Source organism: Dendropsophus ebraccatus, chromosome 1, assembly GCF_027789765.1.
Source record: "Dendropsophus ebraccatus isolate aDenEbr1 chromosome 1, aDenEbr1.pat, whole genome shotgun sequence".
Lineage (NCBI taxonomy): Eukaryota > Metazoa > Chordata > Amphibia > Anura > Hylidae > Dendropsophus > Dendropsophus ebraccatus.
In genome coordinates this window covers 197700222-197770467 of record NC_091454.1, presented here as the reverse complement: position 1 = coordinate 197770467, position 70246 = coordinate 197700222, and the positions used below count along the sequence as shown (strand labels likewise).

The 70246-nt window shown below is 45.1% G+C and overlaps 1 protein-coding gene across 2 annotated transcripts; it reads left to right on the top strand.

Annotated features, from left to right (window-relative positions):
• The first annotated feature begins 24843 nt into the window (after positions 1 to 24843).
• OGDH (oxoglutarate dehydrogenase) lies at positions 24844 to 69492 on the top strand. 2 transcript variants are annotated; one of them, XM_069944132.1, is made up of 23 exons: positions 24844 to 24950; positions 33931 to 34186; positions 43403 to 43591; positions 46678 to 46780; positions 53679 to 53794; positions 53903 to 54057; positions 54687 to 54833; positions 54945 to 55035; positions 55166 to 55345; positions 55434 to 55562; positions 56133 to 56312; positions 58717 to 58869; positions 58977 to 59079; positions 60115 to 60243; positions 60333 to 60483; positions 60593 to 60720; positions 60948 to 61126; positions 61373 to 61444; positions 61565 to 61690; positions 64276 to 64348; positions 64602 to 64765; positions 64892 to 65046; positions 67608 to 69492. In XM_069944132.1, the coding sequence occupies exons 2-23, from the start codon at positions 33965 to 33967 to the stop codon at positions 67726 to 67728; spliced, it is 3066 nt and encodes a 1021-aa protein (XP_069800233.1). In that variant the 5' UTR covers positions 24844 to 24950; positions 33931 to 33964; the 3' UTR covers positions 67729 to 69492. The 2 variants fall into 2 exon arrangements, with proteins under 2 accessions (XP_069800233.1, XP_069800241.1); XM_069944140.1 differs by lacking the exon at positions 46678 to 46780 and adding an exon at positions 46376 to 46469.
• The last annotated feature ends 754 nt before the right edge of the window (positions 69493 to 70246 follow it).

Here is a 70246-nt window from a genome sequence, read left to right as displayed (position 1 = left end):
CCAGACAAATACTTGACAATACAGCAACCGAATCTATTGTAGGAATACAGTGTAGGATACAGTCGTGCCGACTGAGTAGTGTGCTGAATGATACAAGGAAGCAGAGTAGCAGAAAGGAGGATGCCGTGAGAGTCTCAACCCAAGTAGTTCTGTGCTCTGCCGGGATGTTGGAGGATGAGGTAGAATACTGTTTAGAAGAAGAAGAGAACACCTGTGCCCGTGTATTGACCTTTAATTAGTCTTCACACCACCTTATGCCCACTAGACTCAGGCCCCAGACCTTGTTAGCTGGGATGAGTCGAATGCTGAGGGTTCACTGCTGACACCCACGCTACGAAATAGAGTTCTTAGGCTTATCGCAACTTTGCTCTATCCGGATCAGTTCCTAGCTTACTGCTGTCTGTGGATACTGTCCTGCTCTGTGACACTCCTTGTCCACGGCGTGGGTTGAGGTTGTCTCTGAGTTGTCCTCTCTTAGAAGGGGTTTAACCTCTTAAGGACGCATGACGTACCCGTACCCGTGGCGACCCCGCTATGACCCCGCTACAAGGGGCACTGTCCCCAGCTCGGCACTCGTTTGTTTTCGGCTGCAGCAGCCGAAAGCAAATGAGTGCCGATCTCATTGATCTTTGCTGTATAATTATACAGCAAAGATCTGAATGAGAGATCAAAGTGTATATACTAGAAGTCCTCCGGGGGAAAAACCCTAACCCCAGGGGGGCTTCTAGTATATGTGTAAAAAAAAAAAAAAAAAAAGTATTGTTATTAGTAAAAAGCCCCCTCCCCTAGGTTCCCAGGTTTTAAATAAAAGTTAATAAATAAATAAATAAATAAACATGTTTGCTATTGCCGGGTGCATAATTGCTCAAACTATTAATTAATCACATTCCTGATCTCGTACGGTAAACGGCGTCAGCGCAAAAAAATCCCAAAGTGCAAAATTGCGCATTTTTGGTCGCATCAAATCCAGAAAAATGTAATATAAAGCGATCAAAAAGTCGCATATGCGCAATCAAGGTACCGATAGAAAGAACACATCATGGCTCAAAAAATGACACCTGACACAGCCTGGGAATGGAGCGATTTTAAGGAACGTATATTTGTTAACAATGGTTTGAATTTTTTACAGGCCATCAGATACAAGAAAAGTTATACATGTCATATATCGTTTTAATCGTAACGACTTGAGGAACATATATAACAAGTCAGTTTTACCCCAGGGCGAATGGCGTAAAAACACAATCCCCCCAAATAAAAGAAATGCAGGGTTTTTTTCAATTTCACCACACTTTTTTTTCTGGTTTTGCAGTGTACTTTATGCAAAAATTCAGCCTGTCATTGCAAAGTAAAATTAGTGACGCAAAAAATAAGGGCTCATGTGGGTTTCTAGGTGGAAAAATGCAAGTGCTATGGCCTTTTAAACACAAGTAGGAAAAAAACGGAAACGCAAAAACGAAAAGTGGCCCAGTCCTTAAAGGGTTAAATTAATACTGCATAGTGTTGTGAAGTGTTACTGAGAAGAAACTGTGAGCTGTGTCTTCCCTCCTACCCATGCGGAATTCTAGCTAAGACTGAACTACTCTTCCTATCTCCCACGTGACTTCCTTCCTCAGCGTAACTAACGTGGGCTGTGAGTGGGTGAAGAGTGCAATAGAAGAAGTAAACTCTGCCTTGCTGGCTTAAAACCCTTTAAGGACCGGGCTAATTTTTTTTTTGTGTTTTGTTTTTTTCTTTCTTGTGCTTAAAAGGCCATAGCACTTGCATTTTTACACCTACAGACCCACATGAGCCCTTATTTTTGTGTCACTAATTGAAATTAATTTGCAATGACAGGCTGAATTTTTCCATAAAATATGCTGCGAAACCAGAAAAAAATTATATGTGTGGTGAAATTGAAAAAAATAAATAAATATTTTTCTTTTGGGGGGGGGGGGGGGCTTCGTTTTTACGCCGTATGTCCTATGGAAAAACTGACATGTTTCATATGTTCCCCAAGTCGTAACGATTACAATGATATGTAACATGTACAACCTTTATTTTATTTGGCTTGTAAAAAATTCAAACCATTGTTAACAAATATATGTTTCTTAAAATCGTTCTATTCCCAGGCTTATAGCGCTTTTATCCTTTAGTCTATGGGGCTGTGTAAGGTGTCATTTTTTGCGCCATTATGTGTTCTTTCTATCGGTACCTTGATTGTGTATATGCGACTTTTTGATCGCTTTTTATTACAATTTTTCTGGATTTGATGCGACCAAAAATGCACAATTGTGCACTTTTTTTTTGGCGCTTACGCCGTTTACCGTACAAGTTCAGAAATTATTAATAAAAACACTTTATTTTATTTTTACTAATAGTAATTAGAAGCCCCCTGGGGGACTTCTATATACACAGCACTGATCTCCCATTGAGATCAATGCTGTGTATATAATAGAGAAATGATCCATCAGATCATTGCTCTATTATAATGGTCTGCTGCAGACCATCTAAATAGATTGCCGAGTAAGGATCACCGTCATTCCGAGGCTGAGCCCTGGCCGGCTCATTACAACGGATCTCATCTCCACGATCGCATCGTGAGGGGGAGATCCCCCACTAGACACCAGGGACAGGGGGCACATATACTCTTCAAATGCAGTTGTCAGCTTTGACAGCTGCATTTGAATAGTTAATTAGCCGGCCGCAGCGATCGGCCGCGGCGGCTAATACCTGCGGTCCCTGGCTGCACATAGCAACTGGGGACCACGGGCTGCAGAGAGGGCTCACGCCGGGAGCCCTCTCTGTTTACCCTTAACGGCCGCATGACTTGTATACCCGTCATGCATCGTTAAGGGTTTAAGGCCCTATTACATGGAACGATTATCGGCCGTATACAGCCTATATTGGCCAATAATCGTTCCGTGTAAAAGAAGGCAATGATCAGCAGACATGAACAATGTCAGCTGATCATTGCAGTCGTTTGTCCTTCAAAATGTTGAAAGACAAACGACTGTGATAGCGACAATCTGTTGCCGCCTCCCTGCGTAATAGGAGCGGCGGCAGCAGACCGCCACTATCCACTATGAGCTGCCCGGACGATCTAGCGATTAACCCACCAGTTTGCTGCCACTGCGTGTAATAGCGGCTGCAGCAAGCAGGGATTGAGGAGCAAATGAGCGCTGACAGAACTCGTTTGCTCCTCCAGTCGCCCCGTGTAATAGGGGCTTTACTGGTTGAATCTACCTCTTATATGCGTAAATATCAGTGCTCTTTGATCCAAAACGCGTGTTTACTGCATGACCTCTGCCTTATTGTCACTTTGAACCCATTGTTATTCTAGGTATTTGCTTATCTCTCAAGATCACACAAACATTACATACAATAAATGCTCATCTAGGAACACAAAGTGAAAGTCCTACAAATTTCAATGCTAATGCAAAAACTCTGAGTATCTTACTGAATGTACCATCCCAGAATTAAGGCAGGACAGGACTCTGTATAACCAGTATTTCCAAGAATACCTGGGACACTCTGCTCCTAAATATGCAAACTTACAGAGAAACAATATGGTCAGCCACATAACCATACAGGTCCAGCTATGGTAGCAATTCAATAAAGCTTTAACAGTCTGAAGCAGACCTGTCAGCAACCTTTGCTTAATAACACAACAGCTGTGCACAATGGGGGTTTATTACTTGAATCAGGAGATTTAACTCTTACTTCAATCTGTTGCTCCAACACTGAGATATAAGCTTTAGAATTTTTATGCAAATTGGAAGATAAAGCCCACAGGGTGTTTTCCTGTACTGCAAAAGCCAAGCAATCATCGGCCTGTCAATTAAAACTAAGTGGCCCTTCACTTGCAGGCTTAAGGGGAGAATGAGCTAAAAGGTGCATTAATGCATTATCTCCTGCTTTGCATAAACATTTAAAGTTTATATCTCAGTGCTGGAGTGACGGATTGAAATAAGAGTTATATATCCTAAATCAGGATATGAGGCTCTATTGAACACTGCCTTTATTTTAGTCTGTAAAAATCTGATGAAAGGTCCACTTTAAAGGGAACCTGTCACCCCCCGTGCCGGGGTGACAGGCTCCCAACCCCCCGTTAGAGCCCCCTATACTTACCTAATCCCGCCGGGTCCCGCTTCTGGATCCGGTCGGGTCACGGAGATCTCAGCCGCTGCAGCCCGGCGCGCACACTAAGAGATGAGTCCAACGCTCATAGAGAATGATGGATCGCTTGACTCTCCCGTCATTCTCTATGAGCGTTGGACTCATCTCTTAGTGTGCTCGCCGGGCTGCAGCGGCTGAGATCTCCGTCACCCGACCGGATCCAGAAGCGGGACCCGGCGCGATGAGGTGAGTATAGGGGGCTCTAACGGGGGGTTGGGAGCCTGTCACCCCGGCATGGGGGGTGACAGGTTCCCTTTAAGGCTCTATAGCCATCCATGCTTTATAAAAAAAAAAAAAAAAAAAAGATAATCTGAAGAAGAATATGTTGTTGTCTGTTTCTTTGACCAAGACACCTACACTACACTTGTGGACATGATCCGTGCCATCATAATAAGATTCCTTATACACTGAATTGGCATATGATGTAGATTGTATATGTCCTTACTTATTTCCTCTCTTGTTGGTAAGCCACTCATTGCTGATTTTTCCACAGTCATTTGTCAGAAATCACTGGGCACATTAATAAGCTGTCAGAATCCCTTAAATCCTGTACTTCTCATGGTGCCTTAGCTAAGTCTTGTGTGACATCTTGTCTCAACATAAAGTAGCCATGGTGGACACCTAAGGCAAACAATGACCAGATGGCTAGGGAATGAGAGACACCTCTATCTACATCATGGCTAGAGTGATAGCAGAGAGAACAAAGAGAGAGACCAGGGACTGCTGAGAGACCACTTACATACAAGAGAGCTTTATTTGACAGTACTATTTCAGTAATGCATGACGCTGGTATTTGACCACAAATATCAACTATAAAAACTGGTTTCTGAGACTTTCTGCAAAAAAAACAATTTACTGTACATGTGACATCACGCACCAAACCTAAAGGAACAGAATGTGCCACAAGCATGTATGCTCCACCCAATGGAAGGCTTGTTGACTAGATCTTTAGGAAATGGTAAAAATAGTAAATGCTTAGGCTATGTTCACACTACGTATATTTGAGGCTGTATGTTTGAGACAGTATAGCAACCAAAACAAGGAGTGGATTGAAAACATAGAAAAGCTCTGTTTACATAATGTTGTAATTGAATGGATGGCCGCCATTTAATGGCAAATATTTGCTGTTATTTTAAAACAACGGCTGTTATATTGAAATAATGGAAGTTATTTACCGTTATATGGCGGCCATCCACTCAATTTCACCATTGTATGGACAGAGCCTTTCTGTGTTTTCAATCCACTCCTGGTTTTGGTTGCTATAAGGACCTGACATGAGGACCAAATACAGCCTCAAATATACATAGTGTGAATGCGATGCCCTGGCCCCTGGGGGCCACTTCCGCAGTGCTGGTGTTATGAACGGGCAATGACCGGGGCAGCTGCAGGGGTTATACTTGTCACGGTATAGGCCTGAGGGCAGCACAGCTGTAGGGACGGTCTGTGGAATCTGCGGGTGATGATGGGCATGCGATTCTTCGCTGCACCTAGTCAGGGCACCAGTTAGTGGACACCAATGCCAGGGTTCAGTAACAGCGGTTTTATTATAGATGAGGTAACTAGTAGCAACAGTCTCTCCGGATGCAACCGGGTATATAGCAGGCTTTGACAAATAAAGCAGGAGTGGTGCTGCATAGGCTGTGAGAATACGTGCCGGATGATGGGAGTAGGAGTATGAGAGGAATAGCGTTGCTGGGTGGATTAGCTTGAGAATAATACTTGCTGTGAATCCTTGCAGCGATGAGGAGAGATAACGGAATGACACCCAGATGAGAGAGAAGAATCCGGTCACTTGAGCAGGCAGATACAGCCGAAGACTTGAATACAGCAGCAGAATCAGTCACTCCTCTGAGGGAGAGGACAGAACAACACAACCTCCTTGCTTGAAAGCAGGGGCTGAACTGACTTGTCAGCAGGAAGTGGGAGGTCACATGGTTGCTCCTGGCCAGAGCTAGTCGGCCATTGGAGGAACCATGGTTACAGGTCACGTGATCAACAGCCTTGCATACCACTGTACAATGCAATAATACACAGGAATACATGAGAATACACATGAGAATGCACATTACCAGAGAATACTAGGGGAAAACCAGCAGCAGTTGCAGTGCAAACCCTTACCAGAACAGGCATTGACACAGCAATAGAAATGGCCATAATAGGAGTAGTAGTCTGCATGTTCTGGGACACTGCATGAACCCAGCCTCAAAGTGTAACATTTTATAAATTACAATTATAAAGATTCTGTCATTTTTAAAATGGTTATTCCCATCTCAGCTAATATAGTTATACATGTAGGACTCGCCAAGTATAAGGAGAAGTCTGTCTGTTTTTTAAAATCTGGCAGCTGGCAGGGGCAAGGGGGTAATATGATCAGGAGTAGGAACTTATCTCTGCCCATGCACGCTGTGACCGGCCTTGGAACCCCTGCTAGAAGGCATTTTCCCCCAAGTTGTGATGACATGCCTGTCCAGGCTTATGGACTGGCCACTCAGCCAGGGCCGTTTCTAGCACCGTGCAGGGCGGGCTATGGCACGGGGCGCTGACAGCTAGGGGGCGCCCTCCTCACTCAGCAGCAGTGGCTGACATTGTCTGTGCAGAGGCCGGGGCATAGACCTCTGTGCGCCCCTCACACTGCACCTGGCTCCTGGGCGGCTCTTTTTGCGTCCTGTGAGATGAAGGCTGCAGGGAGAGGAGAGAGGAGGCAGCAGCAGAGACCTCGGGATACTTCCTGGCTGCTCTGCTAAGGATCATCACACAGGCAGCAGCTCCATGTGACAGCTCCCATGTGACAGCCGGCAGTGTGTCCGGCCAGGTATGTGAGTGTGAGTGTGAGTGTGTGTGTGTGTGTGTGGGGGGGGGGGGGGGGGGCAGCTTCACTCTGGAGTCTGTACTTTCTCCTTATCAGTCACTTGTAATTATTGCTGAGAGTTTAACCCTTACATCAGTAACCTGTGCAGGCAATGTAAAGGTTAAACCTTAATCTCTTTGCTGCAATAAGTGTCTGATGAGGAGAAAGTGCAGGAGACAGAGAAGTGATATTCATAGTATAGGGCCCATATTGCTATAGCATATATATTAGTAAGGACCTTTTACATGCCCCATATGCAGTCATATACAACCAGGCTGCTGTATGGTTCGTACAGCCATGTAAATACATTACTATCGGCTGCATATTCCCTGTATACACAGGGAGATGTGCAACCGATAATAATTTATACAACTACCCAAAAGATCAGCAAACAACTGATACAACTCCCATCATTTACTGACAGGCCACAGCCCTCAGAATATGCTGCGAATGAAGAGAGACCTCAAGGTGTTGTCCCCTCACAAACTACAACTCCCAGCATGCCCTGGGAGCTTCATAAGTGTAGGACATTCTGAGAGTTGTAGTTATTCACAAGGGAGCTGTGGTCACAGATACATCACTCCAGGATGGGAGGGGGTGACCTGTCTCCTCTTACTGGTTCCGGCTATGTTCACACAACGTATGTTTTCGTAAAAGTACAGCCGTTGTTGCTTTTTTCAGATTCGCCCTGTTGCCAAAATGGCCTAGAAACTGCCCTGCACTCAGCCAATCAGATACTGGAGCGACCAGTCCATCAGCCGGGTTGTGACGGGTCAGCACTGGAGATCCTGGAACCCGGTGGGGGTCCCGAGGCCGGTCCCACATCGCCTTGGGATTTTTTTCTCTTACCTTTTCTTTTCTCTTCAGCTAAAGTTTATTACTCTTCAACAAGGACACTTTATTCTATAAAACAGACAATAGAAGCTCACAGCGTGACTATTCTTTTATTGCTAGATGTCCTTCTTCCAGCTGTTGTTATGACTGTAGTCACTGGAGTCTTCAGTTGTCAGGACTGTGTGCATTGTAAAAACCAATAAAAGTCATGGTAGTAGAAGACATACAGGGGGACATTTATGAAGAACGGTGCACTCGTACGCGGGTCTTAAATTAGGCCTCGTCCCAACTGCCCCACCTGATTCACTAATCAGCGCACGCCTCTTTGTGAATCCGGCCTACACCTGAGCAGGTGTAGAATTCTGCCATGATTTAAACCTGTGATCAAGGGTAAATCATGGTAAGTCAGACGTGGGAGGAGGCCACGACTCTTCCCCTCCTTGGCATGCCCCGCCTATTTGGCGAGCAGGGTACACCAGGGAGAAGGGGTGAATTTGCTGCGATAGTAAATGTCACCCAGAATGTTGAAAACATGAGCAGGAGATCCATATGTTTAATTTTGCTTGACTAGCTCTAGACTAGTTTTGCTTGACTAGGTTTAAGGCTATGTTTACACGGCGTGTGAGACCAGCCGTTCCGTGACCCCGGCCGGGTCACGGAACGGCCGGTCTCTGCACGGATCATCCGGTGATCTTTCCGGCCACGGAGCTCTGATGCGGGCGCATCAGCGCTCGCCCGCATCAGAGCTTCCCATAGCCCACAATGGCCGGAGCCGCTTGCTTCACTGTGTGAACTGACAGGTCTTTCTGCGGCCGGAATTCACTGAATTCCGGCCGCAGAAAACTGACATTACAGTTTGTTCCGGCGCCGCATGGGATCCCAGCCGGAGCGCATACGATGTGTGTATGCTCCGGCCGGAATCCCATTGAAAAAAAGGCTATGTTCCACCCTCAAAACTATGGCCGTAGTTCTGCGGCGAGAACTACGGCCGTGGTTTTACGTAGTGTGAACATAGCCTAAATATTAAACTTTGACAATTGTCCAAACTTTGCTAAAACCAGATTAAAGAACCCAAATCATTATCAAGTATACTGAAAAGTAAATACCAGACCGGTGTAGGAAAAGGTGGACATTGACTTTAGGCCTTTTACCATTGTGCTGGAATCAGCTGGCCCAGACATATGATAAGAACCTGCAGTCATTGTGACGTCCGCTGCTTGTCAGCCATGGAGGGTGTGTGCGGGGACGTCCAATCATAAAACAATGATGATTCTGCTATGTAGTGTGCGCTCAGCACCATGCCTCCTTCTAGGGCTGAAGTCCCTATTTACCCATGATATATGGAATCCTACCATAACCATTACCAACAAACAAATGTCATACAGCCGGTGTTATTTGTCCTTGTGACGTATTCAGCCCTGCGCTCTAATGTCCTTACCTTGTTTATCTAGGATTATGGCGAAAGAGATACTAGAAATACTAGAACTGAAAGCCAAAAACACTTCTCTTTAGTCATCAAGTGATTCCCTCCAGGCAGGTGCTTAGAAAATATAAGAAGCGAGTAAACATAGTCATTGTTCTTTTTTTTTTTTTTTTAAACCAAATTTTATTGGCACGAGTTTGCAGAGAAAGAGAACATAGCAATACAAGATGAACAATGATACATATAACATACCAAAAAGTTCCGCGCTATTCGAGTTGTTCACCCTATATAGTCCAGGTTGCATAGTCCTCGTATTTTCCATTTTTTGTGGCGTTCACCACTCTAGCGTCGTCACATCTGCACAATGTGGTGCCATAAACCATACATAGGTCTATATAACCGTTAACAAACATAACCAGCCGTTAACATAAACATACAAAAACACCCAAAAACATAAAAATATATAAAGGCCAAGGAGATCCCCCTTCCACCCTTTTCCTTGTCAGGTAATTTTTAGTGGACCCAGTGTGTCCTTCAAATCTTCAGTATAATACCATTCAGTATGTCTAAAGGGACTCATAAGGTGTTTGATCTCTTCCCTCGAGAAGGTGTGGATTATAAAGGTTCTCCATTTTGCAAAGAAAGTTTTTGTGGACTGTTCCTTGTTGAGAAGTGTATGTATCTTATCCATGTTAACCAAGTGTTTTAGAGTGTCACTAATGTCCTGTATCGATGGGACCTTGTCTATCAGCCAGTTCCGCAATAAACACTTAACCACAACCAATAATACATTGTGAATGGCTTTATTAGCTACGAGAGGTGGTTCGGGATCATCCGACCGTTCACAGGTATAATGAAGCAAGCAACTAACCGGGTCAATCTTAACAGACTTTTGCCATATTCGCTTAATAAAATTTCCGACTTCATTCCATAGCGGGGTCACTTGTGAGCATGCCCATAGGGCGTGGAATAAATCCGCCTTGGGAGTCTTGCACTTAGGACAGTGACGTAGATAGTGTGCAGGAGCCTCTTTGTAAGTGAGATTGAAGGCATAAATGGCCCTGTGAATAAGCCGTATGTGCATCTCTCTCCACCTCTCGCTTACAATGGATTGGCGAACAAGCCTTATACCCTGACAAATTTTGGTATGTAAGTCAGCGTCCTCTATATGCATCGACCAGGCTGTAAACAGAGTGTGACCTAACCTGTCCAAGGTGTGTGAGGCCAGATGTTTATAGGAATCAGATAAGGACAGCTTAGTACCTGTGGTCCCCATTAGCTGATCAAACCTGTTGGTTCGCTCAGCTTTAGCAAAATCTAACACTAAGCTTTTACAGTGACTTATAAGCTGTAGATATTGGAGTCTGTGATGTTGCGGAAGGTCAAATTTTGCGGACACATGTTCCCAAGAGTGGAGAGTTCCCCTCTCGACATCTATCAGATCGTTAACAGATAGAACCCCTTTGGATCTCCAAGTGCCGAATAATTTATTTTGATTCCCTAACGGGAAGGAAGGTGAGTTCCAGAAAGGCATGTACTTGGAGATACAATAAGGTGTCGAGTACAGTTTCCTGATTGCTTTCCACGCGGCTATGGTATCGGTCATTAGCAGACTAGTCCTGATGGGGCGAGGTAAGTCTGCACGTTTGGTATGTAAGAGCGCTCCAAGGTTCCATGGATGTGCAAAGCTGCGTTCTAAGGGTAGATTGGAGTACCATGATGTGCCCCAGATCCAATCCCGTACATGTCTAGACAGTGATGCCAAGTTATACAGTCGGATGTCAGGGAGCTGCAGACCCCCGCTACTTTTAGGTAGGCAGAGTTTCCTGTATGCTATGCGTGGACGTTTACCTTGCCACAGAAATGCAATAAAAGCAGATTGCAGCTGCCTGACATCCAAGTGGCGTAACAGGAGAGGTAATGTTTGCAAGGGGTATAGAAGTCTCGCAAAGCTCACCATTTTAAGTAAGTGCGCTCTGCCCGTGAGAGACAATGGCAGGGTTCGCCACCGCTCTAATTCCCTAACAATTTTAGTGATTAGTGGGGCGTAATTGAGTCTATAGAGGGATTGGGGATACTTGCCTATTTTTATCCCCAAGTATGTGAGGTATGTGGATACCACCTCTATTCCCTGTGGGGGTGTAAAAGACGAGGTGCGAGTATCCAGATACATCAGCTGACACTTTGTGGGATTTATCTTATATCCTGAAAAGGATTCATATCGGGTGAAAGCAGTGAACACTTGATGAAGGTGTTTGGAGGGGGACTTTAAAAAGAGCAAAAGATCGTCGGCAAAACAGGTAAGACGGACCTCCCTTTCTCCTACCCGGATCCCCTCATATACTGAGGAGGAGAGGAGGTGGCGTGCTAACGGTTCCAATGCGAGATCGAACAAGAGTTGAGACAGCGGGCAGCCCTGACGTGTGCCCTTCTGCAGGTGGATCACATCCGACAAGAAGCCCGTTGTATAGACTCTGGCCTTGGGTGTTCTGTACAAGGCGTTAACATAGGATCTTAACATGCCAGAAACCCCAAAGCGGTCTAGTACTAGTTGCATCCAACTCCAGTTGATGTTATCGAATGCCTTCTCTGCGTCAATCCCTAACAAGGCAGGGGGTTCCCCGCTGTCTCCACTCCTCGCCACCGTATCCTGTACTGCCAAGACCGTTCTTATATTAGTAACTGCCGCTCGCCCCGATACAAAGCCCACCTGGTGAGGACCTACAAGAGAGGGGAGGACAGCGGCTAGCCTATCCGCCATTATTTTTGACAATATTTTGACATCTTGATTTATCAATGATATCGGGCGGTAGGCAGTAGGGTCGGAAAGATCTTTTCCTTGCTTCGGCAGCACCTTAATATACGCCATATCCCCGGTAGGCAGGTTTTCTTCCCTAGCTAATATATGATTATATACTGACAGCAAAGTGGGTGTGATGTCTTGTCTGAGGGACTTATAAAATTCACTAGTGAAGCCGTCAGGCCCTGGCGCTTTGTGAGTCGGTAAGTGTTGAATAGTGTGTTCGATTTCTTGTATTGTCAGTGGTGCATTTAAAATATCTAATTGCTCCGGGGTAACTGACAGGAGATCTAACAGGTCAAGAAACGCTTTACCCTCTGAGATGTTTTGTGTGCCTTGGGTGTACAGCGTTTTATAATATTGCTGGAATCGGGAATTAATAGTTTTGGGATCATGTTGGGGGGTGCCATGTTCGTCTCTAATGTACGATATATTTGTTGTCCGTCTTTGGCCTGACGCAAGATTTGCCAGCAGTCTACCGGCCTTGTCTCCAAATCTGAAGAACTCAGCCTGTTTTTGATCTCTAATGAAACTTTCCAGCACATCTTGCGCCAGATCAAACTCCTTTTTGGCGGCAACCCACTTCTCTTTATTATCAGTAGTGTGGATTTGTAGGTAATTAGTGTATGCCGCTCTTAGGGTTTGTGTGGAGGAGTTGAAGTGTAGGACTGCAGCCTTCTTTTTCGCAGAGTAGTGAGAAATAATTCTCCCTCTCAACACAGCTTTTGCTGTTTCCCACATCAGAAAAGGATTATCTGTATGTTCCCTATTGTCTGCACAATATTCAGCCCACCACCCTTTCAAAAACAGGAGAAAATCTGCGTCTTTGGCCAAAGTCGTGGGGTACCGCCACAAGATGTCTGTGCCTTTGGGATAGTCCGGGCGGATGGTGATGCTGATCGGAGCGTGATCTGAAATAGCTAAGTCATGGATTTCCGCTGCTAATATTTTGGGTAGTAAGTGTGGTGACAGGAGCAAGTAGTCTATACGGGACCACATGTCGTGTGCGTAAGAATAGTGGGTGTATTCCCTGTCATCGGGGTGAAGGTGGCGCCAGGCATCAACTAGGTGGGTGGATGTGAGGAGGGTTTGAAGGAGTTGGTCCCTGCTAGTCATGGATGTGTTGGGGGTACGTGTGCGTTTTCTATCTTCCAGATTATGTAATACCACATTAAAATCCCCTCCCACTATTAAACTGCTCCCTTTGTTTTGCAGTACCTCCGACTCTAGATGTTGTAAAAAGGTCTTACTATGATCATTTGGGCCATAGATATTAAAAATGTGCAATTTACCTGAAGGTGAGTCAAGTACAACTTGTGACATCCTGCCTTGATCATCCGCTTCCGAGTGCAGAATAGTGTATGATAGCTTCCTGCTTAACAATATCATTACTCCTGCCTTCCCTCTCACCGCCGAGGATCCCAGGACATCACCCACCCACAGCTTCTTCATTCGAAAAAATTCCGACTCGGTTAGGTGAGTTTCCTGGAGCAACGCTATATCCGTTTTTAACCGTTTTAGATGTCTAAGCACGCTCATCCGCTTGTTAGGGGAATGTAGTCCCTTAACATTCCATGATGTTATGTGCGTGAATGGGTTACCTCTGGGGGGGTGATGTCACTGGATCCAAAACAACCAGACGTCAGCAGGTGGGGTGAATCTCCTTGGCAACAGAAAAAAACAATATAACCATAAGTACATACAATTTGTACAACATGAAAACGCCACAGAATCGTGACAAAATAGCAGATAATAGTAATGACATTAGTCAAATAAATCAAAGTACGAGTGAAAGTAGTCGTGGACTTCACTTCTTTCGCTGCCCTGGAGGAGCCTCGTGAACTCCCCATAATAACCTAAATTATCTGAAATAACAAGTATGGCGCCCCAGCCCTCCCCGGGCCCTATTGGTTACCCCATAATATCAGGGAGATATGAAATCAACTAGGCCCCATTCGAAACTAAACATAGAGTAAGAGAATAAAGGAGTAGAGAGCTAAACCATAACTATACTATTATAAGCCGTAGCACAGCTGAACCCGCATAAGTGCTTCCAAGCACTACAATACTTATCACATGTCCTGGATCAGTCCATTGCTTCTGGGGCTGAACGCGGACTTTGTGTACGTCTCCTCTTGATCGTATCAGACGGCACTGCAGAATCCACCTCTTTCTTCAGCGAATCCACAAAAGAGGACGCAGCCAACGGTGATCGTAAGGTTTCCATGGAGCCATCTTGATGAAAGATCCTAAGGAATGCCGGGTACTGTAAAGCAAACTTGACCTGATGTTTCACCAGTAGCGTGCAGATGGGTGCGAATGCCTTCCTCTGTTTGGTCACCTCAGCCGAGTAGTCGTTGAATAGTAGTACCTTCGCACCACGTATGGCGACCTCCGCTCTTGTCTTCTTGTACGCTTGTATAATCATTTGTTTATCAGCAAAGTTGAGAAATTTCATGATCACCTGACGCGGCCTGTTCCCCAGGCGTTTGGTCACTGCGTCTGTCACTGATGGAGGGGGGGGCCCCATACGGTGGGCTCGTTCTACTGGGCAGGAACCGGTGAGGCCCAGAGCAGCCGGTAGTTCGGCGGAGCATATCTGTAGTAGTTGTGACACTGGCACCGACTCGGGCAGTCCCACCATCCGCAGGTTGCTCCTACGGGAGCGATTTTCAAGGTCCTCTGTTTTCACCCTAAGGTATTCACATTCTCTGACTACATTGATCAGGCAATTTTTAGTCTCCATTAGCTCCCCCTCCGTTCTCTGCATCCTCCCTTCCAGCTCTGAAATCTGAGTAGCATGCGTTGTCAGTGTGTTTTGCATTTGCGCCAAAGATGTGGCCACTGTAGATTCCAGAGAGGCAACCAGGTCAGGCACCAATATCTTAGCTACCTCTATCGCCATCTGTTTGCAGGTTACCTGTAGCCCTGGAAGAAGGTCCTCTCCCCCTGGGGTGAAGAGATCTTGTGAGGTCGGGAGCTGAGTATCAAGCTGACTAGGCACATGGTGTATCTGCGCCACAGTTTCTGTCAGCGGTGCTGCGGGCGCCATCTTGCCTCTCTCCGCCTCCCTCTGGGGCCGTGGATCGGCGGCTGCAGCCGGCTCCCCGCCGCGGGTAATAAACTTCTCCATCCGATTACCGGAGCAAGGATGGAGTGATGTGCGGGTTTGGAGACCCTGGCGAGCGATGTGAGTGGCGGGGCAGCCCTCGGGAGTCGGGTCCGGGGACGGAGCTCTGGCGCGCACGTCCTCACATCAGCGAGCCGGAACCGGAAGTAGTCATTGTTCTTTAGTGTCAGCCATTCATCCTATGACCTAATATAGTGGTGTACATACCATACAAATATCTGATTCACTCAGTCTATAAAAGTGACTACAGCATGGCTGCACAAGATAGAACATCAAGTCTTGACAGTGTTCTGATGGTGTGCGCTGTGACTGGTATCCAGTCATACTCATCACAGCCTCCTCTCTTCCCAATTGGCCTTATTGACATCCTAAGTACCAAGAGATTACTTGGCCATCTGTGAGGCACCTGGGACCTAACAAGTCCACTTTAAGGGTACTGTACATAGATACATTGCAAGTTAGCAGCAAATTTATGTGCGTGAAATCTGCATCAGAATTGTACCCATTGACTTCAATAGGTCCACAAATCCACCACTAAATTGCAACAGACTGTGTTCTGCTTTTGTTGAAAATATGTAGCAAGGCTCACAGCTGTGGGAAAGTACAGGAGCAGGGACTATAGCGTGCTGCAATACATACAGTACTGTACAGTATGCACACTGCTCACTTAGGTTACCTTAACCCTTAGAGGACCGGGACAATTTCAATTTTTCGTTTTCATTTTAGTTTTTTTCCTCCTTCTGCTTAAAGGCCATAGCACTTGCATTTTTTCACCTAGAAACCCGCATGAGCCCTTATTTTTTGTGCCACTAATTGTACTTTGCAATGACAGGCTGAATTTTTTCATAAAGTACACTGCGAAACCAGAAAAAAATTCAAAGTGTGGTGAAATTGAAAAAAAAAAGCATTTTTTTCATTTGTTTTTTTTTTTTGTTTTTACGCCATTCGCCCTGGGGTAAAACTGACTTGTTATGTATGTTCCGATTACAACGATATGTAACATGTATAACTTTTATTTTATTTGATGGCTTGTAAAAAATTCATACCATTGTTAACAAATATATGTTCCTTAAAATCGCTCCATTCCCAGGATTATAACGCTTTAATCCTGTGGGGCTGTGTCAGGTGTCATTTTTTGCGCCATGATGTTTTTTTTTTTTTTATGGGTACCTTGATTGCGCATATGCGACTTTTTGATCGCTTTTTATTACAATTTTTCTGGATTTGATGCGACCCAAAATTTTGCAATTTGGAACTGTTTTGCTCTTACACCATTTACCGTCATTTTGGGCGATAACGCACGCGGCGATACCAAACATGTTTATTTATTTATTGATTGATTTTTATAACGCGGGAAAAGGGGGGTGATTCAAACTTTATTAGGGGAAGTTTTTTTTTATTAATAATAAAACATTTCTTTTTTTTTTTTTTTTTAAAACATACTTGAAGTCCCCCTGGGGTTAGGGTTATTCCCCCTGGGGGACTCCTAGTATATCTACAGTGATCTCTCATAGAGATCTATGCAGTATAGTAATACTGCTTAGATCAATGAGATAGGCACCCTATTGCTTTTGGCTGCTGCAGCCGAAAGCAATAGAATGCTGAGCCGGGATCAGCGTAATTACGGCGCAGACCCCGGATGTGCCGAATGTAATGATCGCCCCTCCGCCATCGCGTCGCGAGGCGGCGATCCGCCCACTAGTCACCAGTACTAGACTCCGGTACTCCGGAGAGCAGAGGAACTTCCAAAGAAGCAGTGGTTTCCTTTGGCGATTTGCTTCTACTCTAGACAGTTCCTGTTACAGACACAGGTGGTAGCAGAGAACATTATGTGAGCCTGGATACACCACTTTCTACAGGACATACAGAAGATGATAAGTATTGAAAGACTTGACATTTTTAAATAGAGGTAATTTACAATCTGCGTAACTTTCTGGCCCCAGTTGGTTTAAAAGAGAAACAAAAACAAAATTTTTTCCTCTACGGTGTACCCCTTTAATTTAAACTGGAAAAATGATTATAGTGCCGAAAAGTGCACTACAATCATTTTCTTAAATGACTTGCATATTACATAGGTCGCATAGGTATCTTGTTTTGTCTCCTTACCTCCCATTTCCAGCACTGTGTAAAATATTCAGTCGAGAGCGGCGACTGTTCTGGCCCTTATTGAGGAGCTCCTCAGCACTGAACATAAAGATGCTGGGCCAGATCTGCGGTTACTGACAATGTGTGAACATACCTTGAAGGAAGACCTTGTTAATGTATGCTAAAGGACCATGTTTCATTTTGTTCTAGTATGTATGCTAATGCAGAAGGGTCCCTAGTTTTATGGTTGAATGAAATGAGAATACATTTTGGATGTATTATATGTTGCGATTGCGATTGCAATTATTGTTCAAGGTAACTTTGATTAGTGTCCGTTTTATCCATTGTGATTTACATAGAAACCAGGGAGTGGACTGGATACATTACTTCCAGAAATTCACTATGGCTGTGAATGTGATTCCATTATCATTACTACATATTTACTGTTCTATTTTCTGTTCACTGTATTGTATCTTGATGCATATAAAATAATATGATGTTTAGGATGGGTTCACACGTAACAAATCTGCTGCAGATCCCTTCACTGTCACTTTCAATACGATTACGTACTTGCAGCAGAATTGCCATCCCGCTGCTAGTATGTAAAAGGCAGCCCCCTTAACCCTCTGTGGCCTGGTGCATACATTACCGGGTCTGCACTCCTGCTTACTTTGGGGGCGTCTGGACGTCCTGCTCAGCCAATCAGTGGCTGCGCCCAGCCAGGGGCCCCCGAAGCAAGCCAGAGCCGGGAGGTTAAAGGACAACTCCCACGAATTTTTTTTTTAGCTTATTTATATATCTTTGTAATGTGGTTAAATACCCGGTATGGCCCCCTTCCCCCACTTTCGGACCCCCGACCCCCCCGCCCGGAAGTTAAAGAATATATACATTACCTATTACGATCGTCACGGTCCTCTTCTCCCGGGCGGCATCTGGTGACGACGACATCAGAGCCGGGGGGCGGTCCGGGTCTTCTTCCTTCTCGGCGTCTTCATAGAGAGTGAATGGGACGGAAAAGGCTGCTGGTGCACATGCGCACCAGCAGCCTTTTCATTGGCTGGAGCGCATCACATGGCTTCCAGCTTACTCAGCCCTGATTGGCTGAGGTTGTTGGAAGCCATGTGATGCGCTCCAGCCAATGAAAAGGCTGCAAGCGCACTGGCAGCCTTTTCCATCCCCAGGACCCGGAAGTCAGAGACATCGCTGGACGGCGGACGGCGGGCGAATGGAGTGGCGATCGTCACCGGAGGGATGGTGAGTATGGTGTCCATGTGTGTCTGTGTTTTTTTTTTTTTTTGGGGGGGGGGGGGGGGTCCCACGGGGGTTGTCCTTTATGGGGGCTGCCTTTTAGAGTGGGGAAAAAAAGTATTTAGTCAGTCACCAATAGTGCAACTTCTCCCACTTAAAAATATGAGAGGCGTCTGTAATTTACATCATAGGTAGACCTCAACTATGAGAGACAAAATGAGAAAACAAATCCAGAAAATCACATTGTCTGATTTTGTAAGAATTTATTTGCAAATTATGGTGGAAAATAAGTATTTGGTCACCTACAAACAATCAAGATTTCTGGCTCTCACAGACCTGTAACTTCCTCTTTTCTCCACTCATTACCTGTAGTAATGGCACCTGTTTAAACTTGTTATCAGTATAAAAAGACGCTTGTGCACACCCTCAAACAGTCAGACTCCAAACTCCACTATAGTGAAGACCAAAGAGCTGTCAAAGGACACCAGAAACAAAATTGTAGCCCTGCACCAGGCTGGGAAGACTGAATCTGCAATAGGCAACCAGCTTGGAGTGAAGAAATCAACTGTGGGAACAATAATTAGAAAATGGAAGACATACAAGACCACTGATAATCTCCCTCGATCTGGGGCTCCACACAAAATCTCACCCCGTGGGGTCAAAATGATCACAAGAACGGTGAGCAAAAATCCCAGAACCACGCGGGGGGACCTAGTGAATGAACTGCAGAGAGCTGGGACCAATGTAACAAAGCCTACCATCAGTAACACACTACGCCGCCAGGGACTCAGATCCTGCAGTGCCAGACGTGTCCCACTGCTTAAGCCAGTACATGTCCGGGCCTGTCTAAAGTTTGCTAGAGAGCATTTGGATGATCCAGAAGAGTATTGGGAGAACGTCCTATGGTCTGATGAAACCAAAGTGGAACTGTTTGGTAGAAACACAACTTGTCGTGTTTGGAGGGAAAAGAATACTGAGTTGCATCCATCAAACACCATACCTACTGTAAAGCATGGGGGTGGAAACATCATGTTTTGGGGCTGTTTCTCTGCAAAGGGGCCAGGACGACTGACCCGGGTACATGAAAGAATGAATGGGGCCATGTATCGTGAGATTTTGAGTGCAAACCTCCTTCCATCAGAAAGGGCATTGACGATGAAACGTGGCTGGGTCTTTCAACATGACAATGATCCAAAGCACACCGCCAGGGCAACGAAGGAGTGGCTTGGTAAGAAGCATTTCAAGGTCCTGGAGTGGCCTAGCCAGTCTCCAGATCTCAACCTTATAAAAAACCTTTGGAGGGAGTTGAAAGTCCGTGTTGCCAAGCGACAGCCCCAAAACATCACTGCTCTAGAGGAGATCTGCATGGAGGAATGGGCCAACATACCAACAACAGTGTGTGCCAACCTTGTGAAAACTTACAGAAAACGTTTGATCTTTGTCATTGCCAACAAAGGATATATAACAAAGTATTGAGATGAAATTCTGTTACTGACCAAATACTTATTTTCCACCATAATTTGCAAATAAATTCTTACAAAGTCAGACAATGTGATTTTTTGGATTTGTTTTCTCATTTTGTCTCCCATAGTTGAGGTCTACATATGGTGTCAATTACAGACGCCTCTCTCATCTTTTTAAGTGGTGGAACTTGCACTATTGGTGACTGACTAAATACTTTTTTCCCCCATACTTGCAGCGGGATGACAATTCTGCTGCGAGTATGTAATCGTATTGAAAGTGACAGTGAAGGGATCCGCAGCGGATTTTGCTGCAAACTTGTAGTGTAAAATCCGCTGTGAATCTGTGACATGTGAACCCACCCTTCAAGGGGAAATCCACTTACATTCCATTTCCAAAATGTTGTATAGAACACAAGGTCCATAGAAAAAGGCTGTGGCCATTTGGAAAAAAACTCTTTCAGGATCCCTTACACATCTGTGAAATTTGCAGATCATAGGATTCTATTGGGCACAGACATACTTTAGTTTTTGTGCTGAAAAATAGGTCCAAAAAATATAGGATCTATGTCCTATATTTGTCAGGAATTCCAAAGCCTGTCTGAAATTCTGGATGCATTGCTCGGCAGCCTGATCAGTTGCAGTGCATGAGTGACATCACTTGTGCGCACGCAGACCCAGAAGAGCGAAGCCGAAGCTGGAGAAGGACAGCACTGCAGCCTGATCAGTGTTTCCTGACCGTAAAAAACAGCCACCAACATGTGAAGGGGCCTCATACCAGATTTTAAAAGGTGTCATTCCAACTAAAAATCTTAGAACATAATTGGGAATGCCAAGCCAGAGATCTCTCCAGAAGGAGACGTTACCTTCATCAGAAACCTTTTTTGGAGGTTATTGCCCCTAATCCGTACAGAGCAAGGTGCTGGCCTATCATTTTGAGACCAAAATAAAACATTATAATTAGTAAGGAGAGTGACTTTAAAGCGGCTCTGCACCCACAATCTGACCCCCCCCCCCCCCCTAAACCGCTTGTACCTTCAGATAGCTGCTTTAAATCTAAGTTCTGTCCTGAGGTCCGTTCGGCAGGTGATGCAGTTATTGTCCTAAAAAAACAACTTTTAAACTGGCAGCTCTGTGTCAAACGGCCCTGGCCTAAAATATCTGTGCCCTAACTTTGCACCACCCCTCCATCCCTCCTCCCCATCCTCTTCATCATTAGGAATGCTCCAGGCAGATTTTCTCCTATTTATCACCTGTGTCAGCACGGCACATGTGCAGTGTTCAGACAGGAGAAAATGTTCCAGTGGCATTCCTAATGATGAAGAGGGTGGGGAGGAGGGATGGAGGGGTGGTGCAAAGTTAGGGCACAGATATTCTAGGCCACGGCCGTTTGACACAGGGCTGCCAGTTTAAAAGTTGTTTTTTAGGACAATAACTGCATCACCTGCCGAACGGGCCCCGGGACAGATCTTGGATTAAAAGCAACTATCTGAAGGTACAAGCGGTTTGGGGGGGGGGGGGGGGGGGAGACAGATTGTGGGTACAGAGTTGCTTTAAATCAGTGACACTCTTCCAAAAATCTCGTCCTGGACATTTCTGTAAGCTCACAATAAAGGAGGCAGGTGCTCTACATAACTATGCCGATTGCACCTGCTCAGCTTTTTCTCTGCACAAGTTGTTCCATAAGAGACAGTTAGGCAGATGGTTTCCTATAGGGGTTTTCCTGTTTTAGCAACAGATGGTTTATCACTAGGCTATGCCATGACTTGCTGATCTTGAAAACAAAGGGGAGAGGGCTCCTCAGGGACTTTCTCTGCACAGTGTCACTGTCATCCACCTAGAATTGCAATGCAACCCCATTCCAGTTATTAGCACTTGCACTTGTCGTACCTGCACAGGACTGGAGTGAAACTGAGTAGGGAAAGTTTAAAACAAGCCATAGCGTTTCACAGAGGGCCGCAACACATTCATATTTGGCCAATATGTTTAGGTTTAGGGGGGTGAGACTCCTTTTTATGCATTTTATTAAAAATCTGAATTTATGACTGGGAGTTATTCAAGCATGGAAAGATCACCGTGTCGTGCGAGTGTAATGTTTCCTGGGCTGCTGACAGATTATGGACAACAGGGAAAAGTAGACTGGTAGCACAATGTACATTCCTGGGTCTTGTCACAGGGTTTCCATTTATATCTAGTCCCTATTAACTTTCATTCGACCTAACGATGTATTCTTTTCTAACAAACTTTATGGACATGTTCTTCACAGCAACAAAAAAGACAAATGAAAAGTTCAATTAACATACGAATTGACATCTTTTAATGTCACTTTAAAGTCCCCCCCACAAAAAGAACTGTAATCCCCCCCCCCCCCCATAAAGTAATATTAGACTAAAATGTATTGGGAGACAGTAAGCACTTCTGACAACAATCATCCCTTTCAATGAACCTTATCAGGGAGTGTAGCTGTGGGATGTGTTTTGTGCCATCTGTGTACTGTATGTAGTTGGTACATGTACTGTCTCGAGTCAAGGGTCGAAGTTATATTTTAGCTGGCCCTTTAAGGAGAAATGTATTTTGTGTTTTCTCTTTGCAGGATTGAGAAGCTGGGTTAAGTTAAATGGAAATGTTCAGAAGTTTTGAGTTGTCATAGGGTCAATAGGGAGGAGATTAGAGTCATACCTTAGGTTTTGGACATGCAGTTTAAATTAACAATTTGAATGAGACAAACACAATTCTATGCCCTGAAGTGTCAAGGAGGCGGGCTTTCTGCATTGAAAGAATTCCCATCCCCTTCTCTCAGCTACAATTGACAGCTCTAGGTGTCTTCTGTCTGTCAGCTACAAAGCACATCTCACACTGCTTACATGTCTATCCATAACTTTATTGTAGTTGTCCGAGTAGTTGTAAAAAATGCCTCTTATTGCTACTCTGAAGGGTTAAAGAGGCGTTCCCAAGGCACTGAAGTACCTGGGCTGTGACGCCTTTCCCTACCTGATTGAAAGCTGGAGGCCAGTGCCAGGGATATGCATCTTGTTTTGGATCTACTTCTACTGGTCAGTGATTGTGCAGTTATGGTCCTTTTAGACGGAGCGATAAATTGCTCAAGCGATCATTCAACTACTTCAATGCAATGATTTTTCAAGCAATTGTCATTTAGAAGAGAAGATAAATTGTTGCAAAATCTTGTTTGTTCGATCTTTGTTCAATTGATTGATTTTACTTGAACACAGTCCAAACAGACTTAGACAAAACGATCTAAAAAATATCAGTAAACGACTTTATAGACTTGTTGAAAGACCATGATTAACGATTTTGCGCTCTTCGCTTGATCCTTAGCTATATTTACACAAGCAGATAATTGATGGAATGTGATTGATATCATGCAGATTTGAGCTCCCAGATGAACTGCAATAACCAGTGAAGAGAGACAATTGAACTGCCTCCGGCTCCTTTGATTGTGGGTCAGGCGATGATCAGCTGATCCACAGCGGTGTTTGGTCTGGAACCTCACTGATCAATGATTGATGACCAATCCTATGGATGTGTTTCACCTGTAAAACACCATTTAAAGGGGTTATCCAGTGCTACAAAAACATGGCCACTTTCTTTCAGAGACAACATAACTCTTGTCTCCAGATCAGGTGCGGTTTGCAATTGAAGGGGTTATCCAGCGCTACAAAAACATGGCCACTTTTCTCCCTCTCTTGTCTCCAGATTGGGTGGGGTTTCAAACTCAGTTTCATTAAAGTAAATGGAGCTTAAAGGGGTAGTGGGGCAGTAAAGAATTATTCACAGAATAACACATATTACAAAGTTATACAACTTTGTAATGTATGTTATGTCTGTGAATCGCCCCCTTCCCGTGTCCCACCACCCCCACCCGTGTACCCGGAAGTGTTGGTGCATTATACATTACCTGATCCGTGTCGTGCATGTCCTCCATCTTGTGCCAAACGTCATCTTGGGCCGGCCGAGTCCCCCCTCTGCCGCGTCATAACTGTGCTCAGCCACGATCGGCTGAGCACAGTTATGCTCAGCCAATCGCGGCTGAGCATCGGATGACGCTGCAGAGGGCGGCCGGCATTCGGGACAGTCGGAGCTGTTCGCCGTTCGTCAGAAGAAGACGTCATTGACTGAAGATCGTAGACGGGGGTCGGCACGTGACAGGTATGTATAGCGCACCACACACTTCTGGGTACACGGGTGGGGGTGGTGGGACACGGGGAAGGGGGCCATTCACAGACATAACATACATTACAAAGTTGTATAACTTCGTAATGTGTGTTATTCTGTGAATAATTCTTTACCGCTGCTCTATCCCTTTAATTGCAAACCACACCTGAACTGGAGACAAGAGCGGGGGGAAAAGTAGCCATGTTTTTGCAGCGCTGGACAACCACTTTAAGTTTCATTCACTTCAATAAAACTGAGCAGCAAAACCCCACCCAAGCTGGAGACAAGAGGGGGGCTGTCTCTGGAAGAAAGTGGCCATGTTTTTGTAGCACTGGATAACCCTTTAAGCATTTACCACACATCCTAACTGGAGTGTATTTTTCTATATTTTCATCACTTTGCTTTACTTCCTTAGTCCCATCCAATGTCTTCTTTATATGTTACTTATAGAAAAGTAAAGCTGTCTGTAACAGCTGGCCAGTAATGAGAAAACAAGACAAGCCAGGAGCAAAGATTTACAGCCCAGCACATTCCCTGGAGCACAGCTGCTGCCCTGCTAAAAATAACTGCATACTTCTCCTCTAAGTTTGTTTTGCTTGTTTGTCATTGTTAATAAAGCTTTGTTGAGTAAAAGGCGTGCGAAAGTGCGTAATGCTGCATGGGCGTGACCATATACGTAGTACTCAGCAGGGCGTCCCCCTCTGCCCTGTGGCCGCGCCCTCCAGCTCCCCCAGCCATTCGTCGGGCGGGAGCCGGACGGAGCGGACGGCAGTGGCTGCATTCAGCAAGCCAAGGTGAGATGGGCCGCCATGGAGGGATGAGGCGCTATGACATGAATAACGGCAGGGTGCTGGCTATAAGATGACGTCAGCGGCGGGTGTTCGGGCGGCAGCTTCATAGAACTCCCCGCCAGTGTTATTCAGGCTTGAGCCAATCAGAAGAGCCGTTGCGGCCGTGGCGTTAAAGACGGCGCCAGGCGTTGGTTGATTGAGCGGCCAGTGGGAGGGGCTTATACTGCAGAAAAGTGGGGTTTGTGTGTCCAAGGCTGCAGCGAGGTCAAGTTAGGTGGGCCCGTGTAAGCATGCTTCACAGGTCGCTGCTACTTGAGTGGCTTTGGCCGGTTATGTAAGCGGCAGAAGTGGCCGGGAGCCTGACAGATGGCCGCCTGCGAGCTCTGCCCGTGCTGGGGAGGCCAACTGCAACTTCCAGCCTCACAGGGGAGTCTCCTAACAAGTGCCTACCCCTCCCTGATGGCTCCCATGCCTGTTCTATAGGAATGTGCTGGAGTGGTGGCCGGGGACAGGAATGTCACTTCTGATACAATGGCTGGTGGCATGACTACAACAGGGCAGAAGTTACATTGGAGAGGGACTGCTTCCTGGCTGCTGCAAAACTACAACTCCCAGCATGCTAGGTCTCTGTGATCTGCAACAGCTGGAGATCTACAACTTGGGGGAGAATTGATCTAGGACAGTGGCCTTCTACTGATGACTCCCCAGCTGTTGTAGAACTACAACTCCCAGCATGGTCTGCAGTAGGTAGTAGATTTGTAACAGCCAGATACTATTGCTATAAGACAGTGTGCCCCCCCCCCCCCCCCCCCCCGCCGCAGTGTTGTCAGGGCATGCTGGGAGTTGTAGTGTTGCCCACAGCTGGGGGACACCAGGGCTTATTGGTGTGTCCTAACTAATGTCCCCAACTGAGATCCACATATACATTGTAGTAGTGTGACCATACATGACAGGAAACACCACGTTCAGGGAATATGACATGATGGGTGGGGTGTCCAGGTTGCATGATCATCTGAATGTCGGGGTGCATGATCCTTGCCTTTTGCCCATAAGGACCTCAATGTATAGGTGCTGTATAGGTTACACTTCAGGCGTCCGTCCGTACTGCCTTACATTGGCCTATATAGATGGTAATCCTCTTAGTAAGGAGGTAGTGATGAGTGAATTTACCGTACGATTCGTGAATCGGCCATTGATTAGCTTAGTCCAAGGGGTAGAGAACCTTGGCTCCCCAGCTGTTGCAAAACTACAACTCCCATCATGCATGGACAGCCAAAGCTTTAGCTGCGGCTCTTCAGATGTTATAAAACAGCAACTCTCATTATGATCTTATGCATGATGGGACTTGTAGTCGTGCAAGAGCTGACAGTGTCACATGTTGGGGAGCACTGACCTTCCCAGTACTTGTGATACTAGTACATTTGCAGCACACCATTGGCCTGTACATTGTGTCCTGTTACGTGATGTCTGACGTGCAGACAGAGGAACCTGCCCCGTGATCTGATAAGTGACATTCACAGCAGGAGTAGCAGGGCACTATGTGCTTTATTACAGCTCTGTTACTGCTCCAAGGTTGTACGGAGGCATAATAAAGGCACAGCCTGTGCTAGCTTCATTGTGGATCCCAGTAGAGGTCATTGGAAAACACTGGGAGGGATTCCACCCCCCCCCCCCCCAAATAAAATTCCCTGATCTCCAGTAAAACATAAGTCATTATTCATATCATCTCTTGTGTCACATTGCTAAAAATACTTTCCTACAATTTCTTAGTAATAGAGGGAGGTATATGGGTGATGTATTATGAGATATATATTCAGTGACATTGTCACCCAACTTTCCCAGAATGCAAAGCTTGCATGTATCATTTAGCTCAGTGGCTGTCTAGCTGTTGCAAAACTACAAATCCCACCATGCACAGAGAGATTTAAAGGGGTATCTCACCAAAAAAATGTGTTCTTTCAAATCAGCTAGTCCCAGCAACTGCCAGAGATTTGTAATGTACCTCTATTGAAAAAAAAATCTCCAGTCTTCCAGTACTTATCAGCTGCTGTATGTCTTGCAGGAAGTGGTGTATTCTTTCCAGTCTGACACAGTGCTCTCTGCTGCCACCTCTGTCCAGAGCAGTTGCAAATCCCCATAGAAAACCTCTTGTGCTCTCCAAACTGGAAAGAATACACCACTTCCTGCAGGGCATACCGCAGCTGGTAAGTAGGGGAAGACTGGAAATTTTTTAAACAAAGTAAATTACAAATCTATGGCACTAGTTGATTTAAAAGAAAAAAATAAATACATTGGTGAACTACCCCTTTAAGCTGTCTGGGCATGATGAGAGTTGTAGTTTGGTTACAGGTTGGTGAATACTGATCTAGTTTCATTCTATGCTAGGAAAACATTCAGGAAAGCTCCTGACACACCGGTAGCCTTCATTCCTCATAATTATAGTGTAGCCTCATACTAATAGAGGGATCTGCAGTTACCAATACTGGTTCAGGGTGTGAGTAACCCACTGTGCATGTCATTGACCTTCCCCAGAATGTGTCACAGTAATGTCATCATATCTAGGTATCAGACTGTGCCAGTCACCCTCTGCACTAGTAGGGCAGGAGCAAGCTCTGCTGGGAGGTGTATATAAAGATGTCTTGTAATAGTACCCCACCTGCTTATTCCATCTTACCCTACGTTCTGTATCTGCAGTGTGGTTGGGGGGTCATTCAGCACGGGGGCAGGTGTTGGTACAGCTGCACATGTCACTGGTCGTCCCTGTCCTGCCATTGGGAAAGGTGGCATTGTTGTCCTTGGAAGGTCTGGGTGTAGCAGGGCCCTGACCGGTTTGCACTAGGATCTTCAGGAATGTTTGCTTGTAGGGACTTATTGTTCTTCCCAGCAGATCTGTCATTAGACATGATACTTTTTATAGCTCTAATGAATAGGGAGTGTAGCTAATGTCTAAGTATGTGTGTGAACACAGGGATGTTTTGTGTACAAGCTGCGGCAATACCGGCTAGCGTTCTGTAGCTCAGCGCCATTGAAGAGGGGTTATACTGTTCTGCGGTAAGTCCTAGGGGATAAGTAATGGGGCAGCAGTAGTAGTACCTTTTGGAATGTGTCAGGCATCCTTGCTTTATATATAGGGTGGTCCAAAAGTAGATGGACAGTATCTATTAGATGTAATAGAGTCGAGGGAGATTTATCAAACTGGCTCAGTTGCCCCTAGCAACCAATCAGATTCCACCTTTCATTCCTCACAGACTCTTAGGAAAATGAAAGGTGGAATCTGATTGGTTTCTAGGGGCAACTGAGCCAGTTTCACTTTACACCATGTTTGAGAAATCCCCCCTTCTTAACCCTATTACACATACTGTCCACCCTATATGATGATAATAAAATATTTTTGCTCACTATATCAGTATTACAAACATAGAACTACGGGGGAGAGGGGTGGGGTTGTGCCAGAGTACCCCTTTAAAGGGGTATTCAAGGAAAGGGCATTTATTACCTCTGCAATAGACCTTTCGGTGTCTGACTGTATCCATCAGTGTCATATGCTTTGGATTTACTCAAACTCAACTCTTATGGTGCGTTTACACAGATTTATTTGACAGATCTTTGAAGCCAAAGCCAGAAACAGACTATAAACAGGGAACAGGTCATAAAGGAAAGACTGAGATTTTTCCTCTTTTCAAATCCTTTCATGGCTTTGGCTTCATTTTTATTTTTTATTTTTAGATAAATCTGTCTGTGTAAATGCACCCTTAGCCGCCATCTTGGGGGGGGGGGGGTCAATGGTTCCCTCTTCTGGCAATTGATTGGACCCCCCACTCATCCAGGCTTTACCACCTATCCTACTATCCTAAAGGCTTTGGACAGGGTACCCCCCTTCAGCTTACACTAAAGTCAGCACACTCCACCACAGGTCCAGCTAACTCTAAAGTGTATGGCGGCCTCTCCGCTCTTTGACAGATGGTCGGCGTACAAATTAGGCAAACATCAACCAAACCCACCCATTTTTGTTGGACTGGACAGTGACCCAAAGATTGTAGAAGCCAAGTAGTAGCCAGTGCCCATAGACAAGTAACTAGCGGCTGTTGGTGCGGCCCGGACGCTCAGATCATCATATCTGAAGACCATTAGTTGTCACCATTGAGACCTACGAATTAGTTTTTGCTCATCTTTAGAGATGAACGAACCTCAAGCGCATTTGGGTTCGTCCGAACCTGAACGCACTGCATTTGATTACCGGTGGCTGAAGAAGTTTGATGCCTAAGGAGTCCTGAAAAACATGGATACAGACTATGGCTATCTATAGGGCTGCGTTAACCTGATGAGGGCCAATGAGTGTCCGTTTAGCTCCCATCAGACACATGTCAATATGTTGTTTTTTTTTTTATATACATTACTACATTATAGAAAGGCTTTTTATATACAATAGCTCCAATGGACACTCAAACAGTATTGGTCTCACCACCACGGAATCAATTGACCATAACATAACTAGTCCAACATAGTTGATTAGCTTTTAATAAATAACAATTATACCACACAAAGCTAATTTTAAAATATATTAATTTTTATTAAACATGATTAAAAAATCAATAAAACCATTAATCTGTTTCTAGTGCAAAAGGGAATCCAGCAGTAATAGGTCACCAGACCACCATATCTCTAATGATAACTCTAACATATATCACTATATCATATAAACGTCACAATCAATATTCATATAGCCCTGCAGTGTATCTACACAGCCTCGGATCGCTGATAACAATGTCAGCCTATATCCGCAATATAAATGATAGTGTAATGAGACGCTTACCCATCGTGGTGTCTGGTAACCGCAACCCCGACGCACGTTTCGCCTTTAAATCGCTTTATCAAGGGGCGTATTATAGAAAGGCATACAGTATTTCATGTCTAGCAGTGTACAACATCTTGTACACCGGTATAATGGTGTGTATTTACACCGACAGATTTATCCGACAGATTTTTTTAAGACGAAGCCAGAATTGGATTTGAAAAGAGGAGAAATCTCAGTCTTTCCATTATGACCTGATCTCTTGTTTATAGTCTGTTCCTGGCTTTGGCTTTAAAAATCTGTCTGTGTAAACGCACCCTATGTCCCCTGCCAGGAATCAAGCTGAGGCCTGGTTCGTGCCCTGTGTCCTTCCCTGAAGGTCAGGGTTATGTTTCCTGCACAAGCAAACAGGTTGTAGACTGTTTGAGCTTCCTGACGCACATCCCGTTCAGTAACACTGGTTGTCCTCTGTTACCTTCCTGCAGACCGCCATGTATGAAGCAGAGCCTGGCATGTGGCAGCATTCTGCAGTGGATTCCCCTAGGAGCGGCACACATGGGTGGTCACTGCAGCACTATACATTTATAATGGGAGCAGATTACCTCACACTAATAATATGGCTGCATTTCTGCCTCTGTTTTCTGGCTGCACCACAAGTCTAATGAACCACGCTGACAGCATTATTGATCCCTAAGATCAGTTCAGGTCATTGGACCCATGGTCAGGCCAGGACTTGCGACTGCATTATGTTCGTGTGAAACTGGCATCGGTAGAAGTCTTGGCTTCCAGACCTCTCCTGATACAAACTTCTGACATATCATTGTGACATGTCAGATGCTTGTTCATATGATAGGAACACTTTACAGGGAACCTGTCACATTGAATATAGAGTACCTGAATATTGACTATAGAGGACTGCATCCAACCAGCCACCGGTATTCTAATGCTGCATGACCGGACCCGAGTTGTGCTTATCTCTAATGCACGCATGTAGGGGAAGGTTTCTAATCACTAGTTAGCACCGCCCATTGGACACTTAAGTGGATTGGATTTTCAGTGGGACAGGTTCTCTTTAAAAGGTCCCCCATGATCGCGATCCCTTGTTCCTTGGGAGAATCTGGATGCAATGTTCTCAATGTTCTTTTCAGCTCCCCAGATAACCCCTTGAACTCTCTATAGGACCAGTGTAGGACCGTATCTGTGACTAGAACTGTGGTGGTCAAAGATACGGGCTGCTCCTCCATTTATTTGGGGGTCTAATGACCTCCATTCTAATGACTTTTGGGGATCACAATGATTCGACCCCCCCCCCTCCCCACTGATCATCAAATTTTCACCTTTTCTGGGGATAGACAATTAACATCTAATCTTTGAAAACACCTTTAAGGAATTGTATTTTCTTGTAAATTTGTAAAAAAAAAAAAAAAAAAAAAAACAAAAATTGTAAATTCCCCCCCCTCCTGCTTTTGTGGGGCCCAGATACACGGCAAGTTCTTGGTTAATAACAGTGTTTCTGGTAATGGTAAAGTCATGTGCCTGACATGGGAGGAGGAGGAGAAGAACGTGACATGTGAGAGATGAGTCGGGAATATTCACAAGTGTCTAGTCGGCGGAAGATGCAAGAAGCTCAGACGACAGTGTGCTGACTGATCTCAGTGGTGTGGCGGAACCATCACCCAGCAGTATACTCCTGACGTGACTACATGCCAACATACCAGGGTATCGTCCAGACCACAGACATGGGGAGTGGTTAAAATCTGCCGTTAATGCAAGTTTCCTGCTCCGAGGCTAATCCCTTACAGATATGGCTGACGCGTCTTGGGTCTGGAATATTAAATTTCGACATGTCCCCGTGGGATTTAAGTCCCCTCTCTCAAGTGAGGACAGATGAACATGTGTGTATAGCTTTCAGCCGAAGCTTTCTAAAGCCATGCCTCCGAGCTGTTGCAGAACTACATATCCCATCATGCCTGGACAGCACAGACCTCTGGACATGATGGAAGTTGTAGTTTTGCTACAGCATGATGTGGACATTGATCTGAAGTGTGTCACACTAGAGCCAGCTATTCTGGATGGGTGTTTATAGGCAGGTATGATGTGTATAAAGAGGCCCATAGCTGACAGCTATCTCTCCTTATCCCTCCATTCACATGGATCTTCATCTGTAGGCTATAGTGACCACTTCTCCTATTGGAACTACATGCATGTTTAGTGGGCAACTGGGGGGGATGTCTAGGTGACATAACTACATATATTCACTCCTCCATAGAAGGCACATACTCATATAGGGGCCTGCTATTAATGTTCAGCCTTCGTGCCTTATAGCATGAATGGGGAACCTTCGGCCCTCCAGCTGTTGCAAAACTACAATTCCTATCATGCCTGGGAATTGTAGTTTTGCAACAGCTGGAGGGCTGAAGATTCCCCATCCCTTCCTTAGTCATCTATAGGGCATCGATCAGAGTATCCCATCATGAAGGCAATTGTACTTCTGCCGTCAAATACCTATTAAATACCAGCTATAACTTACATTGATGGATGTGCAGCCTGCCGGGGTGTGAGCGCTGAGGTTAGCGGTACAGGTCACATAGATATGGGCACTCATGCAGGAAATGACTGCGGACTCCGCTGTCCACTAACATCTATCAGCTTAATGACTTTCTGATGTTCCCAGAGTACAGTACTGTAATGGATGTGTACAGAAGATGCCTGATAGTCTGCATTCATAGTTACATTGATGGCTGTCCCGGCCGTATATAGGGCTGCGTGTATTTAGCATCCATTATGGTTATAAATCGGGTATTGGTGCATATATGTCAACCCCAGCCAATACCTCACTGTTCCCCAACAGATGCAAAACTACAACTCCCATTGTGTCCTGATAGTGTTCAGGTGTCATGCATGGTGAGAGTTGTAGTCTGGAACAGTGCAGTAGATTCTGCATTTAGTCAATGGACTCATCTAAATAATGTTATGGGGGTCAATGCACTGATATTCATCAAAAATAAGGCGCTGCAGCTGTGTTGTTCCCTTATTATGCTTGAAGAAGCATGCTTTCTTATAGGGGTCGTTCATAACCTTTAAAGAGGTTAGAAAAAACACAGCTACTTTCTTGCAAAAACAGTGCCACCCCTGTCCTCAGGTTGTATATGGCATTGCATTTCAGCCCCATTCACTTCAGGTGAGTTGGACTGTATCGCAGCTCATTACTCTTTATCTAGGGAACCAGCTATCTCCATGGACGTCATGTTTGTTCAGCTCCGGTGCATATTTCAGTACGTAGTGTCGGCCGGGTCCCATGACTGCAGCCTGGGTATAATCTTACACATGCGACGCGGCCTGTAGATACAGCAGGTACTTTGCATTCGTGGCTGACTTTACATTGCGTGGGGATCGCGTTCCTCTGTTACATAAGACTGATCCTGATGAGACATTGCTGTGCATGGAAACGTCACCACACATGGTCTCTAGTGACAGTATCCTCACTACTTGTTCAATCTGCCTGAGGTTCTGCAGCAGCTGAGGCTTACCATACTGACTCCACACAGCAATTTTGTTGCATTGTGTCAGTCACGCTGGGTTACACCTAAGGTGAGTAAAAAGTAGAAAAGGCAGCGTGTTGTCCTATTCTTCCCGACAAAGCTTTAGACGCCATGCTGGAACCCAGCGAACTCCCATAAGTCAACTGGATCTACCAGCAATGTTGGTGTTGGAGTAGTTATAATGGAAACCATGACAGGGGTGTGAACAGAGCCTTACTATAACTGAGAACTTTACACCATGTTTGATAAATCTCCCCCCTAGTTTAGTGCATGTCTTATTGTGTTGTGCTCACACTGGCCATTACCAGTATAACCTTACTGGGATGGGTGTCATTGACCTTCATTGATATTCTGTCCCTTTTCCACTTCTCGCTCTGGATAGACTGAAGTTTTTCAGTTCCATCCAGCCCTGGACGGTCGGTGACAGACTTTAGCACATTTTTGATCAGAAAGCAGCTACAGTCTAGCACATCCTGCTTTGTGATCATTGTTCATTCCCGGTTTGGCTGCTTTTGTATAAAGTGCTGTGCACACTATTGGCGAGCACCACGGCGGCTTGATAAGAGCTCGCCCGGGATCAATCACTGGGTATATGATACAGGACTGGTCTATACGGTGACTAACTTGTTTTCTCTTCTTCTTCTTTCAGGTTCTGATCATCGGTCACCCACAAGGACACAACCATGTATAGCTTAAGGACTTGTGCTGCTAAACTAAGGCCTCTCACGGCCTCTCAGACTGTTCGATCATTAAAACAGAGTCGGCCTGCGACCCCAAGGACGTTTCAGCCAATCAGGTGCCTTAGTACACCTGTGGCCGCAGAGCCTTTTCTTAGTGGGACTAGTTCTAATTATGTGGAGGAGATGTACTATGCGTGGCTGGAGAACCCTAAGAGTGTCCACAAGGTAAGGATGGCTGCAATATGGGAACAAGCGGAAAGGTTCACGGAAGTGACCGGAAGTAACGCAGATGGAGGAGAATGTATTGTCTGCACTGCCTGCTGTCTGGATGGAATATGGATTACCCAATTCTCACTCCTTGAAATTATATAAAGATCTCCGAGGTTATTCATTCCAGCACGCCAAGGGTGGACATGGCAGGTCGCCATATGTCAGGAAACAATATGCAGCCTCTTTCATGGAAGAGACGTAAAGCCTTGTGTTTATATGTCGCTGTTGGCGCCAAAGAGACGTCTTGTTTTGCGTTCACACCACTAAGGTTGTACTGGGGTCAGTGAGCGACCATTGCAGATTACTGACCTCCATGTAGACCATATGTCAAGTGCATGTGAGCTGGCTTCTATGGCTACTTCTCTCACCGCCTCACGTGTGTATATTGACTAAGCGCCAGGCACATTGAGGTCATTGCTGACGCCACGTTTGTCCGACCCTCGCCACACGCTAACCCTAAATTGCTATTAGAGAAGTAATTGCTAGTTTTACAGGAGCAGCTGTAGCAGATATGTCATGGATGAATAACTTTTTGGCTTTATATTATAAACTGGAAAGGAGGGTTTCCTGCGGTTCTGTTCACTAGAAGGAAACTAAAGGGATTTTCTGCATGAAATAGTACTCAGTCTGCCCCCCCCCTTCCTGGCCAACTTTAGCACGATCACAATGCGGGCAGTAACTAACACAAGTGGAGGGAAAGTGACCTTCGCGAAGTCTCTGTTAAAGAGGAACTTCACAATTGTGCAGGTCCATGAGATGAGAATTGTCACCTGATAATCGCTTGTCTTTGCTGACAGCAGCCGGAGCTCACTCTTTTTGCTGATACAGAGTTTTCTGCCAAACTGATTTAGCACTTTCTGCACACGTCAGGTTATGTGTAGGCAGCTGGTCAAAGTGGTCTAACATCAATGGGCTGATGGTAGTCTAATAGTGACTACGTTTAGTCCATTTCCCAAGTGTATCCTGTTATGGTGCCGGACATTTTTAGCACCACAACTGCATACAGTTGGGAAATGGATCAAACATAATCACTATTAGGGTGCGTTCACACGTACAGGATCTGCAGCAGATTTGAAGCTGCAGATTCAAAGCAAATCAAATCTGCTGTAGATCCTGTATGTGTGAATGCACCCTAACACTACCTTCAAAAGTTTTGATCAGTAGTGATTTCAGTGCTGATTCCCCCACCAATCACTAGATTTACCTGGGTGGAGCATGCAGATATGCGGTGCACTCACTGGCTTGTTGTTCAATCTGACTTATTGCAGGTGTCGGGCTCCATACAGCGCATCTCCTGCAACAAGTTGGATCAAGCAGGAAGCTGGGGGGGAAAGAAGTGCGTACATCTCTGTCCAGACCACGTGTCAAACTCAGGACCTCCAGCTGTTGCAAAACTACAATTCCCATCATGCCTTGACAGCCAAAGCTTTAGCTTTAGCTGTCCAGCCATGATGGGAATTGTAGTTTTGCAACAGCTGGAGGGCCTGAGTTTGACACATATGGTCTAGATAAAGGGATGGGGAACCTTTGCTGCAAAACTACAATTGTCATCACGCCTGGGGATAGGCTCATGATGGGATTTGTAGTTTTGCAGCAACGGCTCCCCCTCCCTGGATCTGGACTGATAGAGTTGTATGCTTTTCTCAGTGGAGAGCAGGACTAGGTGTGCACAGGGTTTGAAGCCTGTGAATGTGAACAAAACTGAAAACTCATATCTTTAAACTCGTACAATATGAAAAAAATATAAAAGTGTAGAATTTTATTTTTATGGTTTATGTATAGAAAACCCCTGTAATTGTACACTCTTGTTCCTGTCTATGACCCACGTGATGATTGATAGGGCCACCGCCCCCAGAGCAGCTCAGGTAGACAGATGTCTCTGCATATGGTGCTGAGTGTCCATTTGTCTCCCCCAGCCCCCAAATTGTTTTCAGCTGTTGCCTGACTCTAAGGCTGGTATTACAGGAAGCGATTATCGTTCGAAAAATCGTTAAATCGTTCGGATTTGAACAATAATCGTTTCATGTAATAGCAGGCAACGATTAAACGACCAACGAGAAATCGTTGATCGTTTAATAGGGTCCGGACCTATTTTTATCGTTTGATCGTTCGCACATCGTTCGGTGGAATAAGAATTCGCAGCTGAAATGTATGCAATACCCACGACTAAACGACCACAAGAACGATCATATATAACGATCATCGTTCCATGTAATTGGGCGAACGATTTCGGGTTGTTTGCCTTAACGGTCGTTTAAGATTGTTAATCGTTAGTCGTCGAAAAATTGCTTGGTGTAATAGTACCCTAAGGGTCCATTTACACAGAAAGATTATCTGACAGATTATCTGCCAAAGATTCGAAGCCAAAGCCAGAAACAGACTATAAACAGAGATCAGGTCAGTTCAGGAAAGCCTGAGATTTCTCCCCTTTTCAAATCTATTCCTGTCTTTGGCTTCAAATCTTTGCCAGATAATCTTTCTGTGTAAATGGACCCTTACCCCCATTAGTCTCTCTTAAGGGCCTATTACACGGAGCAATAATTTGCCGAATTAGGCCGATTCGGCAGTTCATCGCTCCATGTAATAAAGACAACGTGATTGTGTTGTTTTTAGTCTTGACCTAAAATAGTAATGTGAGGCAGACAGCTGAGGACTGTGTGAAAAAATCAAACTTATACATACACCTCTGTGCTCCGTGATGTTGTGCTTGCTTTGGCCCGCTCCCCATCGTGTCTGAAGTTACACCAATCACTGGCCGCGGCACTGTCCCGGTGATTGGCTGAGTGGCCTGTCACTTCAGAGACTGCGAAGAGTGGGCCGAAGCTAGCAGGACATCAGGGAGAGCGGAGAGGTATGTATAAGTTTATTATTTACACTTATTAGGCAGGGGCTGCACGGACATCGCTAGCCCTTGCTACACGATTATCGAGTTGTGTATGGGCTGCGTAAGCGTGGGCCGATCTAGATCGTTGCTCCCTGGCTGTGTAATGCGGCCCTAATGGAGGTATCACTGCACATGCTGTTTTGGTTTGCAAATCTGAGGCGGTAGGGTGGGGGTTTCTTCTAAGAGGCTATAAACAAGACCAGTGCAGATAGTGGGGTGGGGGAGTTGCTGTGGAAGCCCTCTCATATTTCACCTCTCTAGGAGCCTCTGCTGCTTTTGCATTTAAAGGGGTTTTCCAGGGTTAAAAAAAAAAAAACAAACAGTGCTGGTTTTCTTCCAGAAACCGCACAACCCCTGTCCTATTTGTGTCCAGTATTGCAGCTCACGTCCAGCCAAGTTGTAATTGCACGCAGAACCGGAAGACGGATACTGGGCTGTTATTAGAAGGAAGTTTATTTTTCTAAATCTAGATAACCCCTTTAATTTCTAGAAGTGCATCCAAGCAACGGAATGCCATGTTTACATCTGTGCCAGAGGAGAATCATCCATTACAGATCCCATCATAAATACAGGATAAAATAGCACAGCATTGTTTCAGCTGGTATACTATGGGGACACCATAGTGGAAACACAGCCCAACTAACTTATGCTGGGTTTACACGGAACGATAATACGGCCGATCGTACGATTATTGATGTCGGAGTAACTTTTTTTTTTTTTTTTTCATAACGATCAGCGTTTAGACTGTACGATATATTGTACGGAAAATTCGTTTTGCGATCGCTATCTCGCACATAGGTTAAATCGGTGAACGACTGTTTACACGGAACGATCAACGACTATTTGAGAACATGTTCAAAGATCAAAATGAACGATTTACCGATCGTTCGCAGCGATTACACGTACGATTATCGTTCTAATTCGACCGTTATCGCGCAAATTCGCACGATAATCTTTCTGTGTAAAGGCAGCATTAGTTAAACTTATTTGGCAAACTTGTTTCCTCCTTCTGATATGCCTGTTTTGTCTCTCCCATTGTTCACAGCTTGTTGTCTAGGTTGCTGACCACAGCTCTGCTCTAAAAGCAGTATTCAAGAGAGTGTATGTCTTGTTTGTTGTTTTATGCCACAGGGAGGCAGTAGGGAGAATTTTAAGAGTCCCCCGGCAACCTTTTTAAATCTGGTGTATCATGTAAAAGGGTCAAGGATCAACATCCATTCAAACACAAGGACTAAGGGCCCTATTACACGAAATGATGATCTGCCAAATCGGGCCGATTATCACTTTGTGTAATAGAGACAACGATCAACCAAGTCCTATATCTGTTACTTTGAGGGGTTATCGTTGTTGCATTAGACAAGGAGAGCCTATGTGGTGACTTGTTACACAGAACATGTCAGCCTATGGGCCATTGTTTTCCACCTTTGTTGCTATAGAACATGTTTGCGTATATATAGGTGACTATCGGCCGTGAGGTAGCAGAGCGTTGTATATTGACAGTCCAAGGTTGCATGTCCTTGGTGTGATACATGGCGGTAGAGAACCTCTATCTGCAGCTCTCTTCCTTATCGTTCTATAGACCTGGAGCTCTTTCTGGTGAGGGGGTGAATGGGTTTAGCTGCATTGTGGCCCCTGACTTTCCAACCAGCAGACGTCAGGGGAAAGAAGTGGCGGGCATGTTGGATTTTAACATGCCCGATCCTTTTGTTCTCACAGGAGATAAGCCACTGTTTCTTCCCAATGAGAACACATGCACACTTGGCCAAGTGGGTCCAATAAAAATCAAAGGGGTACTCCAGCAACAACAAAAAAATCTTTCAAATCAACTGGAGCCAGAGATTTGTAATTTACTTCTATTAAAAAAAATCTCAAAGTCTTCCAGTACTTATCAGCTGCTGTATGTCCTGCGGGAGGTGGTATTCTTTCCTGTTCTGGACAGTTCCTGACATGGACAGAGGTGGCAGCAGAGAGTACTGAGACACACTGGAAAGAATTCACCTCTTTCTGCATGACATACTGCAGCTGATAAGTACTGGAAGACTGGAGATTTTTTTTAATAGAGCTAAATTACAAATCTCTGGCACTTTATGACACCAGTTAATGGGTGAGATTTTTTTCCCCGCTGGAGTACCCCTTTAAAGAGAGATTCTGCTCAAAAATAACTTTTCATGTTACTCCCCATGCAGATAACATAACAAATATCCTATTCTTATCTTTCCACGGTCCCCCGATGTCGTCCTACGTCATCTTTGGGCCCGCTCAGCCAGACCGGGGGAACGCAGAGAAATAGGAATAGGCCGCCTTATCTCTGTACATCATAATGCACACAGCCACCATCACTAAAAACCTTATTTGTTCCCGCTCGCTGCCTGTGCTATTACACGCACACACAGCGAGCAGGAGGGGCTGCCCAGACCATCCTTAAGGCCCTATTCCACGGAACGAATGTCGTTCGTATTCGGTCGCTACGAACGATAATCGTCCCGTGGAATAGAGTGCAACGATCAGCCGATATTGTTCATGTCGGCTGATCGTTGCATTCGCTTGTTTTTCAACATGTTGAAAAACAAGCGACTGATACAGCAACGATCTGCTGCCATATCTCCGTTGAATAGGAGCATCGGCAGCAGACGCTGCTGTATCCTATGGGCTGCCCGGACGATCAGCGATCCTCCGAGCAGCCCCCACCGTAACTCCCCGCCGCCCCTCCCGCACTCACCCGCTCGCTGCCGCCGCGCTGAATAGCGATGGCAGCGAGCAGGGAATGAGGAGCAAACGAGCGCTGAGAGTGCTTATTTGCTCCTCTTAACGACCGGTGGAATAGGGGCATTAGACCGGTCGTGGCCTTTTAACATGTCCTATTACACGAAACGATTACCGTTTACACAGAGAGATTTATCTGACAGATTTTTGAAACCAAAAGCAGGAACAGACTATAAACAGGGAACAGGTCATAAAGGAAAGACTGAGATTTCTTCCCTTCTCTAATCCATTCCTGGCTTTGGTTTCCAAAATGAGATAAATCTGTCCGTGTAAACGCACCATAAGAGTCTCATATGCAATCTGTGCATATGATGGTACATGGAGTCCTTTCAGCTCCGCACTTTAAAGTTGTAGACTTCTGCAGGACAGATCTGCTCTGGCAAACCATCTAGTCTAATGTTCTCCAACCTCTAGCTCTCCGGCTATTGCAAAACTACAACTCCCATCATGCTCTAACAGCTTTGTTTTGCTGCAGGTTGGGAAACTCTGATCTAGTCCTTTATGAACAGTGTGGTAGTATCCTCTCTTTGTCTTTAGGTCTCTATACATTAGTCTGCTGTGTCTGTGCAGGCGCCGTACATGCACAGGTCTAGTAGTCGCCCTGTTACCATGCAGGCCAGTTCTTGCTGGAATAAATAGCACGTCATCCGGACTGGCGAGGCTCCAGCTTGCTAAGGGGAAGCCACTAAGAGAAGGGGTTGGGCCGGTATATTAACATGCAGCCATTAACCCTGTGATTTCTATGACCTTTGCTCTGATTTACTCTGGATACTGCTGTTAGGTATATCATTTCAAGGTGTGGACCTTCTAGTTATATAAAGATGGTCTTTCATTCTTCCTATACGTGATAGTACCCACCATATACTTGATGATCCTTCCTTGTAACCGTTATCATGGAGGACGGTGACCATCTTTGGCGATGACGACTCTTATGAAGTTGCCAGCATAGGAGTCTGGCAGCAGCTTACCTCCCTCAATTCAGAACACATGAACGCTCGGTGTGGCTGATCGTGCGTGTATGGAAGGATCAGGAGACATAGCTCTGTAAAATTAATATCTTTGGATGCGTTGGTGGCCATTAGAGATGAGCAAATCGGGTTCGGCTTCGAGTCCATCCGAACCCGAACGATCTGCATTTGATTAGCGGCGGCTGCTGACCTTGAATAAAGCCCTAAGGCTATGTGGAAAACATGGATATAGTCATTGGCTTTATCCATGTTTTCCAGACAACCTTAGAGCTTTATCCAAGTTTAGCAGCCACCGCTAATCAAATGCAGATCGTTCGGGTTCGGATGGACTCGAACCCAAACCCGGATCGCTCATCTCTAGTGGCCATATTTGTTGTCCAGAATCGGAGTACATTGTGTTACGCGGCCATTCTATAGCACCGTCTGGTTGAACCGGATTACCTGCATCAGTTACATACTGGGATGGTATAGGAATTCACAAGAAGTTCTTCAACTTTGCTGAAGGACAAGGTGTCCCAAGTGTTAATGTCACTTGACAACTCTAAATATTTCCACAATAGGAGAGGAAGTGCTTCTCCTTTAACCCCTCCTAGGCCGCAGCCTGAGTTAGCATCTGCATACTGATGACTATAGGACCTCATAGCCCAGCCGGCCGGCAGCACCTCCCCCCCTTACTTTCTTGTGACTTACAGGATTCTTAAAATAGTGCCAACACCCGAGGGCGGGGACGGGAGGGATAGTCACCCTTTACTCGACCTCTGGTCTTTTGCGTGTTCTTATTTATGGCCTCTCTGTGAGACATAATGTTGTGTCATATATGGGATTCAGTCTAGAAAGCATTGGTTACACGTGGACCCGTTTTACGCCAGGAAATATTTGCACATTGGATTTGACCTTTAGTAAAATGCTGTTTTGGATTAGATGGCACTTTGGCGCGTGTTTCCCTTTAAGCAGCTCTCCTGGTAGGTTACATCATGGGGACACCAGGACTCTATGTTCCCAAACAGCGCAGGAAACAGTATTTTGCTGACAGTTTTTCGCCTGCAGACAAAGTCCTGTCTAGAGGAACGTCTCCAGTTCTCTCCTTGCTGGATGCACAGAAAACAAGGGTGGCAACCGGATAATGTCCGCTCTGTAGTGTAGCGTCTTCAGGGAAGTGCTATAGTCTATGGGGAGACCTGCTGAGCTGTCACCAGGAAAGACGATGGGATGTGCTGTATGGCGATATGTTGGGCCCATGGGATATCCAGACTTTCCACTGGGCCATAAAACACCATGATAATTCAGTAGATCATTACAGAACAGCATAGTAATCTCTGGACTTTGACCAACAACGAGGCTCAGATCAATGATAGTTAACATTTATAGCCTTCTTCAAGGATTATATTAAAGGGGATGTCCAGTTTAGAAACCTGATCACCCCTTTAAGGAACTGTACAAATACACGTTGCATTATATAAGAATATAGTATTGGATCCTGTATGTTAGCTCTCCAGCTTTTGGGAAATGACTACTCCCAGCAGGCAGGGTAGTCAGGGGGGATGCTGGGATTTTTTATAGTTTTGGAACAACTGGAGAGCCACAACTTGGGGAACGCTGCTGGATGTATTCTCAGAGCAGTTCAGGAGTCTAGGAAAGCTGAGTAAAGCCATTTTATGATGAGATGTAATATTAGCTTTATTGGTCATCTATCAAGTCATAACATCCTGACAACCTGCGCTGCTTTTATTGTTTCCTGGAATAAGGAGGTCCATGCTAGGTTGGTCTTGTTCTCATATTATTGGGTGGGGAGAACCTGTACGGGGATGTGGTATTCACCATTGCTGCAATGTGATCAGACAAGGAGGCTGCAGATATACTCAGGTTGCGTCTGCCATTCAAGAACGTTCGCTATCAGGCTGCTCCTTCTTCTGAGTACTGACTATCTTGGCAGAAGACTCAAGGACTTATCTTCAGTGATTATTTTATATTCTTAGAAGAAAATGTCCTTTAATTCCTTTATCGCTTTATAGTGGTTAGAAAACACACAGCAGCCTTGTAAGGCTATGAAATCGCAAATAAATAAGCGTACTCCCCTCACCTGATCCATCAGTGATGCTCTGGTTGCTCCCAATACCTCTGTTTTACTTCCCGATTCCCTGGATTTAGTATATTTACAACATCTAGGACAGCCATTACCAGGTTATGGGCTTATCCAGATACCAACATGATCTGATTTAGCCCTGGGTAATCCGAGGCACTGGGGCGCACTAGACAGGGGTGAGGTGAGCAAACCCTATTTTGTTCTAGCAGGTTGTCACGTGTTTGACCACTGATACTGATTCAGAATTTGTACAGGATACATTCAGGCATAATACGGTTGCATCGGTAACTATATCACCCAGTGTTTGGTTATTTCTCGACTCGCTCGGGAATACTTTTAACACTTTACAATGAAGAATGGTTTCGTAGACTTGGGTGCCAGTAATGTATATTCCAACCCCTCTAATGCATAGGAAGTTCTCACATGTCATTTGGCACATTGTGTTTAAACTTTGTGTTTTTTCCATTCTGCAGTCATGGGACATCTTCTTCCGGAATGCCAATGCCGGAGCAGCGCCCGGAGCCGCTTACCAGAGCCCTCCGCCCCTGGGGAGCAGCCTGCCTGCATTCAGCCAAGCACAGTCACTAGTGCAGTCACAGCCAAATATAGAAAAACTAGTGGAGGATCATCTTGCTGTGCAGTCCCTCATCCGGGCATATCAGGTATGTTCTCTCACTCCTCTCACCATCTTATACTCCTTAGGGTCCTATTCCACGGGCTAACCAGGACCTGATCAACAATGTAAACGAGCACCAATCTGCTAGAGGGGCACTCGTTTACTGGGCCTATTCCACAGCCCGATAATCGTTTAGCGAGGGCTGCAGGGACATCGTTACCGATGTCCTTGCAGCCTTTGTTTCATACTTTACCTATCCAGGCTGCAGGTCTTCTGTGCTCCTTCTTCCGGTCCCACGCTCAGCAGCAGCAGCTTCAGAGCGGCCTGTCTGAACTGAGAGACCGTTCAGCCAATCACTGGCTGTGGCGGTCCCGGACAGTGATTAGCCGAGCGGTCTGTCAGCTTAGACAGGCCGCTCCGAAGCTGCTGCGCGCGAGACCGGAAGAGGGAGCGCAGAAGACCTGCAGCCTGGATAGGTAAAGTATGGTGTTTTTAAATCGTCGATCGCCCGCCGCGCACCGCTATTCCACGTAGCGATGTGTGGGTGGCGATCGATGATTTTAGGTTTGAACCTAAATGATCGATCAGCCGATGACACAATCATCGGCTGATCATTCTCTCTATTCCACGGAGCGATAATCGGGCCGATTCGGCCGATTATCACTCCGTGGAATAGGCCCCTTACTGGAAGTGGCCAACACTGATCCCACAGACTTGTAGTACTCCCATTATGACCCCTCATTCTTTTGTTTGAAAATGATCTTGTATTAGAGATTGGAAGCTTTGAGCAGATTATAGTCCCTGCAGGTTCCCTCTAGTCTACACACTACTGCAAAAGTTGGCCCTATTAACATGGCAACCACACTGCCCCAATCTTTGCCACGTTGGGGCTGGAACCCTGTCATGCAACAGAGATCTGTGGCTCCCATAAGTACTATAAAGAGAACATGAACCTAAGGGCCATTCTATGCTGGCTGACTTTACCTGATAATCGGCCAGTGTAAAACGACCTTAAAGGGATTTTTTTTTTACATCTGAGCTGGTTATCCCCTGTACAATGCATAACCATCTCTCTGTTGAGGGTCTGGCTGTTGTGACCCTTACCGATCCCGAGAATGGGGATTCAGTCACCCCACAATGAATGGAGCACGCCTGCATGGCCACTATTTGGTGCTCCCTTTGTTCTCTGTGGGGCTGCTGAATTCTTTCATGGTCCGTGGCCCCATAGAAAATGAATGGAGTGCAGGTCCCGGTGGCTCACCGGCACAGTGAGTGCTCCATTCATTGCAGGAAGATTTTGTCTTTGTTCTTGGGATCAGTGGGGGGTTTCGGCGGTCAGACCACAAACAAATCCGCTCAGGTGGGAATTCCCTTTAAACGCAGGTCATAAAAAAAATCACATATAACAGGTCCCTTAACTTCATTGTTTTGTCGAATACACATACATACACACACATAATATATTATATACATACACACACACTACAGCAAGCATGGCCAGCTCTTTCATGATCCTCTTCCACGTTGTAGCAGATGTTGTTGCACTGCTTCTGCATTATGGGGGAGCATGAGGCAAGCTGGAGGTCCCAAAGGTTGGACCTCCTTTATCCATAGCACATTTATGGCATATCCTATGGATATTCTGTACATATTTGAATATATTTAATTTCCTCACTGAATTTATCTGTAGCCATTTTGTCTTAAAATAGATAAAATGGATATGTAAGTATTATGCACTTTATTTCATTAACACTTAAAATATGCACTAAAAAAATGTCCTGGAGACACAGAAGAACAATTGAGTTCAACAGCATCCAGTAAACTCCTCAGCTTTTAATGCCTATGCTGTTGGACTCCATTGTTGTTCTATGTCTACACGCTGGCATCCACACCTCTATTAAGCTGGTTACTCTTTTTAGTATGTTCTAGAGCAAGGGAAAGGAACCTTGGCTCTCCAGCTGTTGCAAAACTACAATTGCCATCATGCCTGGACAGCTAAAGCTTTGGCTGTCCAGACATGATGGGAGTTGTAGTTTTGCAACAGCTGGAGAGCCAAGGTTTCCTACCTCTGTTCTAGAGGCACAGCAAAAGTTTTGATTTGTTGGGATCTAGATGACCAGATCCCCACTGGATTCAGCAAGAGCAGCTGGCTAAGCACATTACTGCCCATCACACAGCGGGAAATGACCATCTCCTGTAGTGAGCTGAGGAGTAAAGTGCTTAACTGATTGCTTATCCCGGCTCTATCTGTCAACCAACAATTAAAACTTTTGACATGTTTGTGTGATATTCACATTTTTTTTTTTTTTTTTAAAGTGACAGGAAGACAGTGGTCAAAATTGTTGTATTTCTCAACAACCACAAACACATGGGTTATTACCAGAGTTGAGTGAACCTACAGGAAGTCTTTCTATGACAGTGTTCCCAATTCTGTGGAGGAATCTGGAATCCAATATTGCATTGTCATCCCAGGCTTCCCTGAGGGGATTGGACACGGTTTAACCAAGACTAAATGAATCGATGGCTGAGTCATCTTTACTGTACATTCACTCAACTCTTGCAGTTATCCCGTTTTCCCAGACTCCTGAATGTGATCTTTGCCCAGGCACGCAGCTGGAACGCTAGGCAGATTTACCATGCAGGACTCTCAGAGGTCAGCTCAAGGACATACATTTACTGCTTAGTCTTTTCTTGGAGGAAATGCTCTTTAACCACAGGGTGAACCTCTTCCGGCTTTATGTTGCTGAGGCAGTCACTTCTATTGATTACATAGCGACTGCCGGCGGGGGTGGGGGAGGTGTCATTAACCCATTTGTGTCATTGCTTCTAGGTAAGGGGTCACCACATTGCAAAACTTGACCCCCTCGGGATTAGCACTGTTAATTTTGATGACGCTCCAGTTATTGTCGGTCCTCCAAATGTCGGTGAGGATTATGTAGTGAACTCGTTGTAACTGTTCTCTTTGCTCTCCCTCCTCTTCTCCCCTTCTTCCTGTGTTTTATTATTTTACGTGGTGCCTACTCTTCACCCCTCTCCATTACTCCTCATCCGTCTTGTTCTCTCGCTCCTCTTCATCCACGCTCTGTCTTCTTTTACTGTTCTCTTCTATCCCGGCACCTTTCCTTTATGTAGATCCGTGGGCACCATGTTGCCCAGCTTGACCCATTGGGCATTTTGGATGCAGATCTGGATTCCTGTGTGCCAGCTGACATTGTCACATCCTCAGACAAACTCGGTGAGGGCCAGTAGCTCTGCTAGAATGGTTATCGCTTATTGCCCACCTCTGGAGATGGTTCTGTCCCCTGCTCGCTATTATGTAGGTGCAGAGCTCAAAACTAACAGCTTCTCTATGGTGGGGAAAAGACTAGAAATGGCAGTGTAGCATCTATTTAGAAGGGATGGCATATCTCTAAGAGAGAGAGTCATTCTCCAACTATTACAAATTTACAACTCCCATCATGCTCTGACAGCCTGGGGCTGTCATAGTATGTTGGGTGTAGAATTTATACAGCTGGAAACCCACAGGTTGGAAAACACTGCTGTAGTATATGCCACCTCTTTGTAATTGTGGGGTACTGACTTCTGAGACCCCCCACAATGCTGCTATTATATTATAACTGCAGCCTTCCTCATTGACTTGCATTTGCACAGTGGGGATAGCCCCTTAAAACAAATGTACCATCAGATACATTCACTTTAAGAATGCACAGTGCCGGTCTATTACCGAGCACCGACCCAGGCTGAAGCACTGGAGGTGTGCCAGCCCGTCCCCAGTGGGAGGAAATCCCCGTCCATCTGTGCCGCGGCTCCATTAGAATCAATGGAGCCGCTATACATTCACTTTAAATCCAGCATTTGGCATCACCAATGGACTTACCACTCATCACATGACCACCAAGAGTGACACACATTTAGCAAGACCCAGTGAATGCAGACAGACGGCAGAGATGACTTAAAGGGTCCTACGTATAAGAAGCTGTTGGTTGGAGCTCTGAGTGTAGATGGGGCAATAACAGATCCTTAGGCTCCAAGGCTTGTGCTGCTCTCACGCCAGAAACCACTAACATAGAATAGTGCAGCTAGTAACCACCAACTAACCACACGTGGCATGTTCTGGGTGTGTGCGGGCATCCGGATGCTTGGGGTATATAGCATGTGGTGAGCATGAGTACATAAATGTTTGTGGACTGATCTGGGAATGCCTAACGTAAGTATTTTATGATTTTTATGTTATCAGTAAAAAAAAAAAAAAGTGTCTGAAGATTTGCACTTGGCCACGGGTGTGATTGTTCCTCCGATGGGTATCTTTACTCCAATCTACACAATGTAGCCAATCTGTTTTATTACCTGTATTTTTACTATCACTAAAGAGCTGGTGTCGTGGAAGTGGGCAGCATCTGCCTGAAGTTAATAGAGTGAGATGTATTTTCCAGGAGGGACCATGAATGAGGATTTGTGTGGTGATCTGTATGTGAGAAGTATGTGGGGGGCCAAATAGTATGGGGCTCAGATGGGATCTGTACCCAGAGTCACTGCTGATGGCAGTGCTGTATGCAGAAAGTGATGTCCCATAGGCTGAAATTGGACTTTACACCAGACCAATGGTATGTGGGTTGAACATACACTGCATACATTGTTTTTTGATTCAGCACGGCCATGTCAGAGGGATGGATTGCTGGACATACATGAACCAGATGTAATTGGGTTGGACAACATTTCTACAGTGTTGTCCAGGATTAAAGGGGTTATCTAGGATTTAAAAAAAAAAATAAAAAAAATGCTACTTTCTTGCAAAAACAGCACCACCCCAATGGAAATGAGCTGCATAACCCACACCCAAAGTGAAGACAGGACAGGTGCTGTTTCTGAAAGTGGTTTCTAAGTCTGGGTAACCCCTTTAAAGGGGATATATAACGATTATCTCCAGACACACTGCTGATGTCATCTCCCACCAGATGTCTTGAGGGACAGCGGGGTGTGCGGGTGGTCACCTGCTTTGCAGAAAAGACATTGGGGGAGATTTATCAAACATGGTGTAAAGTTAAACTGGCTCAGTTGCCCCTAGCAACCAATCAGATTCCACCTTTCATTTTCCAAAGAGTCTGTGAGGAATGAAAAGTGGAATCTGATTGGTTGCTAGGGGCAACTGAGCCAGTTTCACTTTACACCATGTTTGATAAATCTCCCCCATAGTGCCTCATACGGTTGCCTATGTGCCCTATTACACACACACATTTATCTGACAGATTTTTTATGCCAAAACCAGCAATGGATTTGAAAAGAGGAGAAATCTCAGTCTTTCCTTTATGACCTGTTCTCTTTGTACAGTCTATTCCTGGCCTTGGCTTCAAAAATCTGTCACATAAATCTGTGAGTGTAATAGCGGCTCAAACAACTAGACCACACGCTTACCCTGTTGGGTTTTCTCGACATGATCATCATTTTAAAGGGAACCAGTCAGCACTATTGTGCTGATATGGTTCCCTGCAGCTTGCAGCATGTACCAGCTGTAGTTTTAGTAAGCAGAAAAAGAAGTTTTATTGTGCCACACGAGGCAGGGAGAGGGGTGGCAACTAGTCATCTCGGCAGGGAGCCACCCGTGACTAGTCACTATTCTCTGCCTGTCAGTGCGGGGATGATTGAGAGGCAGATAGATCCATTAGGGCCTCTCTTCCTGTCAATCATCCCCATGCTGTGTGCCGACAGGCAGAGATCGGTGACTAGTCTAGTTGCCTCCCCTCTTCCTGCCTCACGCGGCAGTATAAAACTTTTTTTGCTTACTAAAGTTACCGCTGCAGCTGGTACGTGCCATGAGCTGCACAGTAGATCGTGCTGATTGGTTCCATTTAAGTTTTTTGACAGGAAACACGGTGGTGGGTTTGAAGAACTAATCCTCTGGTCTTTTTATTTATTTATTTTTTTTTTAAGTTCTCTTTGGTCATATTAATGTTCATAGTATAGTTCAATAAATATTGAACTATTGTGCATTGTGACTGGATACAGAGATGGAGTTGTCACAGCTGCTACAAGGATGGCAGATGCTTCATATATGGATGTGTGTTCATGAGCCCCATTGTGTAGGTGACTTGGGCAGTTTACCATTGGAGCAGTCTGGCTTGGGTAATGCAGTCCTGGATGACGTTCTGTCCTACCACAGTCTCTCCTCACAATGTTTTACATCCACGTCCTTCACGCACTGTTGGTTAGCAGAGCTGCGGCAGTCACAACGCCTGGATTTCACCCATATCAGTGCACTTATAGTCAAGCTTATGGGGTCGTATAATGGTCTGGACCCGCATGGGTGTTCTAATGGCTTAGCGCTATGTGTAAAGGCTGACCGGAATGTCTGTTCTTATTAGGATCGGTCCGTTATCTCTGCATGTTATAAATACTGAGCTGGGACCACCATATTGATGAGCCGTACCTGTCACTGTGTGAATATGTGCAAGTGTGGAGAGAGCTGGAGGCATAGATCAGCGCAGATCTATGTGCGTCTATGATTATTGCACTGCAGTGTGCACAATACAGGACGCCAGGAGCTATTCCGTGCCTGAGTGCTTGTATTATCTCCTGATATTACATTGCAGGGACGGCTTGCAGCTTGTATGAGCCCCTGTGTGTGCCGATGAGACTTTATATTTAAAGAATCCTCTCTTTTCCTCATGCTGCGCTTTCCCTCTCTCTAACCCCCACCCCCTCGTGCTGCACGCTCTTCTCCTAACACACTCAGACCTGTCAGCATTCCTGGATCGGCTTCGAGTTCTCACAGTGGGAGGTACGGAAAATATCCTTTATTTAACAGTCCTCCCTTTTCCCCTCACTACCTTGTCCTCTTCATACCCCCTCCACACCCTCTCCTCCCCCCAAGCACACATCTGTGTTATACAAGGCCTCCTATAACCAAAGTACCTGGGGTACGGCTTCAGGAAGGGTACAAAATAGATGGATACCTAATATGTTACTCGCTCCCAACCTCTGCTATGTCAGCGCTATGTACAACAGCCTGTATTACGTAGTCTTATAAAGGACAATGTGCTTCAGTGGCCGCTTTATACACAGAATACAGGCTGCTGTATATGCTATGTAGTCTGCAGGGAAGCATATGTCAATACGCTAATCTGGTGAGAGATCCTGTATGTAGGACTGTGTTCACACCATAGATTGTTATCTGTGCAAATGGATCGGGCAAATGGAAAAAGTTTGAAAACTTGAGGAGTAAGCTGTGGACTACTGCGGTGCACTGTGTGACAGATAGCGGAGTGATATCGGTGTATGAGATGGAGGCATGGGCCTTGGCTACCGTAATGTATATCATAACTGAATGGAAATGTGCTGGAGCCTGTTATGGAGTATTTGAACCTATGACACACTCCGGTTAAGTGTGCGCCAGTGGCATTTATACATTGCATTTTGTGGGATACAATAGAAAGCGAACTTTGTGGGTGGCAGAGATGAGAGATTCTGGCCAGAGAGCAGCCGTCCTAAAATATATATATTATAACCAGTTGTCTCTAAAGTGTGTACCAAAATGTAGTCGGGTAACATAAATGGAGACCTGTAAGCTGTTCTGACCAATGGGATTCCCACTGATCACAGGAACAGTGGAGTGAAGTGCAAGGCCCGCATTTATTCATTGTATTCTTTTGTTTTTATGGTCAGACCCCCCCATGATCAGCTTATTATCTGTATTCCTTGGGAGGGCCAAAAGGAATTTACTTGGGTACTTAAAGTAAATCTGTCAGGTCATTTATGCCACCTTACACCACAGCAGGACATGATAGAGCAGGGGTATGGAACCTTGGCTCTCCAGCTGTTGCAAAACTACAATTCCCATCATGCCTGACCAGCCAAAGCTTTAGCTTTGGCTGTCCAGGCATGATGGGAATTGTAGTTTTGCAACAGCTGGAGAGCCAAGGTTCCCTTCACCGTTGATAGAGGGAGAAAAGCTGAGCCCTGTCATATACAGGAACAGAATTTCAGATTAAAAAGAGTGAAATGTGACAGGACTCCTAGGAGAGACAGGAAGAGTCCTGAATACCCCACCCACACACTGATTGACAGCCTTGTGCATCGGTGTGCAGAAAAGGCTGTCAATCACATGTCTGTGGGCGGAGTAATCAGGACTCTTCCTGTCTTTCCTAGGAGTCCTCTCAGGATTTACTCTATATCACAGAGCTCAGCTTCTCTTTCTCTCATATCCTTCTCTGTGATAGGATGGGGTACATCACCTGACAGGTTCACTTTATGTAGATTAGCATTACAAAACAACTATTATTGCAGGAAATAAAAGGGAGGTATAGAGAGCACAGTGCAATAAGCTGCTAGTGGTCTTATTTAGTCGATTATGTCCATGTACTACTTGCAGTTAACATTTAGGTGGTCACTAGATGGCGGTATAGAGAGCCCTGTGCAGTAAGCTACTCGGGTTAGTAGAGCATTCGGCACAATAATGAAGGGATTGTCCAGGGGGGGAAATCCTATATGGCTTGGGGTGGTGTTAACATAATAAAAAAATACTAATACTTACCATCTCCAAGCCCTCACAGCTGCCACGCCAGTACTCCTGGTACTCACCCGTCACCACTAGTTTCTGGTGAGGCGGTAACTCTGTAAAAAGTACCCTCTCCACCGACTATTGACTGAGGGGGACACCTGTGCGTCCAGCGATCAGCTGAGGGGCACTTCCTGCAGGAAAGTTCCTGAACCAGGTTACTAGTAGTAACTGGGAACATTGGTTCAGCAGCTGCAGAGGGCTCTGGTGAGGTGAGTATTGTAAATGAAAACCCTTTAAAGGGAACCTGTCACCCCCCCCCCTGCCGGGGTGACAGGCTCCCGACCCCCGCTACAGCCCCCTATACTCACCTGATCCCGCCGGCTCCCACTTCTAAATACGGTCGGGTCACGGAGATATCAGCCGCTACAGCCCGGCACGCGCTAGACTCTCCGTCATTCTCTATGAGCGTTGGCCTCATCTCTCAGCGCGCGCGCCGGGCTGCAGCAGCTGAGATCTCCGTGACCTGACCGGATCCAGAAGCGGGATCAGGTGAGTATAGGGGGCTGTAGCGGGGGGTCGGGAGCCTGTCACCCCCGCACGGGGGGTGACAGGTTCCCTTTAAAGGGGTTATCCAGCACTACAAAAACATAGCCACTTTTTCCCCTCTCTTGTCTCCAGATTGGGTGGGGTTTGGAACTCCGTTCCATTGAAGTAAATGGAGCTTAAAGGAGTTATCCAGCGCTACAAAAACATGGCCACTTTCTTCTAGAGACAGCCCCACTCTTGTCTCCAGCTTGGGTGGGGTTTTGCTGCTCAGTTCCATTGAAGTAAATAGAGCTTAATTGCAAACCAGACCTGAACTGGAGACAAGAGTCGTGTTGTCTGCAAACTACAGCTGAACTGGAGACGAGAGGGGAAAAAGTGGCCATGTTTTTGTAGCGCTGGATAACCCCTTTAAAGGAGTACAAAAAACATGGCTTCTTTCTTGCCCCCAGCTATCCACAGGTTGTGTGTGGTACTGCAGTTTACTACTTATCTGAGATAGCAGGTGTTGAAGCAGCCATGTTTTCCTACTCCTGAACACCTCTGTTAGGGGTTTTAGGTTTTTTTTTTATGCTACTTTGAATCACTTGGTTATACATTGTGTATGGGCAGATGTGTCTAGTCGCTGCATTAGATGCCATAAGCCAGTTTTCTGGCATTGCAGCACATAGCACTTGCTATAGGATGAGTATGTATGACGCTTGTGATCATTCCGATGCTGTTATCAATAGAAAGAGTTTGTACATGAAATCAGTGTACTCTAAGGACAGTTGTAGATTAACGTCTCTCTTCTACTCCCCACCTACCATTCTGCTTGTCCCCCTCATCTGCTTCCTGTTCACTATGTGCCGTCATCTCTGTCCTGCCAATCTGCACCACACTGCAATGACGCCCTGTCTATATCGACTGTGTGTGATGCGCCCTTCCTGTCCTCCTGTGTCTGTGCCATATCCCTGCTCTTTCCACTAAATTTCTCACACCACTGTTGACGCCATCACACCCTTTCTGTAATACTCATTGCATGGCTGGCTGCATTGCGTTTCTCCTTCTGTAACGCTGCCTTCGTCTGTCTGTCTCTGACCGCCGCCCTCCACAGGGTTTTACGGGCTAGAGGAATCCGACCTGGACAAAGTCTTCCATTTGCCAACCACTACATTTATTGGAGGAAATGAGACGGCGCTTCCCCTTCGAGAGATCATTAAAAGACTGGAGGTGAGGGGTGACAACCTGCCGGACATACGGCTGATGTCTCCGTGGTAAAGCCGCACTTTGGGTTCTTGTTCTTTTCTGCTTTGCTCCATCGTGTGTTTCTGTGTGCAGAGCTCCTACTGCCAGCATATCGGCGTCGAGTTTATGTTTATCAATGACTTGGAACAATGTCAGTGGATCCGGCAGAAGTTCGAGACACCAAGAATTATGCAGTTCACCAATGACGAGAAACGTAGGCTGCTCGCAAGACTGGTTAGATCTACCAGGTACTGTCATTGATCCATTACATAAGTCTGAGATCTCCATGCATCCCGGCCCTGGAATGTGCAATAATAATAAGTCATGAACTGGACTCCAGAAATCTTAGATGTTTCACCATAAAATTCCACTGGTTCCTCAGTAGAGATGAGTGAATCTCGAGGACGCTCCGGTTTGTCCATATTTGATTTCCAGTGGCTGAAAAAGTTGGATGCAGCCCTAGAGAATCCTGGAAAACATGGTTACGACTATACGTTGTATTCATATTTTTCAGGAACTCTTCGGACTGCATCCAGCTTGTTCAGCTAAAATAAAGTAATAAAATGCAGAACGTTCAGGTGTGGATGAACCGAAGCGTGCTTGAGATTGGACCCCACTTGGCCCCTATTTCTGTGGCTAGACAATATGTTTTATTCTTGGGGAGGAGGGGGGGGGGAGATACTTGTTCAGCCCCATTATGCAAAACTTTGACATGTTGCAGGAGCACATCGAAAGTTTCGGCACTGAGACCCTGACTGATCAAAACTTTACGTGAATGTCCAATGACATGTCCAATGTTTGGTATAATGTTAGCAATGCTTTAAGTTGTTATATTTGGTCATGTAATACTGAATAATAAAACCAATGTCCTGTGCAGATTTGAAGAGTTTCTCCATCGTAAGTGGTCATCTGAGAAGCGTTTTGGACTGGAGGGATGTGAAGTGTTAATTCCAGCCCTGAAAACCATCATCGATAAATCCAGCGAGAACGGTGTGGACTATGTCATCATGGGGATGCCACACAGGTAGCCTGCCTTGTACCCACATCCGATGCTTGTTGTGATATTGTTGTTGCATTTTGTCACATGGAGAATATCTGACCATTGTTTATGTGGCCTTCTCGGTCTATTCTGCAGAGGTCGTCTTAATGTCCTGGCCAACGTGATCCGAAAAGAGCTGGAGCAGATATTCTGTCAATTTGATTCTAAGCTGGAAGCAGCAGATGAGGTGAGAAATGTTTAGCCAGTTATCATGATACATAGGAAGTCCATGTTCCCACATAACAAATTTAGCTCTGCAGATCCACAGCCTAAGGATAGTTGAGGAGCCAGAATAATTTACTCCTCCTCTTCTTTAGGGTTCTGGAGATGTGAAGTACCACTTGGGAATGTATCACAGGCGGATAAACCGGGTAACTGACAGGAACATCACCCTGTCCTTGGTCGCCAACCCTTCCCATCTTGAGGCTGCCGACCCTGTTGTCCAGGGTAAAACCAAAGCAGAACAGTTCTATGGCGGGGATAATGAAGGCAAGAAGGTAAGGAATAAGTGATGGGCATGTGGAGCAGAGACTAGGGTCACTATTACTCATGATTCTAACACATTTTGTGTTTTTGACAATGCAGGTGATGTCCATTCTCATCCATGGAGATGCTGCCTTTGCCGGGCAAGGAATAGTGTATGAGACTTTCCATTTGAGTGATCTGCCATCATACACTACACATGGCACCGTCCATGTTGTGGTCAACAACCAGGTACTGGGTTGTAGTTATATGTGTATAGAAAGTAGATAAAAGGAAGATAGATTGCAATTGTAAGATATGTGCTTGCGGTCAGTCAATAGGAAGCTTCTGTCCTGGTGATGGAAAGGTCATTTAAAGGGGTTATCCAGCACTACAAAAACATGGCTGCTTTTTTTTCAGAGACAGCACCACTCTTGTCTCCAGTTTGGGTGCAGGTTTTGAAACTAAGTTCTATTGAGTGGAGCTTAATTGCAAACCACACCTGACCTGGAGACAAGAGTGGTGCTGTCTCTGGAAGAAAGTGGCCATGTTTTTTTAGCGTTGGATTACCCCTGTAAGTACACAGCTTCTTGTGACTATGATAAATGTACTGCAACAAACCTGTGACAGCATATGTAGACCAGAGAAGCAAGGCCTAGTAAATTAAGGACCATAGTATATTGAAATGTGTAGCCTGGCCCATAGACTGCTGGACTCGAACAATTCAGCTGCAGAATTTGATTCCTTTCTATCCAGATGTTTCTATCGAGCTCTTTAATGCACCTTTGATACAAATCTGACTTTTATATCTTTTTGCATTAGATTGGATTTACCACCGATCCTCGTATGGCTCGCTCCTCCCCATATCCGACAGATGTGGCTAGAGTTGTCAACGCCCCAATCTTCCACGTCAACGCCGATGACCCCGAGGCTGTGGTGTACGTGTGCAATGTGGCAGCAGAATGGAGGAGCACCTTCCACAAAGATGTGGTTGTGGATCTGGTATGTGGCTACTACCACCCCTCACATGTCCTATAGTCATTTCATTCTAAGCTATTAATCTTCAGCTTGCAGCTGTCAGGGCATGCTGGATGTTGTAGTCCTGCAATAGCTGGACAGCCACAGGTTGGCGATTACTGTTCTTAACCATAATCTGACGTCATGGAAACAGGGCGTATAGTTATGCATCAGATTGTACAGACTGTTGTGTGATGTACGGCGCCGCTTGTCTGCAGCGTCAGCTGATCCTGCACTGAACAGGTTCCTAATGTCAGTATTATAATGTTAATGATTGTGTAGTTTATCTTTCTCAGTAATATGAGTCACGTACTATTAGTTGTATTGCATGTTCTTTAACCTTTCCATACTTAAACAAGGAACAATGGATTTCTAGGAAACCTGACTGTGTTCCCATGTCACAATGATGGTCACCTACTATGGTGGAGCATCACTTGACCTGTACAAGCTATGCACCTAGTTGTATGATGCAACTTTGTGTCCTGCATCAGACACTAGGAAAGCGGGGTGACAATCTCTTTGGGGAGCTGTAAAACCGATAGTTGTCCCACATCTTTCTTTTAAACACATTAAACTGGTAATGGGCTGAAAGAATATGTGAATCTGCTTACAAGCCAAGCAGAAGAAGATGCCCTTAGCTTAGGCTAAATACATATTGCATATTCTGATGGAGAAACCTTGATCCGAGTTATTCTCTCATAGTGATAGTGATAGGTCATATCCATGACAACAAATTCTCAAGATGATCCTAAATAGATGTAAGAATAAATAAAATGAGTGGAGGAATGGGAATAGATTATAACTGTGTGTAAGATCAGGAAGCTGCGATCTGTACATGTAATAGTCTTTGTGCTAGAGAACATTTTAAGTGGCACTTAGATGTAACCCTTTAACCCCTAAACGACTTGGGACGTACCGGTACGCCTTGGATGCCTGTCCCCAGACAACCCTGGGCGTACTGGTACGTCCTGTGTAATGAAACCGCTGCGGAGCACGCTTCATAGCAGGTGGGGGCCGGCTGCATTCAGCAGCCGGGCCCTCACTGTTATTGACAGGCTGCAGTGATCGTGCTGCAGCATGTCATTAACCCCTTAAACAGCAGCCCCTGTCAGTTACCGATTGGGACCCCCGCAGTCCATAGGCAGACGCGCCTATAACACTGAACGATGCTATGCCTATGGCATAGCATTGTACAGTGTATGCAATCTAAGTATTGCATGTAAATGTCCCCCAGGGCGAATGACGTAAACAAAAAGAGGGAAAAAGCGCCAGGATTACTGATCTTTTGGTTAAAAAGTGATCAAAACATCCGATCTTCACAAATATGGTATTAATAAAAACTAGAGATCATGGCGCAAAAATTGACACCCCATACAACCCCGTAGGTGAAAAACCAAAACCGTTATAAGAGTCACAATAGGGCCATTTTATTAATAATTAATTGCAAAAAAAAAAAAGTATTTCAATAAAAAATGTTTTTATAACATTGGAAAATCTGTGTAAACCTGCATATGGTTGTGTTGGACTGACCTATAGAATAATTGTACCATGTCGCTTTTACCATATAATGCATTACGTAGAACACAGGAACCCCCCAAACGTTACCATATTGCATTCTTTTTTACGATTTCACCAATTTATATCTTGATAAATAATATATTTGGGATTCTGTCATACATTTTATGGTAGAATGAAAGATGCCATTACACAGTACAACTATTCCTGTAACAAACAAGCCCTTACATGACCCTGTCGATAGAAAAATTAAAGTGCTAGAGCTCTTAGAAGAAAACGCAAAAATGAAAATTTGTGTGGTCCACTGGGTCATTTTGCGCTTGGTCCTCAAAGGGTTAAAGGGGTATCCTCAATCCATAGGTCCACAGCTAGTTCTTTATTGTGGTATCTAAAAGAGTTTAAAGGGGTAATCTAGAATTAGAAAAAACAGCTACTTTCTTCTAAAAACAGCTCCACCCCTGTCCTCAGGTTGTGTGTGATATTACAGCTTAGCTCCATTCACGTCAATGGAACAGAGCTGCAAAACCCCACGCCCAAACTGGGGACAAGAGTGGTGCTTTTTCTGGAAGAAAGCAGCCATGTTTTTCTAATCATGGATAACCCTTTATGCCTGGATTTGGTCCCTGTTCACTGGTCAGCACCCCTGCCTATGCTGTGGCGCATGTAGAGATCCATCCTGTTCTAGGCAAATCTGGGATGCAGAGTTAGGATCCCTACCTGTTACCCACCCAAAGAATCTACCACATATGTCTGTGATGGGAATATATATTTAATCCATTCTATTCTGCACATCTATGCGATTTGTGCAGCAGGGATGGGGTGTATTTAGTGTCCAGTTTTAATTCGTAAGATCACTGGTGTATCTCCTCTGTAGGTGTGCTACCGCCGCAATGGCCACAACGAGATGGATGAACCCATGTTCACACAGCCGCTGATGTACAAGCAGATCCGCAAACAGAAGACCGTACTACAGAAATACGCAGAGACCCTTATATCACAGGGAGTGGTCAATCAGCCGGAGTATGAGGTATGGCGTGCACAGTCTATAAACAGTAGTGGTTTGCCACAAATAGTACACAGGGTTCTGGCTATGTCTTGTAATGTATTAAGCTGTTTTGTTAATGTAATTTATAGGAGGAGATAGCCAAGTATGACAAAATCTGTGAGGAGGCGCTTACCCGCTCCAAAGATGAGAAGATCCTTCATATCAAGCACTGGCTGGACTCCCCATGGCCCGGTATGTGAGGCATTATATGCTTATCCATGTGTGGAGTACGGTTATTAAGGCTAATGTACAAACCTGAGGCGGTTTAATGGAATGGCCTTGTCAATGGACATCATAGAGCTCCATAATAGTGGAGAGCCACTGATAGTGTGTATTAAAGGGGTTAATGAAGATCATAAAAAAACGCAGCCACTTTCTTGCAAAAATGGCACCACCCCTGTCTTCAGGTTGCGTGTGGTATTGCAATTTAGCTCTATTCACTTCAATGGAACTGAGCTGAAAAACTACACCCAGACAGGACAGGAGAGGTGCTGTTCTGGAAGAAAGTGGCCATGTTTTCTAAGCCCTGGATAACCGCTTTAAAGGGAATGTGTCATCAGAAAATGGCCTAATGTTTAAATAATGTTTTTATGTTACACATATTTTTTTAAAGAATATTTGGTGATTTTTTTTTTTTCTAATTTTCCATTTTTCTATCTATTATAAATCTAAAAGTCTTGCAATTTTCATTCTCACCACTGGGGCTAAAACTAAGCGAAGACTTCCTGTTGTGTCTGTAGTGATAAGAGGAAGCTGCTGTAAAGTCATCTGTACAGTATTGCAGCGATATGGGACACGAGTAGATAGATAGTATCAGTAAAAAAAACAATAGTAGATCCCTGTGAGATGACCTTTTTAAAGGTCACAGTCTGTGCTTAATGATTTTTTACATTAATCTCAAGGGGAGAGAGTCTGTCTATTTCCGTCTATATCCATGAGTCCTGCTGTAAAGCATGTCACTAAATGCTGTTAAGACCAGCCCAGGCAATATGGCTGCCTCCATAACAATGTACAAAAAGTGAAATAAAGTCAGAGGTCAAAAAGTCATAAAAAAGAAACAGATTAGAATAATAGAATAGGTTTTAGTAGCTGACTCTAATCAGTAAAAAAAAAATTAGGTGACCCATTCCCTTTGAAAGGGGCATTTAATACCACTTTTCACCTGTAGAGGCCACCCATCAGTGTAGCCATTTGTTCCCTGCTTTGATACCATTGACTGCCCTACAGGTTTCTTCACTCTGGATGGACAGCCCCGCAGTATGTCCTGCCCTTCAACTGGCCTCACTGAAGATGAATTGTCTCATATAGGAAATGTGGCCAGCTCTGTTCCTGTGGAGGACTTCACTATCCATGGAGGTAGAGTTTTTTTGTTTTTTTTTACTTCAGAACAATCTAACCTGACTTCCATTTTGTCTGGGCTTACACTAATTTTTTGCTTTGCACAGGTCTTAGCCGCATACTGAAAGCCCGAGGAGAGATGGTGAAGAACAGGACCGTTGACTGGGCACTGGCTGAGTATATGGCTTTTGGGGCACTCCTAAAGGAAGGCATTCACATTCGTCTGAGTGGACAAGATGTAGAAAGAGGCACATTCAGGTACTGTCGTAGTGTGCTCGTCATTAATATGGTTAAAATGCTGATGACATGGTCCAGTGATCGTGTTCAGTTGTTGTACGTGTGTATGACTGTCTTCTCTCTCCATCAGCCACCGTCACCATGTGTTACATGACCAAAATGTGGACAAAAGAACTTGTATCCCCATGAACCATTTGTGGCCCAACCAAGCTCCATATACCGTGTGCAACAGCTCCCTTTCAGAGTATGGAGTACTGGGTAAGTCTGTGCTATAACACTGTGACCATATGACTGATACCGGGGGAAACCACACTATATATAAGGTGTATATTTTGAAGGTGTCTGTCTTAAGTGACCATACAGGGTCCTAGTGTCAGGGACTCTTATAATAAGGTATATGCTAAGGAACGTGCTCACACTAACAATTGCAGGGGAGGGGTCACATGTATCTTTTCCGGTGAATTTACATGTTTTGTCTCTTCTAGGATTTGAACTTGGCTTTGCAATGGCCAGCCCGAACGCACTGGTCCTATGGGAAGCCCAGTTTGGAGATTTCCACAACACAGCTCAGTGTATCATTGATCAGTTCATCTGCCCTGGGCAAGCCAAGTGGGTGCGACAGAATGGAATAGTCCTGTTACTGCCCCATGGCATGGAGGGCATGGTAAGAAAGTAATATCCTACAGGTTTTAGTAAAATAAAAGGCTGTGCACTTTATAGCATTTGGTGAAAAGCAGCATATACAGGAAAAGATGGCTGTTCAGTTATCAGTGATTCTTAAGGTGGTGGCAGAGCATAATTCTGCATATCACCATATACATAGCCTGAACAAATGTCAGACTAGATGGATACCTCCAGTATGGATGAAGATGCATTGTATGTAATGTGTATAAATCTGTTTGTGCTTTAGGGTCCTGAACATTCCTCTGCCAGACCTGAACGCTTCCTGCAGATGTGCAATGATGACCCGGATGTATGGCCTGTAAGTCCTCCTCTTGTATCTTTCACTTTGGATTGGGGGTGACCTTCTGTGCAGCCTTAGCTGATCATTAGGAAAGTGGATGGAACCTGAACATGTTGTCTTCCCTTTCTTCTTCAATAGAAAGCCTCTGAGGACTTTGCTGTTCGCCAACTTTACGATTGTAACTGGATCGTTGTCAATTGCTCCACTCCAGCCAACTACTTCCATGTGCTCCGCAGACAGATCCTGCTCCCGTTCCGTAAACCGGTGTGTATCGATCTCTTATGTATACATTTGTACCATAGAAGGCTTTATCATATTGGGACTTGATTCACTGATAGAGTTCTAAAACATACCTTTTATATAATATGCAATAAAAAATACTGAATTAAAACTCGAGTACCAAAAGCCCAAAATCAACAAAAAAGTATCTAGGATTAGGAAGAAAACACTGTACATCTTACCTGTTAATGATAGGTGGAGATTTTTTCCAGGTGAGTGTGGGGTATCCAGAACCTTCGTCCCAGAATGTCTTTACAGGGATATGGTTTCTCTGTTCAGGAATGGAGTCCTCCGGTGTGGCTCTGGTATTGCTGAGGAGTAATCAGTAATAACAGTAGGATCAGTGAAGCCGGTTCTTGTTGCTACCCTACTGTACCCTGTAGAGCTCCCGCCCTAAGAAGAGCAACTCCGCTACTCTCACCCTGGGGTCCCAACGTAACCTTATAAAATGGTGGCTGCCATCTGATGTGTTTCCTTCCTCCAAAGGAATTCTTCAGGGGATCATAAAGGAAAATAGTGGCCATATATATTAGGATTGTGAGGGGAATATGTTGCATGTATGGTGCCCACAACAAATATGGTGTCCCCTATAGTGGGGCTTAAAAGGGCAGTCAGTTCATATGGTTTGTTTATATGCTAGGGTATGGTATATATATTTAAGGATATAGAGACTTTGAAGTAATAATCAAAGAAACATAAAAAACACCTTTATGCAAGCTGTGAATAATGTAAAAAAGGTGGAGCCTATGGGCCCTAGGATTTCTACGCCTTATCGTGCTGTATGCCCGCCTCTTGCATAATTAGCCACGTACATGCTGCATTCAGCACAGTGAGGTGTAGTGGTTTTAGGACCCATGGAACTCTAGGCTCCTCCTCCTTGACACCAATCACAGCCCAAATAAAGTTGTTTTTTTTAAATGAATAAAGGTGTTTAATAATGAATAAAACACAGACTCAGGTAACAAAGGTGTGTTCTGAATGCTTTCTTTGATATCTATCCAGGTCCGGGTGCGAAGACACTGGCCGATCGCTAGAACGAAGGGGCAGACATGCTCAGTAGCATATACTCTTCCTCTACTTCACTGCTATAAGCTGCTAATATGAGCAGTCTTCAAAATTATAATGGAACTTCTGCCAACTGCGTATATCCAAAGTTCCATAGGTTCCCATTATAACATACACCGTTGGTATTAGCAGTTTATAGCAGAGAAGAATGGGAACAGCGTGCGTCTGGCCCTTTGTTCAAGCGATTGGCGGGGGTCTAAGACCCCTACTGATACAAACTTCTGACATGTTGCTATGACAGGTCAGAAATTTTTTGAATCATTGGTACACTTTAAAGGACAAGTGCCATGAAAAACTTTTTCCCAGTAATTGAAGCACATTACAAAGTTATATAACTATGTAATATGCTTCAATCACCTATCTGCCTCCCTTCCCTGTCTTTTCCCCCCTCCACCCCCCACCAGGAAGTGTCCTGACTCACACAGACCTAATGAGTGTCCTCACCAGGCAGCTCCTTCTTGTGAGGATGAGTCATCAGGAGGGCTGCTCTAGGTCCTGTCACACCAGCCTCCCCCTCCCCTCCTTGTCAGGTGACTGCTTCCTCAGCTTATCTTCTCTAGTGACATGACTCCTTCACTGAGTCCATGGCAGCAGGAGAGAGGGTATGAGGGGGGGGGGGGGGGGGGGGAGAGAGGGTATGAAGGGAGGGGGAGAGAGGGTATGAGGGGAGGGGGGAGCTTCCTATGAGTCAGTCTGAGGGAAGATAAGCAAGTGAGATGTGACAAGTGATGGCTTGCAGTTGTTCAGCCAATGGGAGCTGAGAAAGCCTGTCACCTGACAAGGCAGGGGAGCGGGGAGGCTAGTGTAACAGGAGAAGGAGCTGAGAGAAGAGCTTGGTGACGGTGACGACAGTAATCAGGTCAGTGTGAGTCAGGACACTTCCTGGTGGGGGGTGGAGCGGGGAAAAGACAGGGAAGGGAGGCAGATAGGTGATTGAAGCACATTACAGAGTTATATAACTTTGTAATGTGCTTCAATTACTGGGAAAAAGTTTTTCATGGCACTTGTCCTTTAAGTGTAAATTTTATATTTGCTGTTAATATACACATACAAGCACTGTAATGAAAAAATAATAATAATAATAATAATAATAATAATAATAATAATAATAATAATAATAAAAATATTATATAACAATTTCTGCCTTTCTTTTTTTTTCTTTCTTTTTTTATTGTATTCTGATACACCTTTAATATTTGCTCTTAATATACACATACAAGCACTGTAAAGGAATATTTTTTATATATGTATAAAATAGAGTATATATATATATATATATATATATATATATATATATATGTATGACAATATATATATATATATATATATATATGTATATATATATATATATATATATATATATATATATATATATATATGTGTGTGTGTGTGTGTGTGTGTGTGTGTGTGTGTGTGTGTGTGTGTGTGTGTGTGTATGAACATTTCTGCCTTTCTTTCTTTTTTCACAATTTTATTCTTATACACCTTTAATATTTGCCTCCCAGCTCATCATCTTCACTCCAAAATCCCTCCTCCGTCATCCTGAAGCCAGGTCAAGTTTCGATGACATGGTGTCAGGTAAGGAGATCAGCTGTGCATTAAGCTTTTATTTATATGTTTCATAGCACATGTATGTAAGGTCTTTCCACCTAAAGGAATATTCAAGATGTTAGCCTTAATGGCATATCCACAGGATATATGCCTGATACATGCAAATACAGACATGCACATGATTCTATTGATTCTGTACACTATATGGTCTGAAATATTCTGTATATTATCTGATAATCACTGTCATATTAGATACAAGTTACCATTGGTCTTATTCCAGGTACACACTTTGAAAGAGTTATCCCAGATGCTGGGCCTGCTTCCCAGAACCCTGATGGAGTGAAGCGCATAGTCTTCTGCACAGGGAAAGTCTACTATGACCTGACCAAAGAACGCAGCACCCGAGGAATGGAGTCTGAGGTGGCAATCACCCGTGTGGAGCAGGTATGGACATTGTATTTTTCCTGTTTATGTAAAGCACTTAGCAAATGTGCATAACCTTTAGGTGTGAGTGCATTGTAGGGGGTGAGAATAACTTAAACCCTTAATGGTTTATTCTCATGTCTCTAGCTGTCTCCATTCCCATTTGACCTTCTGGAGAAAGAAGTGAAAAAGTACCCCAATGCAGAGATAGTCTGGTGCCAAGAGGAACACAAGAACCAGGGTTATTATGATTATGTGAAGCCAAGATTACGCACCACAATATACCGCACTAAACCTGTCTGGTGAGTATGAACCGTTTTGTCACATTGCACAATATACAATACATTCAGCCGGTCAGATGCCTTCACATTCATTTTTTTGGTCACTGGTTTCTTCTCTGAGCAACACCACTTACTAGAGATGAGCGAACCAGGTTTGAGTCGATCCGAACCCGAACATTCGGCATTTGCTTAGCTGGGGCTGCTGAACTTGGATAAAGCTCTAAGGTTGTCTGGAAAACATGGATACAGCCAATGACTATATTCATGTTTTCCACATAGCCTTAGGGCTTTATCCAACTTCAGCAGCCACCGCTAATCAAATGCCGAAAGTTCGGGTTCGGATCGAGCATGCTCCAGGTTCGCTCATCTCTGCCACTTACTTATTCCCACTGTCTTTTATGCCCCATCCTTGTTAGCTTAGTCTGCGTTTTCGAGTTTCGGAGGCTCCGTACATGGCCGCCTAAGCAAATTCCCATATGACATAAATTAAATTCTGTTCAGTCCTTGTATTACAGTACTAACTAACATAACATTAGAGCTCCAACATATATAAATAGGGGGGGGGGGATTTATCATGTACGACTTCTCACACCTGTTTATCAAGCTTGCACTCTCTCCCTTATGACAAATTCAGTTGTACAAAATGTGTCATTATTGCACAATGTTTTATCAATCTGAGCTTTTTTTTTCTATCCACTTTCTTTTTTTGTTCTGAAGTTTGTACACCACCTATTACCTGGGGATGCTCCCCTGAGCTCTTCCTGAGATTCCACGACTCGGAAGTAAGCCTTCTGAAACATGGAAGGGGGTGGGTGCTTATCCCGATCATTGCTGCACAACGTCGCTGATGTTGCTGGATGATCAGGATATACGCCACATCTTGGTAGGCTTACTTACAGGATGTGGAATCTCAGAAAGTGAGCGCTAAGGAGCTGAAGATTTCAGTCGTCTTCTGCTCCCTGGATAACCACTTTAAAGCGACTCTGTACCCACAATCTGACCCCCCCAAAAAACGCTTGTACCTTCAGATAGCTGCTTTTAATCCAAGATCTGTCCTGGGGTCCGTTCGGCAGGTGATGCAGTTATTGTCCTAAAAACAACTTTTAATCCTGCAGAGCTGTGTCTAACGGCCGGGCTTACATTTGTATATGCATTAGGCTGGCACAACCTCTCTGTCCTTCCTCCCCACCCTCCTCATCATTAGGAATGCTCCAGGCAGATTGCTTCCTATTCCCCACCTGTGTGCATAATGAACATGGGCTGGATCGTTAATACACCTGTGCAAAGCTCAAACAGCAGTAAATGTTCCTGGATCATTCCTAATGATGAGGAGGGTGGGGAGGAAAGACAGAGGTTGTGCCAGCCTAATGCATATACAAATGTAAGCCCCGGCCGTTAGACACAGCGCTGCCGGATTAAAAGTTGTTTTTAAGAGAATAACTGCATCACCTGCCGAACGGACCCCAGGACAGATCTTGGATTAAAAGCAGCTATCCGAAGGTACAAGTAGTTTGGGGGGTCAGATTGTGGGTACAGAGTCGCTTTAAGTTTTTTCTCTACTTCCTATCCACAGTCCTATGTGTGGCAGAATATATATATATGTTGGGAATTATAGTTTTGAAACTGCTGGCGTGCTGAATGTTCCCCATTGCTGATTTTAAAGAGGTTGTCCAGGAAAAATGAACTTTTCCCTATCCACAGGATAGTGGAAAAGTAAGAGATCGCGGGGGGTCCGACCTCTGGACCCCCCACCGATCTTCTTATCTGGCCCCCGGCTTCTCTGTAATGAATAGAGCTGTGGCTACGGCACATTACCTGCGGCTCTATTCATTCCTATTGTATTCATTCCCTAGAGAGACAAGTAAGCACTATTCCAGCTTACTCGTCTCTCTCCGGTGGCTCGATAGGAATGATTATCAATGGAGCAGGCGGTCCGGATGACGCTGTGTAGGCAGGGCAGAGCTCCCAGGCGAATATTATGCCAACTAATGGTGTGGGACTGGCGCCAAGGAGGAAGGTAAGAGACATAACTTCCTCCTCAGCTGCCTGGCTGCTATAGGGGGCTATCAGCATGCTAGATTTGTCTATCTTGCAGATAGTTCCACTTTAAACATACCAAAACCGTGAAATGGATGGAAAAACACAGTGCGAACCCAGCCTTAGACTTTCATAGTATCTCCTGTGTCAGAAGGACAGAGCTGGGAGGAAACAGATGTAGCCTGGGCTTCACTTATCCCTGCTGGTTCGACACACTGTTTAGGGCTGAGGCAGGCGGAATTCCGCCGCTTTGCCCTGTGAGAACTGGGCCTGAGTCAGAGCCTGTTTATCATAAGATAACTTCAAGTCTACCTTTGCTGTATTTCTATAATTCTATGGAGCCCTGTGTAGTCACCCGCTATTCTGCACAAGAGCTTGTACTTTGCATTGAGAATGTATATGATGTGTGGTTATGGCACCACCAAATCCTGGCCAAACGACCTCTGCGTTCTGTTTCTGAAGATCAGTCATGTGTGCTTTGTCGTGGTATGGCTCAGTAAGTGTTTGCTTCTGACTCTGATACCTATTCCCTACTTGTATTCCAGGTATGCCGGCAGAGACCCCGCAGCGGCACCAGCCACTGGCAACAAGAAAACCCACACAACAGAACTGAAGCGATTCCTGGATACCGCTTTTAACCTGGATGCATTCAAGGGCCTCTCTTAGACCAGCACACGTTTCCTCCTTCTGCACTCCCCATCTTCCATCCATACACTTACCGGGGGTCATCCTCTCCTCCCCGTGTCTTTGCTTTTTACCTGGCCAGAGAAAAGTTCCACAGGGCAGCTGACTGCTGCCGTACAACCACTCGCCATTAAATGGGGTGAAAAACACAGGAGTTTAGTTTCTTCCAAAGGGAGGGAATCGAAAAGTCCAGCTGATCCTATATTGTCTATATGAATGTGGCTATGTACAGGGGGCACTGCTTTTATTATTTAAACCCGAGCTATGGAATAGTTCCTGTGTATCCCCCATGTTTTCTCCTGATAGCAGCCACTGAGACACAGATTTGGGCCATAATGCAACATTTTTTAAAGTCACATTTTATACAAGTAAAAGTTTTATCCCTCCTTCCCCTTTCGCCCCTTGTAATCTGGACTCCACGCTTCTTCCTGTATTGGCTGCTATTAAAGGGATTCTGCACTAACCTACAATACCCTTCTAGGTAGAAATGGGCCCCTGATCTGCATTTGAATATATTGATGATGTGGATGTTACCCTGTGGGGTAATATTAAGGGCATGACTGCAAATGAAGTTAAAAGAGTTGTGCAGGGAGCAGGAAAGGTCTTTCCCGTTCTACTTCCTGGTGCTCCACTTCTACTCTTGGCCTGTTATGTAAGTAAACCTTCCGGGACAGGGTGTGTACCAAGTCATGATTATCACATGTGGGCAAAACCACGTCTGCACGTAATGACAACAGCTGCACAGTGTTACGGTGATAGTGTGCAGTCATTGGACATTGTGTGCAGGCTTGGCTTCGCCCATACATGACGGTTGCAGCTTACTACCTATCCCCTCTCGTTTTGGAAGACATGCCATGGACGGAGGTGAAACTTTCCTGGTCCCTTACAACCCCTTTAAGCATAAAGGCACAGCAGTGTCCATCTACCTGTGTATTACTTGACATCTGAAGAACCCAAAGAGGGGCGAGATGTGCAGGGAACTGTCCGGAAACCCACCGCTCGCTGTATTCGATGGGAAGAAGCTTTATCCTTGAAGAGGAAGAAAGAGAAAAAAAAAAAGCCGCCTGACAATGATTTGAAGGGAAGTATTGATGTTGTCGTAGGTGTTGTTGCGCTCTCCGGAGAGACTGACATGACAGCTTGTATAGTGAACCACTTATTGTGTACAACACTACGTCAGGTATCTGCTTCAAGCGGACTATTCAGGAGACAGCTGCGGATTACTCATACGGCTCATAGCTTTTATTATTTTTTATTTTGGAAAGAAAGAGGGGAATAATTTTATTATATATGCATCTGCCGTATCCTGAGCTCCTTAAAGGAGAACTACTCAAATCTTATAAGTAAGGTGGTATCCTCCCTTGTTCTAGTCACTTTTATCAGTTGCAATATCAGAGACAGCCTATGGACATAATAGGCGCTGTTTTTAAAAAAAATTACAAATTTTTTTATTTAAAAAAAAATTATTTTTGAGCTCTAGACCTTCACGGAGGGAAAAAAAACTCTTGTCTTCTGGCATATCGGATTTATTGTGTAACAAAACGTATGGCCAGCTGTTGGGTAGATTTCAGTAGTTTTCCTTTACGGCCATGGCAGTAATACGCTACCTTTCAGCTATGCGCATGATTGGCTCTTCTGCAATAACCCTCAGTTGCTCCGCCTGTCCACAACCACTCATAACATGTAAGCTTGTGTTTTTTGCAGAAATAAGTGAGTCTTTGTAATAAACAATGAAACGCTCACTCATACGAGAAGTGCCCACAATCCTTGCTAAGTTCACCCCCCCCCCCCCCCCCCCCCCCCCAAAGATGTTCACCTAGTCGGATTGAAACCCATTAACCCATTGTAGTTGCATGTGCCAAATTCTGACAACACGGTGGAGAGAGAAGAGAGAGAGGGGGCAGTGATTGTTTCCTCCGAACCAAATGGGAAAAATTCTAATGAAGAGGCCACAAAGCAATCTTATTTATTTTGTTAAAATAAACAAAAAAATGTATACAGACAGTGTCATGGGAAATCTTTCACCAGCATTTATATACGGTACATTATGGGAACTGCAAAAAGATGGTGGAAGCTGGAAATTCTTGCTGTTATAAGGGATAATTGAGGGAAGCTTAGTAAGGTTGCCTTCACACGTAACAGATCCGCAGCGGATTTCTTGCTGCAAATTCCCAGCAAGATCCCTGCCCAGCACACTTTATGGCCAAACTCGCAGCGGGATGGACATCCCGCTGTATGTCAGCAGCCCGCCCTGTTAACCCCCCGGCCGCCGGAGCATATACTGCACCTGCTTCCCGCTCTAGCTTGCTTCAGGGCTCCCGGCGTATTCACGTCCCGCTCAGCCGGTCAGTGCGCTGTGGTGGAGCAGTGCACTGATTGGCCGAGCGGGATGTGGCGGGAGCCCCGAAGCAAGCCAGAGCAGGGAGAAGGTGAAGCATACGCTCCGGCGGCTGGGGGGTTAATGGGCTGCTGACATAATAATATTTATTTGTATAGGGCT

Coding starts and splice junctions, on each gene's coding strand:
- OGDH (XM_069944132.1), top strand. CDS start 33,965: ATGTATAGCTTAAGGACTTGTGCTGCTAAACTAAGGCCTCTCACGGCC. Junction 34,187..43,402: donor ACCCTAAGAGTGTCCACAAG/GTAAGGATGGCT, acceptor TCCATTCTGCAG/TCATGGGACATCTTCTTCCG. Junction 60,484..60,592: donor GTAGAAAGAGGCACATTCAG/GTACTGTCGTAG, acceptor TCTCTCCATCAG/CCACCGTCACCATGTGTTAC.